Source organism: Lytechinus pictus, chromosome 1 (genome assembly GCF_037042905.1).
Source record: "Lytechinus pictus isolate F3 Inbred chromosome 1, Lp3.0, whole genome shotgun sequence".
Taxonomy (NCBI): Eukaryota; Metazoa; Echinodermata; class Echinoidea; order Temnopleuroida; family Toxopneustidae; genus Lytechinus; species Lytechinus pictus.
This window is the reverse complement of record NC_087245.1, coordinates 2,078,607-2,150,695: the sequence shown is the minus strand read 5'-3', so window position 1 is coordinate 2,150,695 and position 72,089 is coordinate 2,078,607. Positions and strand designations below refer to the sequence as shown.

At 35.3% G+C, this 72,089-nt stretch overlaps 1 protein-coding gene across 1 annotated transcript; it reads right to left on the bottom strand.

Annotated features, from left to right (window-relative positions):
• Positions 1–48,497: 48,497 nt before the first annotated feature.
• On the bottom strand, positions 48,498–59,868 carry LOC129255718 (small ribosomal subunit protein eS26-like). The gene is made up of 4 exons (XM_064102999.1): positions 59,863–59,868; positions 53,372–53,549; positions 49,970–50,103; positions 48,498–48,789 (listed from the first exon to the last, which is right to left on the bottom strand). The coding sequence occupies exons 1-4, from the start codon at positions 59,866–59,868 to the stop codon at positions 48,670–48,672; spliced, it is 438 nt and encodes a 145-aa protein (XP_063959069.1). The 3' UTR covers positions 48,498–48,669.
• Between the last annotated feature and the right edge of the window lie 12,221 nt (positions 59,869–72,089).

The following is a 72,089-nucleotide window of genomic DNA, read 5'->3' as shown; positions in this document are numbered from 1 at the left end:
TTGTGTCGCTTTTTCATTTTAATTATCTCATTAATTAGTGAGAATTGGGTTCTAAATCTTGGTGAAATGATAGACCATAGCTAGAGAATACTAAAACTGAAAGAAACTCAAAATTTACTTTTCATGTGATTTTGGGACATTGTGCCACTTCGTGGATTCAGTGACGATGTGTAGAGAACTTTCTAAACCCAAGTTCAGCCTGGCACCACAGCTCTGTCTACTCAGTCATCCCCTTTCTTGATTAAAAAGTGGAGGTCAAGTAAAAGAGAAGGTAGCAATTACTTCAGCAGATATCCTGACCACCATAAGGTACATTCATATCCACTCTATCATTGTCAATATTGTCTGATTTGGCATCCTACTCAGATCAGGAAATAACATGTAGTTTGCAAGTGTGAAAACAAAGTAGGCCCTACTCATAATACATGTATCTCCAAAACAAAATCTGCAAGTTAGGAGATAGGCCTACGTTTGATAATCACGAGAACTTTAACAAGGATTTTTGGAAATCTTTGGGATTTTTGCAAAGGGAAAGCGAAGTACAAAATCTTTGAAATAGGTTGGTCTTCACCTGAAGTGGTTACTCTAGCTCCCTTCCATGTGAATCAGCTAAAGTAAGCTTAAGTTTGTATTGCGTCTTCATCAGAACAAAGTAAGATTTAACTTGGTGTGCATTGGTCCAAGATGTTTTGGGTTGACCTTTTCTTTCAGTGAAAAATCAGGAGAAAATAAGCCTGATATTCTTTGATCAGACTACCGAATCAGTAATAGCAGGCAAAGGTACCCACTTTGTCTTGATAAAGACTCCCCGAATGTGCATTCTTTGGATAGGAATTTGAGAGTCCTGTTGCTGGCTCATGTTTAAAGGAGAAATATATTGATTATGAATATGGCCTTATTATATATCAGTGGAAAGGTCATGATGTGGGGATTATCATTTGGTCATTCAAAAATAACGAAAGTAATACATAAGGTGGAAATCGCCAATTAAAAAGCGCTAAAATGCCTCTCTGAAATACGTCTCCCAGCGGTCTATGAATTGACTCGAATTTGATGACGTGTATAAGTGTACGAGAGACGCGATTGGCTTTCCCACGTCAAGCTCCACTTGCATGCAAAACCTGTTGCTAGGGTACGTTTTCTCCACACTGTCACTGAATACTTCGATCACAAAATGAAAGAAAACCCAGAAGTTTATCTAGATTTTGCATTTTCAAATTGATGATTTTGAAGATGAAGAGAATGATGATGAAGTCTCTAGCTCTAGTGACGTGGATGGAGGTAAATTAGGGGAATTACGCCTATGATGATGAGTCGGACAATTCAACTTGCATGCCGATTCGCTACCAACTCATGTAGCTGCTAGTGCTAGCTGCACGTACCGCGGGCCAAAATAAATCCATGAAAATTAATTCCAGCCTGACAATCTAGGCCAAGTCACTTCCCTCTTTTACTCTAAAGAAGGAAAATAATGATATAACTGTACTTACAAACAAGTGAATATATCCGAATCTGAAGGCAACTCAACGAATAGCAGCAGACGATATGCACCGACGATAATATTCACATGGCTGGGATAAATTGTCACTCGTTCTGTTAGATATAATTTCTATCTCATTATTTTGACAAAATTACGAAACTCGGGGAATTATTTATCTATATAAAAATATAGTAACACCTCGTACTATTTTTAAATTACGATAAAACCTTTTTTGAAGCAAAAAGTTGAGGTAACATAAAATTAGATGTAAAAGATCATCCCCAACATGCATGCGTAGCTCGTATGTAAACAAACAATCACAAACACACATTGCTTGCTCGCCTTGGCTTAGCTGAGAGAGTACGGTAGATGCACGTGTTGCACAGCTCTCAAACGGCATTTTGGATGGTTTGTTTACAATCACATACGGAACGAGCTATGCATGTTGGGGATGATCTTTTACATCTAATTTTAATTTCCCTCAACTTTTTGCTTCAAAAAAGGTTTTATCATAATTTAAAAATAGTACGAGGTGTTACTATATTTTTATATAGATAAATAATTTCCTGAGTTTCGTAATTTTGTCAAAAGAATGAGATAGAAATTATATCTAACAGAACGAGTGACAATTTATCCCAGCCACGTGAATATTATCGTCGGTGCATATCGTCTGCTGCTATTCGTTGAGTTGCCTTCAGATTCGGATATATTCACTTGTTTGTAAGTACAGTTATATCATTATTTTCCTTCTTTAGAGTAAATGAGGGAAGAGACTCTGTCTAGATTGTCAGGCTGGAATTAATTTTCATGGATTTATTTTGGCCCATGGTACGTTCAGCTAGCACTAGCAGCTGCATGAGTTGGTAGCGAATCGGCATGCAAGTTGAATTGTCCGATTTATCATCATCTACTTAGGCGTAATTCCCCTAATTTACCTCCATCCACGTCACTAGAGCTAGAGACTTCATCAATTTTCTCTTCATCTTCAAAATCATCAATTTGAAAATGCAAAATCTAGATAAACTTCTGAGTTTTCTTTCATTTCGTGATCGAAGTATTCAGTGACAGTGTGGAGAAAACGTACCCTAGCAACAGGTTTTGCATGCAAGTGGAGCTTGACGTGGGAGAGCCAATCATGTCCCTCGTACACTTATACACTTCATCAAAAAAAAACAATTTCGCGGACGTAATTGTGCGTGTTTGAAGCATTCAGAGAGAGAACTTTAAACTGTCAATTAAGTAAGTTTCATCGGTCTCCATGATAAATGATGTACACCATCGTGTTCTTCTTATTTTCCCCTTTAATTTGATATATAATTCTTTATTTTCATGATTTTCAATATACTTCTACTTTAAGGAAACTCCAGGCAAGTGTGAATGCACATAATTAATCATTTGGGGGTTTTAGGCCTTAATAAGTTCTCATATATATATATATATATATATACGGGTAATTTGTGATCAAACATGCAGGTCTGAAATCACTGACTGAAACTTTTATTTTGATTTCCTTGTGATTTTAAGCAAAATAATCACACAATGATAGCCACTTAAGAATTCAGACAGATGCTTAAAGTGGGTATATAATAACTGCTTATTAATTATCCCTCACTTCCAGTAATCATTCACTTCAATCAGTCATTAGAATTAATTTTTATGAGACTTATACCCCTTTCATAAACCCAATAAAACTTATCCTCCAATTAGCCGCCTAAGAGTAATGCGGATAATTCAATAAAAATTGCGTTCACAAACTCCGAAAATTATCCGCATTATTTTTACGAGCGCCCGTCCTGAAAAAAGGCGGATAATCGTCATGACAACTGGACACGCCCCCTCCGATGCGGTTGTGTTGGAAAAGGGTGACCTTGTGACCGCACCATGGCAATTATCCGCATTATTTGGAAATACGTTCATAAACTCAAAATCTTGTCCCGATGCTGCTATTATGCGGATAATAGCAGCATCAGAATAATGCGGATAACTCTTGTCCTCCTCTGATTTTACGACCAAAATATGCTGCTATTAGCCGCATAATTGGGTTTTATTGGGTTTATGAAAGGGGTATTACTCATGAATGATCAGGGAGCGATTCCAAAAGGGACATCCAGAGAGATATGGAGCTTATATCCACCTGTCATTGTAGTTGTGGTTTTGAACATATATCAATAGTGTTTTTAATTACTTTTGAAGTGCATAACTATTTTAACCTCTTCACACAACACTTGCAGAATCAGCTGAAGAATGAAGTGGAATAATGGGATGAACATTAGCTTCTAAATGTACCTTAAAATGATAAAATAAAGGTGACAGACTGATTAATTTTGTATGATATAGGTGAGAAACTCACAAACCCAAAAAGAAGATAATTCAACAGGAATGCTTTTAATCAGATTGTGATCTGGCAATGCAACAACAAAAAACTGTGATGTCGCACATGTATAACTTCCCCATAACTTAAGTACAAATTCAACTTACACTTTCTCTTTTATATACCGTAGTTTATCGCTAGATCAGTGAGAGGACAAACATATTTCACATTAGGCCTATATTATAGATGAATTGTTCTTCATATCATTAGAATGAGCAAAAAAGAGATGTTTGGAGTATAATTTCCAAAGGAGACAGTTGTACATGTGTGACATCACAGATCTTGGGGTGTGTTTATGCTTCCATTGTGAGGACAGAATCAGCGTTTTCAAACGTCGATTCAAAACGCCGATAGTAAACGTGGTTCTGGGAGTGCTGTTTATGCCCTTTTTCGATTTTTTTTTTTCCGAGTGTTGTTATGGGGATGGTCGTCGACTGTTATATAAACATAGAACAATGCATGGAGCTTCTTGACGTAGCCATATAATTTCCACCATGGTGAGGATAATAGTGAGAAAAAAATTAAGAATATCAAATAAAAAATCTATTTCGTTTATGCTACTGGGGCATCTGGCGATGTCTCCTCATTATAACTCATGTTCCAGTTTTTTTGTGTAAATCCCTCAACATTCATCGTGATGACAAATCGGAAGAGTGATACTAGTAATATCACACATGCGAATGTAACAAGGGAGATGAGAGCTAATTCCGTGGAGGTAACATGCGACCATGGAGCGATGCGACTGTATTTGCGCGCGGATTTTCATCTCACCGGAAGCGAATACCAAATGACGTCATTTAAACACGTTTACGATCGTGGTTCTGTTTATACTTCCCCAGAAAGCCTGATTCTGGTCGAACGACGTTGACAAACGCACCTTTTTGTGAGTTTACGATCGGCGTTTTGAAACGTCGTTTAAATGAAAGTAAGCTTGGACACAACCATGTTTTGGACTAATCACGTATGGAAACGCTGATTCTGGCCTGAAAAGTGGAAGCATAAACACGGCCTTGGTCGCATTGCTATTGGAACTCCATCGTTCTCGACATTCAAATGCTCATAACTTAACTCAAGCGTGATTGTTTGTCCAATTTTACTCAAACTTTTGTAGACCCTATTCTTTCACTTTCCTCCTTTCACACAACCCAACTTGTCCCCTGTGTTTCATTCTCATTTTAAGTTAGAAATCAGATCACAAATTTACTAGCAGAAGAGTTTTATACCATAGTTTAATATATAGACATTGCTTCTCAGCCAAATTATAACACTGACTGATTTATGCAGAGGTTTCAATATGGGGGCAAATCGTGTCATCACTCTTCTACCAATCATAACAATGATGGGGCCCTTGTGGACCTTGTTTGACATCCAGTAAAGTTGTTCAATCTTAACCAAATGCTCAAAGCTATTTACTGCCAAAAGTTGTGATTATTCTCATTCGGAATCTAGTTTCTGTTCCCAATATAATCACAGACATGAATACACACAGAAGGCCCTGCATATTCCCCTTGCATAAACAGGATTCATTTTACAATTTTCGTCCACAAGATCAAAGAGTTTGGATACCATTCCCTCTTATGTCTTCAGAGCTATTTGATCATGATCATATTAGGATGAAGTTATTGATAGTCTCCTTCCATTTTCTCATACAATTACTTTGGGATCTAACATTCAATACATCCAACTTCAAGAATAATCTAATTCCTTTGAACATAGGCCTTTATGAATGGCGCAGGATATATACGCATGTACAGAGCCTTGTGACGAAATTTGCAATATTTCTCCACCTAAACTACACATAATCTCCTCATTCAATATTAACAATAGTTTGAGAGTAAGGGAGGCAGGGATAGAGAGCTCAGAAAGCTCAGATATGAATGATAATCAATTATAGCTTTGTGAGATCACTACATTCATAGTGATATCTAACTATCACCCATGACTGAACCTTTAGAAATATCATGTCCTCTTTAGAAAGAAATCAGAGGCAGCCCTCAATGATATTACCAGATTTTGACGATGTTATTCATTAAACACACTCCCGGTTGAAAGGTCAGTGCCAGGGACGATTAGCCATTTTTTTCCTTTTGAATTCCTTTCCCATTTTCATTTTATCAACTGCAAACAAATTTGACAATAAAGGAGATTACTTCATTTTCCAGTCAATATAAATTGGCACTGTGTGGTTGAAGGCTGCTAGTGCAATTGTATGACACTTATACCCTTTTTACACACGCTGAAATGTCCTTAACCCCGTACTATAGGTGGGGCTAAATTGCCATTTAGCCCCACCTATAGTACGGGGTTAAGCTTAGCCCACTTTCTTTTTACACAGCATTTTTGCAAAGTGGGCTAACCCCACCTTTAGTACGGGATTATTTGGCCCTGCAAAAAAGCAGGGTTATCCCAGCAATTGCGGTGCTAAGAGCGATAGTACGGGGTTAAGATCGCTAGTGTAAAACGAAAGTGGGCTAAGCTTAACCCCGTACTATAGGTGGGGCTAAATGGCAATTTAAACCCCGTACTATAGGTGGGGCTAAATGGCAATTTAGCCCCACCTATAGTACGGGGTTAAGGAAATTTTAGCGTGCGTAAAAAGGGTATAAAAAGGGTACGAGTGAATGAGCTACCACTAGTCCGGGGTTAGCGAGTTTCGTGTGTGAAAAGCAAGCATTCCTTATCCGGGGTTAGCAATAACAATTTGGCATGTGTGAAAAGGAAAAAAAATAGTACGGGGTTAAGGATAGTACGGGGTTAGCGATAGTCCGGGGCTAAGAAAATCCTGTGTAAAAAGGGTATTAGAACTAGTGCACTACGTAGAACTCCATGATTAGTGTTAGTTTAAAACACTTTTTGTTACAAGATACTTTTGTATTTTGTTTGAGATTTTAAAGATTTTTATTGTTGAATTATGAATGAGGCTTATATTCATGTTGGGAGAAAAATACAAAAATTATAAGTAATAAAAGAAATAAAAAAATAAAGCTAAAAAGTGAAACTTAATTTCCAGGATGATGGCACATTAAATTTTTGCCTTATATGGAAGTGAATAAGATGAAAGTTAGCAGTGTTGTGAGTTAAATCTCAATTTTATCAATACTATATAAAAAACATGTCTGTCCTGGCAACCATTATTTTGGAGAAAAAAAATTTCACAAAAGGTTGTAATAAATATTATTAACAATGGATGTACTTTCATATGCATGACAATCGCCCCATAAGTAAAATCAGAATAATTTAAACTCCTACAGCCAGATGTTGATTACATTCAATCGTTCTACACTTCAAGCAGTAGTGATGATTTCAGATAAATCACAGATCACTTCTAAATCTCATACATGTACAATTAGTTCTACTGTGCTAAATGAACTAGTAGGTTGAAAGAATCTGCTGTGACATGTATGCAAACCCATGTACTGAACTCTATGACCCCTACTTCTACTATACAAAAATCGGGAAGCGGTTGTGAAATCTTGTTCAACAAGGATAATGATTGTAAACCATTACCAGATCCGATAGCCTGGCCTGATCTAACCCAAGACGGCCCACCAGCTTCCTGTACTAGCTTCCTTCCCGAAAGCCATAATTCATTCACAAAATCAACACCAAATATCCAATTTGGATGACTTATCTGACCCATCCCATGGATATATCACTTCCTGGATGTCAAAGTTCACATTGAAGAACGTGCCAATTAGGACTAATGATGGTGTCCCAACACTCCCTGATCAAAACCCTTGTAGTTATATGAAGGGCCAAGAAAAGAAAAGCCAAACTAGGGACTTGTTACATAAAACATACAATTGATGATTTTTTTTTAATCCATATTTTATTGTTCTAAACGAAATCTGAAATTGAAATACTGAAATTCTTTTTGCCAAATTGATCGTGAGCCCGGCAGCCACTGTGCAGCGCCAGATCAACATAGCTCTATCCCTTGCAATGTTGAACGCCAAATACAGACCTGCCAACCTCTGGGAATGAAAAAGTGTATTCTGTGATAAATAAAAGTGTATTATTCCCAAAAAAAGTGTATTTCATAATAAATTGCGTGGCGCACTTGCTCATCGCGGCGCTCAAGCTGCATGCAAGCTAAAATGCACACTGCTCTTGCAGATGAAAACAAAAAATTAAACATGTGTATATTTCACCCTGGTTTTAACAAAATGATTGAAGAAAGAAAAAACAAGTTACCTGAAATTACATTGATCTAATAACCATATTTGTGTAAGTTTTATGAAATAGAGACATATAGAGATGATTTTTCTCAATAAATTACGATTTTGTAAAAAATAAAAAAATTTATACAAATACATATTTTTAAAAGAAAAAACGTACTGCCGTATTTTGGTTGCAAAAACATACTAAATACACCAAAAACGTACTGGTTGGCAGGTTTGCAAATAGGGTAGCAGCAACTCCCATCTTTTAATGTCTTTTGGTGTGACACGGCCAGAGCTTGCACCCCAGACCTCCAGGTTGTGAGACCGATGCTTAAAGGGGAATCCAGCCTTGGCCATAAAATGTTGTGTTGTGAAGGAGAAAAATAAATTAAACAGAATGGTGAAAGTTTGAAAGAAATCGGACAAGCAATAAGAAAGTTACAGCTGCTTTAAAATTGAGATCACTATTACTATGTAGATTTCAAATTGGCAACTGGGTAAGTAAATTATGAAAAGGGGCAAGGACAACTTTCCCATAGGCCATGTACTTTATTATCAGGGATATGTGGTTTTCTCCTATAAGTACCCATTCCCTGGGGCAGTAATCTTAATATAAACCCAGGTAGTATATTGTTTTATGTCCTCATGAAAGAAAAATATAATTTGAAATAAAACTTTTGGGAAAAATGACATTTTAGCCATAATATGTATTGGAGTACATGGAAGAGTAGTCCTTGCCTTACATGTACATCACTATGACATCCCATATGCGGCCAATTTGAAGTCTCCATGGGTATAGTGATTACCAATATTTACAACTTTTAAAAATTCATAACTTTCTTGTTGTTTGTCCAATGTTGTTCAAACTTACACCTATCAACTTGTCTGATTTTTCTTTTCCTTATAAAAACAAGTTTTTATTTGGGTTGGATTCCCCTTTAAAGACTGAGCCAACACACAAATTACTTCACAGCTAATGGTAATTACCATGAAATCTGTTATATTGATTTGCTGTTTAGCAATGTTACCATAATAATTCATGCAATATCATGAACAGCCAGTAGTATTGATTACCAAGCATTCATAACAAATTTAGGGAAACTTCTGATTAGGATTCTAATGCATCTAGTCGAGCTCAGAGACAGTTTGTATTTCATTAGCTTTCTTACTAATAGCCCATATGATTACCTTAAATGATTTTTGTGGTCATAATTTTCTAGGCTGAATATACGGAAGTTTGCAGTAGTCAGTTCAAATATACATATCCCTGAATTAATTTCCTTCTGACCACCTAATGACCATCGAAACCACTCTTCACACTATACACTAATTGACACTTGACAGTTTATTACTCATTGAAAAATATTGAAGCTTGATAAAACATTACTTTACAAAAGTCATAAACCAAGATAGAATAAAAATAATGTGATTCAAAATAGGCGATCATAAAAGTTTTGAGGCAATAAATTATCATCTTGATGAGAAAATACAAATAATACATTGTAGGTATCACAGAAATACAGTTTGTAAAAATAAGTGTATTTACTGATTTATGAAACTGATTTAGAGATGATAGCAATAAATTGAGACAGACTGACTATTAACAACTATAAAATATGACCACCTTCAGTTATTTTATACCTTTGAGAGATGATTATGCTGGTGAGACCGTGCATGTTAAATGGAACAAATGCATTTTTGTTCTTTTCTCACAGAATTAGAATCAAATAACCCATCAATTCCAGTCTCTCAGTTTCAGATGCTAACCTTTCATGGGAAAGGTTTCATGATGTCAAACCAAACTAAGTTTAGAAAGCTTAACAGAGTAACTTTGTAGACTGGATGAAGATAACATGAAACTTAAAAATTAATAGACAGCAGCCCTTTTCTAATATTGATGCTAGCCATGTGTAAACAACAAGTTATCAAATAATGTCTAATAGTGCTATTTAATATTCTGATTTTTGTATTTTAGCTTTTGTAGATCTATATATGGGGTATAGATGTTGAAGAAGTGTGATAAATATGATAATATATGGCAGTGGAATAACACACATGATTCATGCCTACCAAACTACATATACCAGGAATACACTAGAAGGGTGTTCTATGAACTAGTCTAAACATGGTCTAAACATGAAAATATCTAGATAAGATTAGGCACATTCAAGACTGCATTCAAGTTTTTATAGGAGAAACATGGTTTTTCAAATGTATTTTAATCAGACCAATGTTGTACTCACACTATTTTTCATAATTATTGCAAAGGCAAACATGAAAGGCTGAAAAGGTGCAAATTAAAATCGTCTTAATGCAAGGGATAAGTTAATGATCAATTCTATCATGTCTACGACTGCAGTGATGTGCACAGAATTATGACCAAGATCTCCGTTTCATTATGGCAAAATCAAATGACTATGTTTGGCAGAATTTTATGACTGAAGAAAAACAAATATTACAGTTTGAACTGAATTCTCAGATTCAGCAACACAAACAATGGTATTTTAATATATTTGAACACAGAAAACTCACTATTTATCTACCATATTTCTGTTTAAAATAAACCCATCGCATAAGAAGTTGTTTCAACACATCTTATATTTTCTCACCCTGGGAAAATTTCCTGAATATGAACTTGTCTTATTTTTTAATACCCTATCAGTTTCTGTCTGCCTCTCTGTCTGGTGATTTGTCTGTCATCATTCTATTATTTCCTACATGTGATCTCACTTGCTCTCCTAAAAGTGTCTTCTGTAATGGAAACCTGACAAGTAGTTTTCAAACTGGTCTACTTTAGATTTCTGTAACAAGTCATTTTTTTCTTAAGACATGTCCTCTGTCCTGTTTTGAAAGTGTGTTATTTAAAAGAAATAAAATTAAGCAAATATTTGTGAATACTGTAGATGAAATAAAATGAAAAAAATTAATAGATGTGGAGGGAATATGTAGATGTTGTATCATATTAGGATTTGTAGAACAAGCATACATAATTTTAATTGTAATAGCACTCATCATCATCATAGAAGTGTAGAAGTGGTAGAATGGTAAGAGTGCTAGTGGTGGAAGTATATAGTGTGTTGGCTCAGTTGGTAGAGCATCTGTCTCACAACCTGGAGGTTGGAAAATCATACCCGGCGCGTCAGACCAAAGAGGTTGAAAGATGGGTGTTGCTGCTACCCTGTTTGGCGTTCAAAAGTTCAAGGGATAGAGCTATAAATTAATTGGGCAAAATAATTTTTTTGAGGATTTCTGTTTCAAACAATATGGATTTTTTTTTTGTAGTAATAGTGACAGTAGTTATTTAGTAGTAGTAGAAGTAGCAGTAGCAGCATTAGTAGTAGTAGCAGCAGCAGCAGCAGTATATCAGCAGTAGTAGGAGTCATAGAAGTGGTGTGAGTGTTGGCAACAGTCGTGTGGTGATATTAGCATCAGTAGCACTAGCAGCAGCAACATCAGCATCAGTGTTGCGGCAGAACTACTGAACCGTTAAGAGAAATACACTGTAAAAAAAATCACGCGCCCAATATTTTTTGCATACCAAAATCATTCTTTTAATATCTAATATTGTTAGAAAATGAATTAGTTTTTATTATTCTTTAACTGTAATTCACCCACCTGGCATCCAGCCAAAAAAACTTAAGCAAATTGTATAGATTTTAAGATTATTGAAATCAATAATGATTGTTCTATAGGCTCTATCGAGTTCATGCCAACCTATCCCAATTTGCCGTGGTTAAAAAGTCTTCACTTGAATGGATTATCTAAATTTCAGACCAAGTATGACAAGCTAATAATATTTATATGAGCAAAATTTCTTATACAATTGAATGCCTTGGGCTATCAAGCCTACAATACAACTCTTTATAAAGTCACTGTTTATTAAAAGTATGCAGCATAAATTGTGCAAAAGCAATTCAATTGGAGGGCGAAGTTCAGGCTCCACATTTCCTTCTCTTGAGCTTTTTCTATTCACTGATTTAGTGCTAATATTTTAGGAGGTAAACAGACAATAGGATGACTGATAATAAATGTCAATGAATTGGTTGACGGAAAGAGGTTGTATTGTCAACTTTGAATAAAAGAATTTCCAGGATTTTGCTCTTTTATTTAGTTTGGGGTTTGACATTTTGAAATTCTGTACACAGCATGATAAAACATTGGAAAAAAATAATGCAATTACGTCCAAAAATGTCATATTAAAGAACTTAATGATCAATTGTTGATTTATAAAGAATTATGTGCCCGCTGGTAGCTGTGGAAAATCTGATGCACAGAAAGTTTGCTTTGTATGTTTATTACTCTTTCAAAGTTACACAGGGTAGATATTTTATTGATTTCCAACTAAGTAATACGCACATACCTGCATTTGTTTTATATAAATTAGAGTATAAAACTACATAGTATATGAACTACCAGTACATAAATTATAATAAAAGAAATACATACATTTCTGATCCTCATCATTTTAGAATTTCCTAAACTTCAAGCATTGTTCAAAAAGAAGTTAAATTGCAAACCAATATCATTTCCTTATACTTTATACCAACTCAGATTATTTTTTAATATTTACCATCTAACTGGACCACTTAATTCTTATGACTTTATCATTACATCTTAAAAAATCAAAATTGCATAAACAATGTGTCTTTAGTAATACAGTACGAGTTTCTCACTTTTCATTCAAACAAGTTTTATTCATTAAATTGTTCTTTCATCTATGGCTTTTTTATCAGTCTTTCTTATTTCAAGGGGGTGAACATCCCATCCTATTTTCACCCATGCCATAGAATAACCTTATATATTTCATTTTCAATATTTCAATTTCAATAAATCATTGTGATCATTATTTTTGTCGTATATCAAACTTATCTCCTCATTACCTCTTCCTGAAATACTGGTATAATTCTAGTAAAAATACATGTAACTTCCACAATGTGATATATGGAAGGAAAGATGAGATGTTTTTAAATCTGGAAGATGGATATATACACTTCCAGTATAGTATTTAAGAAATTGGGGTCAAATGAAAGATTCCCCAGCTGTCTACTGGTTTAAACAGCCATCCCATCTGTTAAGTTTCAGTTGTATTGTTACTGATATGGAAGAACAGCGGTTTCTATTTGCTTTCAGTTGGTCTGTACTTATGGAAAACAAAATAATAGTTTTGCTTTGTCTTGTTTTTTAAACTCAAATTATTCTTCATGCATATTTTGTATTCATTTGAACTTGAATTTATCACTAACTCTCTGATTTTCTTTTCTTCATGTCAATGCAGGTTTGCACATCTCATTATGTTCACAACTCTTTTTAAAAATTCCCATTTTGATTGGATTTCTTCAGAAACAAATGATGGTATTGGGAGGAGAAATACATATAAATAGAAAACTATAGGGATGCTAAACTGCATGATTGTATTTGAGTATTCAGAATTTTAAGGACCTAAAGTCAATTTATATGTCTAAATATTAGAGCACCGTTAAGAAAGCTAAGGCAAGAATTTTAATTTAAGTGCTAGGAGTGTCATATCTGACAGACATGAGCCCTTAAAGGTCAAGTCCACCCCAGAAAAATGTTGATTTGAATAAATAGAGAAAAATCAAACTAGCACAACACTGAAAATTTCATCAAAATCAGATGTAAAATAAGAAAGTTATGACATTCTAAAGTTTCAATTATTTTTCACAAAACAGTGATATGCACAACTGAGTAACATGCAAATGAGATAGTCGATGATGTCCATCACTCACAATTTCTTTTGTTTTCTATTGTTTTAATTATACAATATTTCATTTTTTGACAGATTTGACAAAAAGGACCAACTTGACTGAACCATATAGTATTAAACAATGCTAATTCCACATGTTCAGGGAGGAATTAATCGTTGTTTCACTTGGCAATGAGAAAATTAGAATATTTCATATATCAAAATACAAAAGAAATAGTGAGTGGATGACGTCATCAGTCTCCTCATTTGCATACCGACCAGGATGTGCATATAACTTTTTTTGTGAAATTAAGCGAAACTTTAAAATGTCATAACTTTCTTATTTTACATCCGATTTTGATGGAATTTTCAGTGATATGCTTGTTGAATTTTTCTCTTTTTATTCAAATCAACTTTTTGTTGGAGTGGACTTGTCCTTTAAATAGAAATAATGTTCATCATTATTTAGTTTTCTCTGAAAGAAATAAATCCACTCTTAAACCTCCCTAACCCAGTTGATGTACTCATCACTCCATACCGTGACATATAATACTCATTAGTGTGAAAGGGTATCATGTTGATGTCTGGCTGTAGAAAGACAAAATACTGATGACCCATGATTGATACTGAGAGTAGATAGCTCATCACGACATGCCCCATGTATTTCAGGCCCTATTCACACCTGAAATATAATATTGAACTAATCAAATCAGATAGTGCTAAATAAAATATCACTGCATATCATTAGTTTATCACAATCCTTATGGGAAAATCAGAGTGATTTTGCAGAGTAACAGTTAAGGATCAGCCATTCTAATTAAACCATGTATGGAAATCATAAAGAAGATTACCAATGTATGCAGGCAAGTTCGGCACAAATATATAACTTTAGGGTCTGTAAGTTCAAGTTCCAATTAGGGCATATAGGCTGCATATTCTGATCACTTTCCTAAAAAAACATGGTTTAATCTGCATCTAAAAAATGTTTGTGGTCGATGTCTCCTTACCTTTTGAATTCACATGATCTGATTGACACACTGCATGTTTTATATGTGAATAAGAATGAACAGATTGGAGTGAGACACACATATCCTTGTAGCGATCATCATTCACTTTTAATCTATATAGTTATATCATACAGCTATCTTAATATCCTTCTTTCAAGGAAGGCCATAAAGCCAATTGACAAAGATGATCCTTAACTTTCACCATGGACCTACAATTAAGTCATTATCATTAATTCAGGCATATTTATTTAATAGGCCTACATGTTTCATGGAATGGTGAAGACTGAGACAGATTATTTCAGCTTCATTAGGCATATATAGGATGTTTTAAAATGGTTCCTGTCAAGTAGGCCTATATTAATCAATGAATCATTGCATGTTATTATTCTAAAGTCTAGAAATTTTAAAAGGATTTGAAAAATATATTTCAGGGATCATTTTCATGGTAATCATATCCATTCAAACTTGTCACTTTTTTACTTTGATATTTCGCTTCATTACTTTGCTTTTGAGAAAATCACATAAAACTATTAATAAAACAACTTTCCCTGTAAGTGGGACTATTACAGCAAGACCATGTAATCGGCCATCCAATAGTGCATGTAGAATCATCATGTCAAAGCCTTAGAACTAATCACAGAGACCTCCTTTCGTAAACCTTATTATCCAAGAGCCTTGCTTTCCTGTTCTATAAACTTTGGAGAAGATAAAAGTCAGAGAGAGAGGAGGGGTAAAACGACAGATACAAGATAATCTCAACATAGATGTAGACCTACAGACGAGGGATGAGCTATTATTACGCATCCAAGCAAGTCCTTGATTTACATTGCTTGCATTCCAATAGCAGCGTGATACCACAGCCCATAGAACATACCAGGCACTCTTTCCAAACGCTAATAAACTCAGCCGCATTGCACACTTATATCAATTTCAAATTGACATGCATATTAACAGTTCATAACTTCTCATGAAATTGTCATCGTTCTAAATCTTTCTATCTTTGGCCACCAAAATCTTGTAAATTGCATTCATTGGCTCTTATTTCTTCATGCTCTGAACTCTGATAATCAATTAAATATATTTTAAGCAACATAGAAATCAACTTCACTGAATTCATCCTCTTCAAATTACTAACATCCAATTAATGAGCATTGCACCTACAAAGTAATGTATCATTAATAGGGACACAATTATAAACAGGATATCTCAAATGTTATAGGACTTTAGATGCAATGCATTCAATCCTAAAATAATACAATTTTTGCAGAAATAAACGTTTATTGAATAAAGGAGATAATCTGTACTAGGAAAATGATCTAGAGATCAATAAACCTTGTTCATATTTTTTGCTCAATCAATTAAACAATTACAACTAAGTTCAACTGAATCAAATTCAAATAAAATCTTAGAAAACACTGTTTTTATATACAACAAATTTAATTTGCTCACAAGCTACCTGATTCTGAAACTCCAACAGTTATATCCGCAGGTTGAAATCCCAAATGTTGAAACATATTATTATTTTCTATCATCACTTAACCCCTCACTCGATCTTTACTGGCTACATCTTTTAAAGACGTTGAACTAATGAAGCGTGTTATTGAGAATGACATGGCGTAACTCTAACCAGGTGTAATATGCATCTCACTAATCATGCATTACATGTTTTCAGCAATAATTTAAGCCACAGATTCGACACGGCAGAATCTGTGCCTATCCTCACTGCACGCAAATCTACAGGACGGTCAGGCAGCAGGGCAAAGAGTAATTGAAAATTTGTGATAATGAAGAAATAATGGTAATCTTCAGTATCAGACGTGCTGGTCTAAATTACAATTTGAAGCCTGATTTTTTGGCATTCATTATTTCCATTCATTGCCACGATTTTCATATAAAGCACCCATACCTGTGTCTCATTTCGATGTTCACACAGCTTCTCTTTTGTTTTTGCAGTGATTGATATTTGATAAACAAGTTCAAAATATGATGTTTTATCTATATATAAAAAGGATAATTGAAATAATCAAGATCAGCTGTGAATTAGTAACCAGCCAAATTTAGATTTAGATTTTTAAACCTAGGGGATTTCAATTTCTTGTCTAAGCTTTACAAGATTTGAATTGGAACTTTGAGATTTAAAAGGTAATACTTAGGATCGGCAGGTGACTAATCACAGTGATTTGGATTTATTTCCTTGAAATATAAAGTGTGTCACTGTTAGTCAAATATTGAAATATTAACCTCAGAGAAATCCACAAGATCAACAAATAAATACTATCACTCAATTTTCTCAATTGATCTATGAAAATACAATATACTTGCAAATTGAATAAAAAGAAAGATATCTTCATAAGATGTAAAACAACTGCACCACTGCTGAGAAATATGAATCAGTATAAATATAATTACTGTACTTTGAATTATCCTTTAAAATATCTTTTGAAAATATATGTTGGAAACTGGCCATTGTTATCAAAAGCTTGATCAATGTAATATTACAATTTGTTTGACAGCAAACCATAAGCAATGTATGCTCATTGAACAGGAAGAAGGGAGCACTGTATGAACTTGATTGTATGAACAGGTGTATAAGTAAGTAAAGGCCAAATTCTACCAAAATTGATTAGAAAAGAAAGCAACTGAACAACAAGCAGTATGATACACAAATAACATTTTCATCTCTATAAAACAAATATTTATTGCTTTAGGGAGAAAGAATAAACAATGTGGAGGATAAGGTCTACTGATAACAGAACATAATTTAGAGGGGATAATGATAATGCCTTTTCAAGCGTTCACCTGTGAGTAAACAAGAGCAAAAATACATAGCTTATTAAAAGACAATTTTTGTTCAGTAGAAATTAATGGCATCTACAAGAAAAGCACCCAATTTAAAGAGAAGATAGTGCTTTTAATAAAAGTCCCAGACATGTTTAGGACTACCCCTTCATACTTCACATTGACAGTCATGAATGTGTACTCTGATGATTCATGGGAAGGAATCGCGGTACAACATTCCAACATGGAGTCACCATCCATGCTCTATAAACCATCCAAATCTGTGTTTTATATAAACCTGGTGATGATGCAGACATGGTTAAATGAGAGTTGATAACATCTAAATATGCCAAGACATCACCAACGCATACTGAAATAATTATACTAGAACGGTCTTCAGGCGATTCAGTATGGTTTGGGACACTGACCCAGGCCAGATTCAGTGCAACAAGGTCCTTAGAAATAAGACTGTATTTCACAGGTTTTCATCAATAGATAGCTTTTCATTAAAAAAAATTTAACTTGTCTCCAGTATAGTTCACATTATATCACAATACTCTTCATGCACGCTATACAGCATCCAAGATTATAAACTTTGGAGATCCTGTTTCTGCCACTGAGAAAATTGAACTTTCTTTAGAGCAGACAAACCTAACTAATATGCTTTTCACATTGCATTTCCTTAACCCCATACTATCCTTAACCCCGGACTATCCTTAACCCCATACTATCTTTTTTTGGATTCACACTGTCTTTCTTAACCCCATACTATCTGCTTAGCCGGGGTTAATGCCTTAACCCCGGACTATCCCACAGCTCATGAATATTGATAACTTTACCATACAGAGCGTGAATAACGTGCAATTTCGACTTCTGTGATTGGCTATTGCTTAGCCCCACTTTTCCTTAGCCCAGTTTCGTTTCACACTGCATCTCTTAGCACCGCAATTGTGGTGCTAGCACCACAATAAGCCGGCTAACCCTGCTTTTTTGCAGGGCCAGATAGTACTGTACTATTTACCGTGCTAGCCCACTTTGCTAAAACGTAGTGTGAAAACGAAGTGGGCTAAGCTTAACCTCGGGAAATTGGTGGGTCTACATGTAAGTACAGTGTGAAAAGCATACAACTGCATCTCAGAAGAGATGCAACTACATGACAAAGTTGTTTGCAGTCCTCAATTAGACTATGATTTATTAGACTGTGGACCTCACTTGGGTGCTAATAACAGAATACAAATCATATCTCATACCATACAGCCTGACTTACATGTAGCTTCTAAATAAATCTGTTAGGTCCATACATACAGAAAATTTATATACTTGTAGTTGGTAGGCCTACAACATTCTTTGACTCCTGCACTTCCCTTGTAATACCCCTTTCAAACTGGCCTCTTCATTTTCCCCGGCGAACTTCTCCGGCACACATTCCTCACTTCCCCAGCGAAAAAAAATGTATCCTTTCGCACTGACATCTTTTCCCCGGCGAAAGTCGACGGGAGATTTGCTCGGGCGGAAGTAAGTGCAGACCCGGTGTCAATGAAAGCGCGCGTTTTTTTTTTAATTTGAATTTTAATCGTACTCTTTCCTTATTAATTGCAGATACCTAATAAATTTTATCAGTGAAGTTTTGGAGATGACGGTTGGTAAACACTTCTCAGCTGCTGCTGCTGCTGCAGAATTAGAACGAACGAAAAAAAATTTGTAAACATTGCTTCTTACCGATTACAAAAAGGTGTAAAAAATAAATTACAACATATTCTAGAACTATTAGAAGCAAAACAAAAAAGAATCAAAGTATTTTGATATTTTAAGCGCATTTTCAGCCTGTAAAATAACGCTTTTATTATAAATATCGTTAGTGAAAAAAAAAATGTTTGAGGGTATTAAACTCTATGGAATGATCGAATCGCTCATAAAGCGTGGCCTTCTACATTCAGCCGCGGAATCTCAGTTCAGGGGATTTCGGAGAGAAAAAAAATGACCTCTGACGTCATTAACGAGGAGAAGTTCTCCGGTTAGCTTTAATACTGGCTGTTTCACCTGCATACTTCGCCGGGGAAATAGTTTCAACGGCAAAGTTCTCCACCTCTAGAGGTGGAGAAGTTCTCCTGTGTATCTTTCATACTGGACACTTTCCTCTTCGCTGGCAAACTTCGCCGGCGAAGTTCACCGGGGAAAAGCGCAGTATAAAAGGGGTATAAGTCTGAGACTCATTCTCAACTATTTCCTTAAACCAGTTTAACGTGTAATGCAAATGCTCATGGCAGTCCTGGAAGCGATCTTAAATGGTCTTCCAAACTGTTTTTGAAAACCACCTCACAATGTGGTTTTCAAGATCTCTTTGCCTCGTTGCACTGGTTTATAAGCATAGAAGAGGACAGACTGTTCTTTGGGAAGTGATCTTCGCACGGAAGAACAAGATTGTGTGCATGTTGAGTATGCTACTCAGCACACCGTGTGTAGAATGCCTACGCTGTGGTTTCAAATTTTGCGAGAAGCATGTGACCCCATCAAGACCATTTCCATAGCAACTTGATCGCTTTACGTTTGAAAACCATGAAAATGCTAGCACAGAGATCTCCTAAACTGGATGTGTGAAGTGGTTTAAGGGAAACCAGTTCAAAACATTAGATGAGAACAGGGTCTAATTGACTATTATCCGCAAATGCATGATTAGACAACTACTATTTCATTTATACAAAGATGATTTTAGCCCAACACATAATTTTGATCTTATTCATGCATGAGAATATACTAACAGGCCTATTTTTTTTTTAAGATCACAAGTTCAAAAGATTCTCAGGATGATACTGAGACCAACTTAATGCAAAACAGAAAAATAAGCCAAGTTCTACCATTTGTGGTGTGAACATGATGGTATACTTTCTATGGTATGAAACCCTACAGAGATGATCCCAGCGGGTTCTCTTTGCACTGATTCCTTCAGCATCTTGTGGTAGGAAGGAACCCCCCTCGTCTTCCAAACCATTTCCACGCGTTCCCTGTCAAAATGATGAGTGTAACGAAGGGCTTCCCTCTTTTAATATGATTGGATGGGACCATGGGCCATATTTGAACTGAATCAAAGTTGAAGGGCGAATATGATGAAGGTCATGTGATCATTTAACATGGAATAAAGACAGGTGCAGTAGTACATGAACATTGGTAGTTGATGGTGTATTCATCATGCTGTGTCTAACTAAATACAAGGGGTTCAAAAAGAGGGCTCACAATAGTCAGCAACTCAGCTGATCATATGATTCAATAATATTTACACATGTACATGTAACATGCATCATATAATTCCTAACAACAAAGAATGAACAAACATTAAACTTCACTGAAGATTGAATTTTCAAAAGGGGGTGTGATTTCCAGGTATTCATGGTGATGGTGATCTAGGCAGGTGTAGCCCTTATTCCAAAACCTTGACATTCAAATAATGTACATTTCAATTTTCTAATGAAAATATGAAAAGAAATAAACTTATGTCGAGACGGAAGATATTACTGCTTATCATTTAAGGGTGCCTTTAGTTAATAATTATTTACTCTAGAACCATGATTTGAAAGACATTTTGAAACACACGTTTCTGAAGAATCACGATTGCGTTTAGTCAAAAGTATAAAATGTGTTTCAAATCAGAAACATGAAACGCAGAAAAAAGGGGCATATTGAAAGAGGTTTCTGCAGAGTTTCGTTCAAAAAAGGGCAATTAGGGCAAAACTTGATGTGAGGGACAAAAAGCATTGGAAAGAAAGTTGATTAAACCCTGATTCTGCAGTTACAGTTATGTATACATGTGTTTTGAATCACAATTCATAGTTTTTATTCTACAGTAGTATGAGGTCGCCTAAATGCAGTCCAGATCGCATCATATAGCAATTTAATGTAGTATGCTAAAAAAGCAGCCAATTGTTGGCTATTATAAAGCAGAGAACCGTATACATTCAAAATAACAGATCTGATGAGTATTCACCAAAGAAACTCAATGTTTCTCATAACATTAACATCCACAACAACAATCCAATGTAACTGATTAATCAACAGGCACAATATATGAATAGATGAGCCAACACAACTGAAATTTATATTTAACATGCAATAACTTCTTTGTAAAGTACAGTTATTTCCTATAACAAAGAGAATACCACCATACACAAACACAATCACAGCTGAAGAATCTTATATCTTTCTTTACAAACCTCCTGCCGTTTTCTTCCGCCCTAGACTGTAATTGAATGACTTTTGTCAACCCAATCATCAGGGCAGTTGACATGGATGAGGAATCGTAGTCATTGCTAGCTATCCAGTCAGTCCGCAAGCCCCTGTGTTAATGAGCAAATGAGCAAGATTTATCCAAGTCCTCTCGTGGCTGAATTCATGTCCCTGCAAAATCTCGTGAATTGTGAGACTTTCTTTCTCAAAGAATTTAACCACTTTCTCCTTGAGTAATATTAATTATTTTTGTACCATGGGCAGAGTAAATGTTACCCTTTTATATTGGTCATTTCTTTTGAATGAAATATTTTGATAAATAAGTGAATTTTTTACCTGAAAAGATGCATCAAACAGAATTTTCTTCCTCTGTTTTCACTTGCAAATTGTGCAACATTTTGTGTTTTAGGCACCAACATTATTTATATCATCAGAAAGCTCAAACTCTATACTTTCTTACAATGTCACTCTTGATATGTGGCATCTTTTAGATGGGTCAGCAGCCAGTTATTTCCATCAAGATGCAAGACGAGATTTCTTAAATTTCTGAGTAACATAAAATCCAGAGTTCTGATTGGCTGAATACTGTTTTCAAAACAAACAGGCGCGGGTAATTTGAAGAGATTACCACATGGTGAGTGTGACCTTGCAGAGGCCCAGTGTGGGGAACATTGGAATTTGCGTGGGTGTGTGGTCTATGACCAATCAGAGCGCAGTATTCTTGTTTTTGAGCTGCAAAATGTACTTGGTCTATGAAAAGCTGGCTGCTGACCCATCTAAAATACATCTTCTTATAAAAATTATATCATATTAAAGCTTAGATCTTCAGCTTTATCATGATTTAAAAATCATTTGTGCCCAAACAGAAATTAAGTGTGAAAACAACAACTTTTGTTGCATGAAAAAAAATATTTTGTTTCATGTTTTAGATCAAAAGTTTTTCCTATATTACAACATTTTTTAAAAAATCCAAACACATGACCTAAAAGAATGATTCTTCTTCTTTACAAAGATACCAAAAACATGAAATTTGGTCAATATTTAGAGCAGCAATGGCCGAATAAAAAGAGGTGTTTTGGTTCGCACCAAGCTCATTAACTATGCAAAAACCCTCTTGTCATGAATATCACTTGGATAAAAGAAGCTACTTTTTCAGGGCTTGCGGACTGACTGTATCCCTTATCCCTGACGAAGAGAAAAAATGAACCCATGCTGCTTGGCAGCTGCCCTTATGTGCCATATAAGGAGGTCGCACGCTTGGTAAAAATTGTCACACACCACATACATATCTGTAGAATTTGTCTCTTACATAATTCACCTCAACACAACTTTTTCCAATGTTGCATGGGAATGAACTATACTATATATAGATCTCTTGATATGTACATTGACAGAATAAAGTTTTTATAACAAAATATGATGAACGTGTCAGTGCATGGATGTTTTACCTCCATGGACAGTGCTACAAAAACACGTGAAAACTGTAAACAAGCATTATCTTTCAAGTATAATTTGCTTGAATTCTAGGATACAGACTTTGACGATCAATAGTTTGTTACTCATATTTTTTACTTTCATTTTAATTCAAAGATGATTTCAGTTGTCTCAGTCTCTTTCATTTTCAGCATATCTCATTCAATGAAAAGAAAACATTTTTCCCAATTCTCCATGAGTTTTTCTCTTAGAAAAAGTCATACAAAATACAAATCATTGACCTAATTATAATATTGTTTAGAATTGCTGAAAGTCATGATAAAATATTTCAAGAGAATGAACTGTAAACTTTCATGGGTGAAGAAGAAAGGTGGAGCCATTCTTTATTTCACTTCAAAATATTTACTAAATGTTTTAAAACAAATAATTACTTTGTTCATGTTGAAACATGAAGAGTTACCAGTCAAAACAGGATTCTCATGAAAAAAAATTTGAACTTGAACTATTACTATAATTCCATTTCAATAAAGCTCTGTTTTTAAGCCAATTTTTCTATGGACTACAATTTTTTTTAATCTATTCTCTGCTATATCAAAGTATTTCACATTTTAGTTCAATACTGGTCTTAAATTAAATAATGCCAAAATTACCTGGAATTGTTTCATGAGATATACAGTTTCAATCAAGTATCATGCTTTGGTACCTTTTCAGGGTCAAATATATTTCTGTTTCACACCTATAAATATAATGCTAATTATACTCTCTTACTTAAAAAAATATATGATTGCAGTTAAAAATTAACTATGATGATTCCAGTAGCAAGTACATTTCAAACAATAATAGCTTATCAAATTGACATGTTTTATAATTATCTATCATAATCGTTTGGCAAGAGCTTTTATAGAATGCATTAAATCAACATGTCTAGCTTCAAGCTTTAATGGCATTTGGGGTTTTTAATCTTTCGCTTTCAAGTGACTTTGAAAATTAAACTTTCATTACTAATATTAAAAGCAAAATAACTATATACATGTCAGTTGATTTATAGCTGAGTCTTGAAAATACAATAAACACATGGCTCAAAGTAGGCTGAATTCCTTACACAAAATAGCCACTTATTTCGTTTGAAGTTGAACAGACTAGTCAACTACAAGTTAGCAATATTTGAAGTTTGAAATTACAAAGACACCGTGTGCCTTGTAGTGGAAGGATACTGCCCTAGCTTTATTGCATGATCCTGGGATTAAATCTGACTCTGTGTACATAACTGTGCATTGCAATGCCTTCATATGCATGTAACTGTAGTATAGAGATTTTCTTAAAAACAATTAACAAGTTAATCATTAACCACAAGGTAAACACACACTTAAATCATACAAGTTGATATTAAAACCTTAGCAAACGAAACAGTCTCATAGTTTAGGACCCTGTTAATCCAATAAGATTGCATCAAACCCTGAAAAAGTACATTTAGGTCTACTGATATTCATAGCTTGTTCAAGTCTGTAGAACATTGGAACTTGGAAGTCTTATAATCAGTAATTAATTTTGAACTAGTGGCCAAAAAAATTCATTACGAAGAAGTGAACACAGTTGTGGGAAACTTTAAACATCTGTGACGCATTCTTGTCATTTGAAACTTCTCAAAACAAAGCCGAAAAGAATGTCAACCAAGGAAGTATTCTAGACAACTGATACCATGATGTCAGAAACAGATGATGGTTTGATCATACTCTCTTCATCTTCTCTCTCTCTCTCTTCCCATCTCTCTTCATCTCTACAAAGATTATCCTCCATCTCTGTTTCCTTCAATAGAAAAAAATAATTCTTAAACCCCTTTCATAAACCCAATAAAACCTATCCTCCAATTAGCCGCCTAAGAGTAATGCGGATAATTCAATAAAAATTGCATTCACAAACTCCGAAAATTATCCGCATTATTTTTACGAGCGCCCGTCCTGAAAAAGGCGGATAATCGCCCCCTCCGATGCGGTTGTATTGGAAAAGGGTGACCTTGTGACCGCACCATGGCAATTATCCGCATTATTTGGAAATACGTTCATAAACTCAAAATCTTGTCCCGATGCCGCTATTATGCGGATAATAGCAGCATCAGAATAATGCGGATAACTCTTGTCCTCCTCTGATTTTACGACCAAATTATGCTGCTATTAGCCGCATAATTGGATTTTATTGGGTTTATGAAACGGGTAATAGTGGCATCCTCCAACTAATATTTTGGTTAAGGGAATATTCATATTTGAGATATTTGGAATATGTATAATAATAATAATAAAGGTATATTTACCCTGGGTAGCCACTTCAGTTCCGAAAACTGTTCTCCCAGCGGGCCCTGCTATTGTATAATATGTATAATAAATGAATGGCCACTATATGAACTGTATCAGAGGGTGACACAACATTTGCTCCAACGACAATTGCTCCGGGCTTTATTTCATCCTAGATGTAGGGTTAGGGTTGTAATAGGGTTTTATGTTAGGTTTAGGGTTAGTTTTAGGATAGGGTATAGTGTTAAACCCAGGGTCGAAATTGGTCATTTCATACACGTATGGAATTTATAGTGGAATCTTTAGCGAAGCAACTGTCGCAAGAGCATATGTCAAAAGCCAAAAAAAAAAAAGGTTTTCAACCACAAATTAAGGATATTTTGTACCCGAAAAAATTTGACAACCAGCAAAAAAAAAAAAAAAGGTTTCAACCACAAATAAAGGATATTTCATAAGGTCTTCAATTTCAAAAGACAGGACACACCTCAGTTTTAATGGCATTTTTATATTACAAATTTTAATTATGTTTCTCAAAAGGGAAGGCTCGTGCCCCCTGTGCCCCCCCCCCCCTGGATCCGTGCCTGCATGAAGATACCAAACAAATTTAATGTTCTGTCAAGATCATTCTTTTGTTTCATTGGTATTGGGTACAACAGAAATATGGTTGGATTTTGGAATTGGGCACAGCGGGCCGACCATCCCACCCCAATGGTGACTCAAGTAGTAAAGAAAAGTAGTATAAAAGATGAGGGTTGGGGCATTTAACTTTAATTCATAATTTCCCTATATAAACTTAATTGAGAAAAATGTGTCTCCTCCCCTCCTCCCCCCCCCCCCCCATTAAAATATTCTGGCTCCCCTCTGATCAAGGTACCCATACAAAATAGTTATGATTAGGGGTAAGGGTTAGGACTGGTTTCAGCATTGGGGCTTTGGTTATGATTAGGGGTAAGGGTTAGGACTGGTTTCAGCATTGGGGCTTTGGTTAATGACAGGGGTATTAAAGGGTTTGGTAAAGAGTATTGGTCCTCATCAGGTGTCTCGGTATTACACTTGTGAAAGTACCAAGATATCTGCTACCAGTAATCATCAACATAACTAAGTTAACTACTTTAGATCTGAGACCATCTTATCTATGATAACCTTTAGTCCTATCAGTTGTAATGATGTTTGTCTTGTGACCTCAAATATTCGATAACTGAAAATGAAAACAGCTTGTACATTGCTACTGGAACATGGAAGGGAATGTTCACATATAATACCATTTGGAATAAAAAGTTTGCTCATTCTTACAGTGCATTACTTAAAGCCAAAATTGCAAAATAAGGTTTAAATTTTCCAGATTTGTCAACAGTTTCAGCTGTGACTTTTGTAAGTAACTTTTGTCATTAGATTTTGTATAAAGTGTGAGTCTTCTCTCCTTCAAGGTGACTACTTTTAAAAAATACTATTCATATCATGTTATATTCATTCATTGTCTTATGAGTTTCATCTAAAATTGCATTAATTAGCTTTTTGAATACAGCCTTTTTAATATTTTTACTGTTTTTACCTATATCATTTATTGTGCCTATACAAACTTGTCCACATGAAATTTCCAGCTGCGGCTGTTTTTCACGTACATGTACGACAATTATAAACATGTTTGATCATCAATACAGACCATTTTTTAAATTAAATTAAATTGAATATCTCTCTACAGGTTTAGTGCTGACAGGGCGACAGTTTTAAGCATGTTTGGTGGTATATAGGCAATTATAATTCTTGTCACATGACATTACTTTGAACTTTTCTTTTTAAACAGTTGTAGAATGTTGATAAATGATAAGTCTTCCAAAGTTCACTACTAGCTGACTCATAGTCAATCGAAAACAATAAAATTACGGTAATGATGATTTATGACAGCGTAGTTTTGAATAAAGACTGTATCAATTTACTTAACTCTTTTAACCAATAACCAGTCTTAGGGTATGTTCCATGTCAGTTTCAAAGTTTAAGTGGCAACATGAATCATGATTGAAAACGTGATTAAAAAACACCAATATAATGAGAAACAAAGGGTACGTTCAAAGTCCTCCATTTTCCTGGCGTAAAAGTAAACGTCTTTCGAATCACGATTCGGAGAAAAATTTAAACGTTGAAAAAGATACATCTGTAAACGCGATCACCACAGATTTACGACTTCAGCATCGCAAATACCACATTGAACACGATTGAGTTCTATTACGTCTTTGATTTTGCTCTCGCAGTGGAGCCTACACAAGCAGGTGCCAAACTGACCTTTCTTGTGATGGGTCAAACTGCACTAACGAAAGCAGGAAATTTAAAGGTCAAGTCCACCTCAGAAAAATGTTGATTTGAATCAATAGGGAAAAATTGGACAAGCATTATGCTGAAAATTTCGCTTATTTTTCACAAAATAGTTATATGCACAATTTTACTCACGTGCAAACGAGAGAATCGATGCTGTCCCTCACTCACTATTTCTTTTGTTTTTTATTGTTCGAATTATACATTATTCCAATTTTTGCAGATTTGACAATGAGGACCAACTTGACTGAACCACAAAATGTTAAGCTGTGGTAATTCAACATGTTCAGGGAGAAATAAAACTTTGTTTCACAGGAAAATGAGAAAATTAGAATATTTCATTCATTGAAATACAAAAGAAATAGTGAGTGAGTGATGTCATCAGTTCCCTCATTTGCATACCGACCGGGATGTGCATATAACTGTTTTGTGAAATTTAGTGAAACTTTAAAATGTCATAACTTTCTTATTTTACATCCGATTTTGATGAAATTTTCAGTGTTATGCTTGTCAACATATAAACAGCTTTATATTTTTTGACACTGAACAGTGCACCGCTGATCGTGTTTGTGTCCTGTATTTTGTAACTGAGTTTTCAACAATGATTCATGTTGCTGTTTAAATTTGAAACTCAACATTGAACACACACTATTTTACTTAACTCCTTTAATACAACAAATGCTACACATTTAGGATACATTAGTACTGTATACTGAAGATGCAAGATGTAAAATCTTACAAAATAGGGACCAAAGTTTAAAACTAGTCTGAGCAAAAACTGCCATTTGGTTTTAAGGCATCTATATCTTCATACCACATCCCTTGGCAAGGACTTTGAAGTAATTGGTTCTCTGACTGCTTACATAAAACCCTCCCTTTCTTGATCAGATTATCTGTGAAGGGTTTAAGGAATACAAGATTTTGATTTAAATAATCATAATTAAACTTAAAAGGTCCGAAATACCAAATATCTTGATCAATATGAGAGGAAAGAGATTGTCTGTTTGAGAAATAATTTTACTTTGACTTGATAATGAATGTTTCTAAGCTACTTGACATGCATACATGTACCAGTTTCAATAAGTGTATACAAAAATTGCAAATTAAATTGGATCATAATCATGATTTGGCACTAGTTCAACATTCACTGGCAAATTGTTTTTTTTTCAAATAAGCCTCTATTCCACTGTACAAATGTGTGAAGTACATACTGTACATAAGAATGAATTCTACAAATACATCATGAATACAGTTGGAATGGTATTGAGCTTGACTTGTTTGGTCCACTTCTAAAGCAATAGAAGTATTTGCACTTCATGGCCCTACCCAATTTATACGAGGGTTCTCTAGTAGTATCACATCCACATACCAGCAAATGCATCCAATACCAAATCATAATCTGAAAATTATTGACTTTTTCTCCCATTTTGTCAGGCCAGTAAGTGGTTGGTGATGCCTCCCCCCCCCCCTTTATTTACTACACACCTGGTGAATCGTAAATTGATGTACAATCTGGCAATGGTGAATGTTTAATTTGAATTTTCTTCATGCTATCCCCATGTAGAGAACAGACATTGGCCTACATTTACACATCATTGATTCAATAATCCATAATAAAATATTTACTTTTTAAAATTGTTTGTAATCAGGCTTGCAAGCAAATTAAATAAGCTACATATACAACAGTATGTTGTTGTTTTGTGGGGGTGGTAGTAAATCTGTAGGCCTATGTAATCTTGCAAAAGTGAACTATGAAAAACCCTGTCTTCTCTGTCCTATAATACCCTTTTTACACAGGATTTTCTTAGCCCCGGACTATCGCTAACCCCGTACTATCCTTAACCCCGTACTATTTTTTTTCCTTTTTACACATGCCAAATTGTTATTGCTAACCCCGGATAAGGAATGCTTGCTTTTCACACACGAAACTCGCTAACCCCGGACTAGTGGTTTTTGTCGATCATTCGTAGTACAAGTACTTCACTCGTACCTTTTTACACACGCTACAATTTCCTTAACCCCGTACTATAGGTGGGGCTAAATGGCAATTTAGCCCCACCAATTTAGCCCCACCTATAGTACGGGGTTAAGCCTAGCCCACTTTCGTTTTACACTAGCGATCTTAACCCCGTACTATCGCTCTTAGCACCGCAATTGCTGGGATAACCCTGCTTTTTTGCAGGGCCGAATAATCCCGTACTAAAGGTGGGGTTAGCCCACTTTGCGAAAATGCTGTGTAAAAAGAAAGTGGGCTAAGCTTAACCCCGTACTATAGGTGGGGCTAAATTGCCATTTAGCCCCACCTATAGTACGGGGTTAAGGAAATTTTAGCGTGTGTAAAAAGGGTATAAGAGATGCTTTATACGTAACCAAAACAAGCTTGGTTCTGATGCAAAACATGATACCAAAGCATTCTGTTTATAAATCCACCCCCCAAAAAAAAAAAAAATTGTAGGCAATAGTTTTGAAAGAACACATGTCACAGTACAGCAACCAGGGGGTAAGAACAGTAAATGGAATGTGTTTGAAGAGTTCAAAGTCATAATACTCCCACATCAGTGAATTATATTATTGTAGAAAAATAGTCTTTTGATAGACAGAATACCAAAAAAAAATCATGGACAATGCCAGGGCCAAGTTAACTTCATATTCTGTCAAAACTTGTGAGATTGACTATAGGTGAATACGCCTACACGGAACACTTTTTAAAAGTCATAGAAAAAAGCAGGTCTGTCAGAAACCTAACCATTCACAAATCTGTGTTAAAAAGCAAATTTATATATTACAATCCACCACTGTTTTACAAAACAAAACACAGTCAAACTTGTAGCCTATGTTTGTCATTGCATATCATGTGATAAAATTGTCACATATCTTTATATGTCACCTTTAAATTCAAAACAAATTTAAATAAAATACTTTAACTTTAATTACATTTTTCAACACGAGTTTCTAAAGCAAAAGATGAAAAAGTTAATGCAAATTGATTTCTTGATGAATTACTCATCTACTTGGAAGTGAGAATTCATGAACACAGAGAAATGGTTTTACTGAACACAAACAGTGATCAAGAACAGCATTATTACGTCAAGTAATCTGAAAGTATTTCATGCGCTATTCAGCAAGATCATTATTGTGCAGTGATGTCTTCAAAGTAATCTAAGCATTGCAAAACATTGACATCTGACATGTTTTTGTCCATTTCTGAAGGCGTACGTGTATCATGCCTTTGCAATCTCCAATATCATACAAGAAATGCCTGCCCCCATAACCTCTACAAGTGCTCCATGTACAGTCGGCCTAAGTGGTACAAACATGGGCCAACATGGAATGCTGAATTCTTTGGTAGGACCATGGAACACAATGAAAGTGTAGCCTACATACATCCTTCCTTTCAGATCTAAAGGGGGTATTGACAATAGTCCTTCGGCTTACTCAGAAGCTATATATTTACCATTCCATTATTCAGTTGGTGTAGGTTTTTTTTAACAAGAATCACAAATCCTTGTGATGCTACAACCAGATCTATGAAGGAATGCTGTTGAAAATTTATCCTCGAAACAAGTTCTTGGGATACATTTATGAATAAGTATGGTAGTAATATTAATAATTCAATTTGATAAACTTCAGTGAAAGTCTAAATTGGTATGACCAATGTGTTTTACTTTTAGAAATTATAGAGTTAGTGGTTACTTCTACACAAATTAATTTAAAGGTCAAGTCCACCTCAGAAAAATGTTGATTTGAATCAATAGAGAAAAATCAGACAAGCACAATGCTGAAAATTTCATCAAAATCGGATGTAAAATAAGAAAGTTATGACATTTCAAAGTTTCGCTTATTTTTAACAAAATACTTATGTGAACGAGCCAGATACATCCAAATGAGAGAGTCGATGATGTCACTCACTCACTATTTCTTTTGTTTTTTATTGTTTGAATTATACAATATTTCAATTTTTACGAATTTGACGATTAGGACCTCCTTACCTGAAGCACAAAATGTTAAAATAATGGAATTCCACGTGTTCAGGGAGGAATGAAACTTCATTTCACATGACAATGACGAGAAAATAAAAATATTTCATATTTCATATAATAAAATACAAAAGAAATAGTGAGTGAGTGATGTCATCAGTTCCTCATATAACTGTTTTGTGAAATGAAGCGAAACTTTACAATGCCATAACTTTCTTATTTTACATCCGATTTTGATGAAATTTTCAGTGTTATGCTTGTTGAATTTTTCTCTTTTTATTCAAATCAAGTTTTTGTTGGGGTGGACTTGTCCTTTAACAACACGTAGGGCATAGTCCCCTACTGTATAAATGACAACAGACCACTATCCTTATACAGTGCTGTGGTATACATGTATGTACATGTATGGTAGAACTTAAGTAATTATCAAATCAACATCTACAATAGAATGGAATATTGTCAAACCACACAACCTATAAAAGAATCATGCACTCAACAAATTTTGTAATGAAAACATATTTGCAGGGCTTAGTTTTTATTCCAGAATATGTTACTGATTCTCTCAGAAGACTGTAAAGTAGGCCTACATGATTGAATTCAAAATCTCATGAACACTTTTTAAGATAATCTGTGTCATTTTCATTAGTAGAATTAATAAATTATGACATCTGTAATATCATGTGACAAGTGAAACTTAGTTAACAAATATTGTGATGTTTTAGGGAGATTGAAAAATAAATTTAGAAAAAAAACTTTAGTAACATCACACCCTGGACACTTGAACAGGTCTTTATAATGCTTTGACATAAAAACCTTTTCATTTCTAAAATATAAAATGGCCTTCCTTGTCTGGATGTAGACTAGAATCTTGTTGATTGTACTCACTGAGCAAATAACACTAAAAAAAAACACTGCCGATCTTTGTTCAATTCAATTGTTACTCATCAAATGCACCTCCCATATGAAATAAAGTGAGATATTCCATGCAACAATTTGTGTAGGTTAATGACTAGGTTTTTGCGGACGCTTGTAGGATGTTTGCATTGTGCAAGTACATGCACATTGTATGAAAACCCTTTCCAAGAACTGGAAAAACTGATGAAAGATTAATGATTCACAGACGAATATAGATGTAGTAGATCCATGGTCATAACGTAAGTTGTCACATGATGGTGACTATGTTATTTTCAATGCCAGATTCTATATTCTTAGACAAGGAAAAAAAATCTGGTATTTTACCACCTGCCCCCCCCCCTCGATTTTTTTTAAATCAAAACAGCGGAAAAAATTTAATTTGTACATATTTTTCCAGACTGTACACAAATCAAGAATTCTCAAAATATATATATTTTCTAGATTTATCCTCAACTGTTTTGTTAAAATTTGAAATATTATAAACTTTATTTTACACCCAATCTGAGGTGTGAGTTGAATAGAGGTTTGAATTAGAATAATAAAACTCAATTCTGGATGCAGGATCTTCTGTTCCTCTATTAGAGACAGTGATTTTTCATTTTTTTAAATTGTATTTTCCGTTTCTGAAAATCTGTAATTCCGTTCCAGCTTGATCTAAAAATGGAAATTCTGTTTTGTCACTGCAAATGTACTCGGCAAAAACCTGAGTTCTGTTTTGCAAAGGTGAATTCCATGAATTTTTACATGAAAAGTATAAGAACCAAACAGAATATCTGTTTTATTTACCGGTAAAACAGAAAATCACTGTCCCTACTCTATGTCCTCCAGCTCGTGGTGGTATGCAGTGACTTCTTAAGTATGTAGCTTTATGACTGCAAGTACATGTAGTTTCTAAAAAATGTATTCATATTGGACTGGTGTTTAGGAATGGATCTAGCTCAATGATTTAGTTTATATAGGATGATGATGTCTGTACATTATAACTTGGTTTACTAGAAACTAATAAGTAATTACTCTATGCCTTAGTTATATGCTTTTCACGCAGCACTTTTTTCCTTAACCCCAAGAAATTGATGGGGCTAAGGGGGACCTTAGCCCCACCAATTTCCCGAGGTTAAGCTTAGCCCACTTCGTTTTCACACTACGTTTTAGCAAAGTGGGCTAGCACAGTAAATAGTACAGTACTATATGGCCCTGCAAAAAAGCAGGGTGGGCCGGCTTATTGTGGTGCTAGCACCACAATTGCAGTGCTAAGAGATGCAGTGTGAAATGAAACAGGGCTAAGGAAAAGTGGGGCTAAGCATTAGCCAATAACAGAAGTCGAAATTGCACATTAATCGCGCTCTGTATGGTAATAATCATCAATATTCTTGAGCTGTGTGATAGTCCGTGGGTAAGGCGTTAACCCTGGCTAAGCAAATAGTATGGGGTTAAGAAAGACAGTGTGAATCGAAAAAAAGATAGTATGGGGTTAAGGAAATGCAGTGTGAAAAGCATAATAGATGTCGAGTTTGGCTTTATATGGAAAATAATAAAGACAGGTCTCAGATAAAAGTAACAAATTTTATTCAAGCAGGAAATTGCCAAGGAGCGATTGTAATGAAGGAGTAATAATGTAGGAGGAATCTGGAGGATTAACCTATAATGTGTCCCAATTCAAACTTTACAATGTACTTCACTAAATCTATCGTTACAAAAATCAATGACCATTGCATTTATACACAAAGAGCTCTTATCCACTACAAATCCTGCCTTTATACAATCACTTAAACAACCTTGCCAAAGAAATGACCTATACAAATACTATGACTAGTGCTGAGTAGTCCACGTTTCACAAATGAGTTATATAACATAAACATGACTGTATACTATACAAGCTTCATTAATAGAATCTAAAGTATATAATATAGCAAAATCGCTTGTGAATATATTATAGGATTATTGCAGTTCAATCTGTATTCTGCCAATATAGATGTAAATGGAGGCCTGCATGAGCAAAAACTTCTGTGTTGATGTAATCATTAGTCAAAACTGTCAAACAGGCAGTGATAGCTAGTACTATTAATTCATGAAATAACATCTACTATTGCCCATCTATTAGATTTTGTGGAAAACCACAAAACCATACCCCCTTGACAATTTCCCTTCTCTGGGAGTGTCATCCATTGTCATGGCAACCTTTCAAAGTATCTCAAAACATTTCAAACACTTTAAAACTCTATAGACTTTGTCCTGTTATGATTCATAATGATGACTCACATAAAGTCTGAAAACCATTTACTCTTATCCCTACTGCATAGTACATGTACAGTCAACAGTAAAAGAAATTATTTCTTAGCATCAAGAAAAGCTAGAAGCAATAACAGCAAACTTTGTCGAATTAATTCAATGAAATTACACCAAACTACAAACTATAAAATTGTATAATTTGGATCAGTTTTTCCACAGCCACAGGAAATGTCAAGAGTTCAAATCAAAGATATAAATTTTACTGCCAAGAAAGCACAATGAGCACACAAAATAAGAAAAGGATCATTTCATAAAACAAATTCAGAATAACTGAATATTATTTCAGATCTATGTATTTTTTTAACTTGCAAAGAGATTAAATGCCATCTTGGAATAGAACAGTTGTTCTCTCTTGGCCAAGTCAAGTGTGAAAATTGAAAAGACAATATTGAAGGTCTTATGACTTATGAGCATGTCTTTCATCACATGATGGCATCTTTTCTAACAGACAATCATTTAGGTGAAGAACATTACTTCTCATGAGCTATGAGTGATATTAGCCAACTGGAGTATTCCCTCAGGCACTGGCGGATCCAGGGGGGAAGCTGGCCCGTGCCCCCCCCCCCCTTTGAGAGGCACGATTAAAATTTTTAATGTAAAAATGCAGTTACAATAGTAGTGTACCCCCCTTTTGAAAGTGAAGACCTTTTTTGTATATTTTAAAATTTTCTTTATTTTTTTTGTTTTGCTTGTCAAACTTTTTTGTGGACGAAATGTCCTTAATTTTTGGCTTGTCAAATTAGAGGACTTTGAGTTTTCGGAAGTTTGATTTCTTACTTACAAGCATTCATGGGTTTTGGGGGCAATGAGGTTAAAACAAATCACCACCGCCACCATTTAGACCTTTTCAGCAGACAACTAGTGGCAATTAGAAAAATGGACAAAGCTAATTAGATCAAAATTGTACATGGGATGGAGAACATTTCATCATGAGACAAAACTCAGCCGAAGGGCATGGGCATGAAAGTGATAACTGGACCAAATTCCAAGGAGACCAAGACCAAATTATTTTAGCCAATGATAAAGAAATTGGTCCAAATTATATTTATAGAGTAGACTTATACCCTTTTTACACAGGATTTTCTTAACCCCGGACTATCGCTAACCCCGTACTATCCTTAACCCCGTACTATCTTTTTTTCCTTTTCACACATGCCAAATCGTTATTGCTATCCCCGGATAAGGAATGCTTGCTTTTCACACACGAAACTCGCTAACCCCGGACTAGTGGTAGCTCGTGAATATTCACGAGCGCACTGAGGGTTCATTCCTTTTTACACACGCTAAAATTTCCTTAACCCCGTACTATAGGTGGGGCTAAATTGCCATTTAGCCCCACCTATAGTACGGGGTTAAGCTTAGCCCACTTTCGTTTTACACTAGCGATCTTAACCCCGTACTATCGCTCTTAGCACCGCAATTGCTGGGATAACCCTGCTTTTTTGCAGGGCCAAATAATCCCGTACTATAGGTGGGGTTAGCCCACTTTGCAAAAATGCTGTGTAAAAAGAAAGTGGGCTAAGCTTAACCCCGTACTATAGGTGGGGCTAAATGGCAATTTAGCCCCACCTATAGTACGGGGTTAAGGAAATTTTAGCGTGTGTAAAAAGGGTACAAGTGGCTATAGACCTCCATCCCATCATTCATCACTCTGCTACTATGCTTGACAATTAGTGGAATAACAACTTTGACCCTTTCCATCAAACATGTACAAAGCTGCTATTCATAACATTACTTCACTGACTTTAAGCACTAGAAGTCAATGACCTCCTGCATCAATTTCTTCAACTTCAAGTATTTTCAACACTTCCACTGATCTTTAAAGGGTTTAAAGTAACTTTAGATTTTTGTGTAATTTGTTGGAATTGTTAAATGTCAATGCTTCAAATATGAGTGATGAATCAGGAATGTAAATTATCAAGTAGAATACTAAAAGTTATGAAAATATTGGGTAACTTCATCAAAACATGATAGTCTGTACCTTTTGTCACTTTCCAAATTCTAATCACTTTCTACATGTTTTTTTACTCTCTTTTTTTTTTACACACAATGATGATTGAGGACACTTTTCCAGGGTTTATTATTTTTACACCAAACAGGCCTGTATAAAAATGTGTAGACAGGGGTCTTGCCAGGATATTTTTATGGGGGGGGGGGGGGGCGATACCACATAAAATAAAGCTGATGCCATTATTTCCCTCTGAATTGAATATTAGGAGTAATCATATAAATTACCCAGATCTCTCTATTTGATAGTATTCACAAATATTATAAAAGGATGAATGGGTGTATGAGTACATCACGTTCAACGGGGAAAGGAAATTACGTATAAGTTCAAACGACCAACTGAATTAAATCACGCATGCCACAGTACATGCTTTCCAAGACATCCAACATCTTCTCAACATCTTGGAAAGAGATCAAAAAGTTTTCTAATTGGATGAAAGCCATATTGAAAGCCTGTGTCATGTGACCTCCGGGGTTGGCAGGTTCACATACAATATGAACGCATCTAAACACCATACATCATCAGGTAGAGACTAGAAGATATGACGTCTGTCTGTGGGGGGGGGGATGGAGGCGGAATGAAGTGGATTATGTGTATGTACATGTAGACTAGTTCATCATTGAACCAAAATGAATCAACTTCATGAAACAGAGATGACAATAAAGTGTGTAGGAGAACACTGACACAGGGAAACACCCATCTAATGTCTCTCTTTCTACCCTCTTCAATGATTTCCATAAGAATCTATTTTTATTTTTATCATCTCTTAATCTTATAATAATCTTGATATTTACCACTTTCAAAATGGTAGCACATTGTGTTACATGCCAGGCAAGTGTGTACACAAATCTATTTTTTTTTACTTTTGCTAATTACTAACTACTGTATGTATTATTGAACTAAAAAATGTATTTCCTCAATTTAACTTAGAAAAAGAAGACGATCGGAATATTTACATGGATACTTGATCTTTGATCTGTGGCATCTGTGCCAACATGCACTCTGTATGCCTTTCACAAACTTCCTGTAAAAATTGGATGAAAACACTATATTTTCTTGGAATTAATTTGGGTTAACCCAGGGACATAGATCAAGTTGATGCTATCAGAAAATGGTTGCGATTCCCTTGGCAATATTTTCAAACATGATATAGCCAGGAAACAGACAGCCAACAGAAGGAAGTTATGGTGATATTTAACCTTCTTTTCTCTCCATCTTGTTTTGTATTCTGTCTCTTAATTTGTTGTTTCTTCCCTTCCTCCTCTTCTTTCTCATCTTCTTTCTCATCTTCCCTGTCTCTCTTCCTCTCCTTACATCTCCCTCCCTTTCATATAGGCTACTCTAAATTTCAAAGATTCAAAATAAATCCACATTGGGGGTGGATTGTGACCAGCAGAACATTGTATTTATTTTTTTATCCTAAGGTCTAACCTTTAAATATAAACAGATTTGGAGTTTAATCTTTAGCTTTATATTTAAATCCACAACGTTCTAATCTAAATCAAATATACAGCTAGCCAGTGGTCACTATTCATAGACAATATAAAATTTAGAATTAGAATTTAGAGTGTAACTTCTTTTTCTCTTTTGAAGCTAGCTCAAACCAAGGAGGTATTGCACTGTACAGTATGTACCAGGAATAATACATACACCTACTCCACATCAAGACCAAACAAGAACTACAGACACTACAGACACTTCATGTTCTACATGTAGCAACTAGACAACAGATTATGATCAACTTTTAGAGGTACATTTTAGTGAACTGAATAGGCCTAATCAAAATTTTATTTTCCTTCAAACCAATTTCCTCTAGAGACATAATTTTAAAAAGGTTTTAAACTTCTGGATAGCATTTTTCATATTAATTGCTGAGGCAAACATTGGGTAACCTCATCAATTTGTTCTGATATCTAAAGGGAATGGGTCACAAAGAAATAGGCCCTAATAAGTTACCATCATCACACTCTGACTAGTCTAAATAAGGCTTAATGTTCAAGAAAAGTTTGTTTTTAAAATACCCCCAAAATGTAAAAAAAATATATTGGTGAAAGTAAGTTTGATGAAAACCCAATAAAGATTGAGAAAGTTGTTCGAAATTTTTTTTTTTTTATTTGTGACATCATATACATGCAGATGCCCTATATATGTGTTATGTAATATAATATTTTTAATGGTCCATGATGACTGCATGTATCATTCTTTTTTTTTCTTTCAGGAACGGGTGTGAAATGACCTATTAACATACTGAAGGTGCAAAAAAAAAACACTTTCAATTTTTGGAGAAAGTAACATTCATTCATTCAATTGGTTCTTTTTACTACATGATATATGGGGAGCTAATCGCATATGACGTCGCAAATAATAATTAAAAAAAATACTAATATTTTTTTTATATTAGATTGATTTCCCTCAAAATTATCAGATAATTTTACTATAATTATAAAAATATTAACTTTTTGTCAGGGCCGGGTGAACTTCCCGGGGAACTTCCCTTTTAACATATTTGTCACTCTTTACTGTTTTATGACGTTATTATCGAAATTTCCTTAAATCTAAAAAAAAAAGTTTTGCTCTGCCGTGAAAAGAGAGGAAATAACAGAAGTACATAACATTTACCTCGATCAGCATTCAGAGCCACCGCCTCCCCCGATGCGACGGCGGGCCACGCGACCAGCATTAGGCTGAAAGCCACAATCACCTTAACCGCATCCACTTTACGTGACATACTGCGATCGCTGGATTCAGCTCCCATACTCAAACGACAAAGTTTATAAACTTATGCGAAGATTTAGGCTCCTCTAACTGTTACGTGATCCAGTAACTAGTAAGTTGTAAAGTTTCTGAAAAGTTATTGAAAATAGTCGGTCAAGTTTTTGAAGTCCCATGCAGACTGAAATTTGTTTCCCCGAGACTAGACGTGTGTCTTACCAGCGATAAACACATTGCGAAGAAACTTCCTTATACGTTTTACATTTCGGGTGTATGGTTTCTGCCGTGTACCGGTCGGTACCTATAACTAGTACCCCAAGACACTACCCCCAAAGTGACTGCATTAGGTCTATCAAAGCCACCTCGCTCGCAGTCTAGTGTAACGTCGCCCGCTCCGTTATCGGAGCTTTGCGTTACGAGAGATTGAGGCCAGAAAGCGTGGTGGTGTCGGATTGTGATTTCAACTCTATGGTTATTTGTCAGGAGTAGTATGCTATTTAGTTCGCTTGAGATTGAGATGGCGCTATGTTACATAAAGTTACGAGCACAGTTTTTCCAAAATTATGAAAGGAACGAAGAAAAGAATTATGTCATCATTCGACAACGACAAGCCATGCCCACCCAGCCGCGGATTCAGGGGAGCCGAAGGGGCCTTGCCCCCCCCCCCAAAAAAAAAAATGGTAATAAAAAAATTAAAAAAAGAAGTGAAAAGGGGAAGAAAAGGAAGGAAAGAGAAAAAAGGGAAATAAAAGAAGAGGGGAAAAGGAAGGGGAAAGAAAAAGAGAAGGAAAAGAAAGTAAGGTAATAGGGGATTGAAAAGGAAGGAGGAAGAGTGAAAAGAAGAAGGGAAAGAGAGGGGATAGGAAGATAATTCAAGGGGAAAAGGGAGAGAAAAGGAATAGAGAGGAAGGAAAGAGGGTGAAAGAGAAAGGAGAGGGAGATAAAAGGAAAGGGAGGAGAGGGAGAAAATGAAGGGCCGGGTCGGGAGAGACGGAGAAAAGTGAAGGGAGAAGAAAGGGAGAGAGAGAGAGAAGGGGAAGGAAAAGTTGAGAGAGAAAAGAAAGGTGATGAAGAGAAAAGGAGAAGGACAAAAATGAAAATGGATAGGGGAAAACAAAGGAAATGGAAGAAAAAGGGAAGAAGAAGAAAAAAAAAGGAAAAGGGAGAAATGAAAGAAAAGAATAACAGAGAAAAGGAAAAGGGAGAGAAGGGAAAGTGAAACACTGTAAAAAAAAAAGTATTAGGTAAAATTTTAACCAGCACGAGGGTATGTCCAGCCAGTATAGCGTACGCAGGATTTTTTTTTAAGGGGGGGTGGTCAAGCTAAATGAAATGTTCATAACAAAAAAAGGTCTTTCTCACAAATTTAGCGTCGTTTCGTATCTCAAGAAAAAAATGACATGCAAAAAAAAGGTCTTCAAAAAGTTTAAGGGGGGTGGAGTATAAAAAAAAAATTAAGGGGAGGGGGTTGAACCCCTGCAACCACCCCCCTGCTTACGCTACTGTGTCCAACCAATTTCGGGCAGTATTTTACCCAATGCGGGAAGCATATTGTCCAGTAAGGTAGCAGCAATTACTTTAGAACGGGAAAATTTTTCATCACACTGGATAAATTAAAATGCCCAAAAGAAATGCCCAATATTAGTTGGACACAAATATTTTTACCCACTATTTTTAGAGTGAAGAGGAAAGAGAGGGGAAATAGATGTGTGGAAAGGAAACGGGTGAAAAGGACGAATGTTGATGGGAAGATATTTTAGTTATTTTTTAAAACAAAATTGTGAAACCCTCGCATGACCACTAATCGTGTAAGGAAAAATCAAAATCAATTTTGAGCTCGCAATTTGCACTTCATGTTTAGTTTTAAACCTATCCTGTTTATGATTTCAAACGGTCCCTGGAATCCTTTTTTTTTTCATTTCGGCATAGCAAAACTTTTCAGCTTGCGCTTCGCATCATTTGTTTAGTTAGATACTACCCAGCTTAAAAGGTTACAAACAGTGCTTAGAATGTCTAGTTGTTTGTCTGGTCAAAATAGCAACATTTTCAGCTAATACTTCGCCTTCAAAATTTTCAGCTCGCGCTTGCTTAGTGTTTAGGTAGATATCCGTGATCTAGATCATGGTTAAAAAAGTTATTAGAATGTCCAGTTTTCACGTGAGAATATCAAAAATTTTGTGCTCGCATCAATTGTTTAGTTGGATACTTTCCAGTTCAAAGTTGACAAAAAGTTTTCAGTTAAGAATATACAAAAAACTTCAGCTCGCGCTTCGCGCTTGCCTTGATAGTTGACTTAGATATGTTTCCTGTACATAATTATAAATTTGATTGAAACGTCCTGTTTGAGGTCTGAATATAAACAATTTTCAGCTCGCGCTACGCGCTCGTATTTTGATTAGTAAGATATGGACCTCTACATAAACTTCCTAGAAACAGTTATTAAAATGTTCCTGTTTCATATTGGTATATCAAAATTTGTTTTAAAATAGAATTGATTATTGATATATATATAATAGTCATAAAAATCCTAGTCAATTGAGTTCACACTGCATGATAAGTTGGCATTGATTAAAGCAGAACAAATTATTATAGAAAAAAATATTGGTGAAAGTTTGAAAAAAATTCGTCAAAGGATAAGAAAGTTATACTGTTGTTTTTGTTATTTCAAACTAGTCTGTCTTGACCATTTTGCCTTGCTGAATTGCATTTCCTTTTCACTATAATTTATTTGTTGATCAGTGTACCTTTTCAATATGTGACAACGTGTGTAAGCGGCTGGCCATTAAATATAAACTCAATGGCCCGTATTCTGATAGCCTGGTTTAACTTACTAACCCTAGTCTAAGTGTGGAAATAAGCCACCATATTTAAACCAAGGTTTAAGTTACGTATTCTTATAACAAGGTTTAAGTTAATCCTGGTCCAAGTGTGGTAATAAATCCTCAAAAATAGACTCCTCAAATAGACTCGCACAGGGGGCAGTTTAAGCCTGGTTTAAATCAAACAAAATCATGGCCAACAAATTTTTAGAATTTATGCCAATCTTCCATTTTGAGCTACTTCCTCAGTTTTTAACCGATTCTCATGAAATTTGGAACACACCTTGGTCTTAAGGTAAGGAGATGTGTAAGAAACATTTTTTTTTGCTTTTTCGGAAATTGTGTTGCCATGGTAATGGAATTCATCTTTTTTAATGGTTAATGATGACTAAAGAAAAAAAATAGAAAGGGGTATACTGGTAAAATGGTATACAATTTTCTGAGAAAACATGAGGAAACTGTTGGCATGTGACGGCACAAAATCCTAATAGTTTAAAGGGGAAGCAAACTGACAACTCATTATAACTATACCTCTTACATGGCTGTACATATAATTTTTTGGCTCTGGGACAGGACGCGTAAACTTTTTTTTTTTAACTAAAAAGCGAGGGAGTGAATCAAATTAGCTTGTCATTGGGGCACTCTTGCATTTTGTAAAATGAAATTAAAAAATTTCGTGCATATTTTTGAATTTTGTGACAATTTCAGTCATTTTTTCAAGTTTTCAAATCTTATGGGGGGCAACTGCCCCTCCCCCACTGTGAGCGGTCATGACCTCTGAGATAACTATGTCTATAATATATCACTAATACAAAAAATTCTTCAGAGAAAATATTTTTTTGGGGAAAGGGAAGGTTCTTGTATTTGTTGCAGTATATTGTGTAGTGTATTAGTGGGTTATGGTCTATACACTGTTCAGAATGTTGCATTCTGGGACTATATGTCCAGATATGAGTAGGCCCTAGTTGAGGACTCGAGATGGTGCTATACATGGCTGTTGGTTCGTATTTGTTTAAGTTAAAGAATACGCTGAGGGAAGGGGGACTTCCCTTCCTCGAACTGGTCCACCCCCTTCAAAATTGAAATTTGAATTAAGAATTGGTTATTTAGATCTATATGTTACTAAACAGTACACATTTTAATTCTAATTTCATGTATTGGGCTAAAGTACTTAATTTTATAACTAAAGAAACATGGTTTTAATCTTCTTCAAATATATCACCATAAAAGGTGTAATCACAATGATCAGATATTTGTCACTGGTATGTGACCCTTTTTTTTAAAATCATAAAATGTCCCCAAATGTGGCCCTCATTCTTGGACAAATATTGAAATCATTGCCCCCTCTAAAATGGTGTATTATTCTGGTGCTCAGTCATCTTCAATCTTCGTGGATTCGATATTTCTCTCTGCTCCCAATCCATCTACTCTCCATTTTTTTGTCTGGATTATAATTGTTTAGATATTTCAAATTTTAGCAAATTGTTCCAATAAATAAAATTTTAAGGCGTTTTAAATGAGAGTGAATAAAAAAAATAAAACTCTGTCGAAAGTCTTTGTTTGGCATGAATCCAGATGTTCTCTTGAATGTATTTTGTTCGGTTGTATAGATAGTCACCGGGTGATTTCAAGAGTGTAAAAAGATGGTGTTGGTGCCCTGTCCATACCAACACCAAGGGGCGGATCCAGGATTTTCCAAAGGGGGGTGGGGGCACATTTTTCAGAGGAAAAATTCAACAAGCAAAATAAAAAAGGTCTTGACTTTCAAAGGGGGGGGGGGGCACACTTCTGTTTCAACAGCATTTTTACATTACAAATTTTGCTTCTATGGGGGGGGGGGGGGGTGCACGGGCCGGCTGTGCCCCCCCCTGGATCCGCCAGTGCACCTGTGTACACTGTACTTCAAATCAAACTGGTGTTTGGAAAAACTAATAATACAAGGTATTTCCAGCAATGCGTTGGAAGCTGGGGTTAAATCTCTACTGATCTGAAAAAACCACAGTATGTTAGAAATCAACGTGCAATATTCCCATTCACACAAGTTATCTCTCAGGGGTTTAGGATATCATGATTTCAAGTTTGGTGTTAGAATCTTAATGCTTCCCATAACCCTCCCCCTCCTAAAAATAATAATGAATAAAAAATAAAAAAAGAACCAACAGAATTGTCTTTTTTTTAAGCCAAGTGTAAATTGTCAGAGCTTTATAAATTTTAAGGAAAACAAGCATTACTTGGCTATTTTTATGTTTTTTGCATTCAGTATTAAAGAAATCTCGGTGCAATTTCTCACAGAATTAACTTTTTGAGACTTTTGGTACGTGACTTAGTTGGGACAATCATGCACAAGCCTTAAACTCATGAGTTACCTATATCAGTAATAGGTAGTATTCACTATCAGATGCTAGTTACAATAACGTAGATAATCTTTTGTCAAAAGCCCTTCAATGATAAAAGTCTTTGTCGAAAAACAGTGAATCAATACAGCAGCTTCGTCCTGGACTCTGGACAAACAACATTGCAATTTTTTGTCCAGTCTGAATCTTCAAACAATCTGCTATCTCGATCCACCAACTTTTGACAAAAACCTCTAAGCTGTTATTTGACTTGCATTTTCATAGGAATTTGTAAGTTGTAGAAAGCATCTGCATACTGATTATGAAAGTCTCTCTATTGAATTTCTAAACCAGACATATCACTAACAGTTATTGAAATCACTTGTGTACCACACACCTTTCCAACAATACACCACCAAACATTCCCTCTATAATCACTTTCAAAAGATTATTCAAGATATGGACCTAACTGATTGATGCCCCGTTGACACTTGCCTGCATTGATGCGTGCCAGTGTGGGACAATTTATGGTACGACTTGCCTGTATCAGTGTACGCATTGTCCCGAAACATTCACAAAATAGCTGACATGTTTCCGCATTGCTCGAGCATTATTCACGCAACATTCAACATGTTGACGCCCTCTATGTCTGTTGGTCAGGACACTTACGCTGATCATATGGTTTCAATAACAACCTTTGCGCGTATCATTCACAAACTCTGCGTGAAGTGTGCTTAGCCTATGCGCAAAGTATGAGCGATCCTGTTGTGAACTGCACGCCACTGCCCCGAGGAGTGTGCCAGAACTTTTGCGCCACAAAATGTCTATTTCGAGGCCACAAAAGGGCAATCAGGATCCCCGCATTAGCACACGAGTTCATGCTTGTGCGAAAACTATGCGGGAACCACAATGCCAGCTAGTGTCAACGGGGCATAAGGCTTATAAAAAAAATGCTTTTAAAGTATTATTTAAGGGCAAGTAAACCCCAACAGTATTAAAGTAGAATTGAATTACAGAAAATAAAAACAAGCATAATGCTGAAAATTTAATCAAAGTCAGATGTAAAATATGCAAGTTCTGATTTTTAAATTTTCGCTTATTTTCAGTTATAGGCACGAACCATTGACAAACAAATGAGAGAGCTGATGATGTTACACACATTATTTTTGCTGCATTTCATTATATATAATATGGAATATTTCAATTTTTGCAGATTTGGCAATAAGGAAGCTTCTTCATTGAATCATGAATAGAACCAAGTTTGCAGCATTGACAATCCCACATATTCAAAGACCGATAAAATCCTGTTTCTCATTAAAATAAGAAATAAAATATTTCATATTATAATACAATAAAAAGTAACCGACATCATCATTTCTCTCAATTGCCTACCAACCAGGATGTACATATATGTCTTCAGAAATACAGTAAAAATTTAAATTTTCATAGCTTTTGTATGTTATATCCGAATTTGATGAAATAAGGTTTTCACTTTACATTCCTATAAACTCTTTGTTTTGGTGGACTTGCCCTTATCATATGAGAGGAATTAGGCTTGTTTGATAACCTTGGTAGCAATAGCAAAGAACTATTACGCATTAATATATCAAAGGAAAGGCAAGCCACTGTGCATTATAAAGGAGTAATTGTTTGTCCTTGATTATGCTATTGATAATCTATTATCTTCAGTATACAAAAAATGAATTTCAAAGAATGTTTCATGGACTCGACCGAAGGTCTTCAAACTGCCTGCAAACTGGAATCTTACAGAACAATTTTGTAGATTACATTTTGGGTTATGTGTGTGCCAATTTTTGTTGCGATAAAGATCTGAAGGAAGCAGGCAGAATAAACTGCCACCCCATAGCCTCGCCAAGCAATGTCAAAATAGCCAAGGTTATAAAGGTTTAAAGGGGAATCCAGCCTTGGCCATTAAATGTTGTGTTGGGAAGGAGAAAAATAAATTAAACAGAGTGGTGAAAGTTTGAAAGAAATCGGACAAGCAATAAGAAAGTTATAGCTGCTTTAAAATTTAGATCACTAATACTATGTAGATTTCAAATTGGCAACTGGGTAAGTAAATTATGACAATGGGTAAGTAAATTATGACAAGGGGCAAGGACAACTTTTCCATAGGCCATGTACTTTATTATCAGGGATTTGTGGTTTTCTCCTAAGTACCCATTCCCCTGGGGCAGTAATCTAAATATAACCCAGGTAGTATATTGTTTTATGTCCTCATGAAAGAAAAATATAATTTGAAATAAAACTTTTGGAAAAAAAAAATCACATTTTAGCCATAATATGTATTGGAGTACATAGAAGAGTAGTCCTTGCCTTACATCACTATGACATCCCATATGTGGCCACTTTGAAGTCTCCATGGGTATAGTGATTACCAATATTTACAACTTTTAAAAATTCATAACTTTCTTGTTGTTTGTCCAATATTGTTCAAACTCTCACCTATCGACTTGTCTGATTTTTCTTTTTCTTATAAAAACAAGTTTTTATTTGTGTTGGATTCCCCTTTAAGACCCAGACCAGACCTAAAAGGGAAATTGACAAATGGAAAATATACATGCTACATAGTATAACAATGTAAGTTTTAAGCCCATTCACCACTTTGACAGCGGAGTATTTTGCTTAAGAAAAACTCATATTAACATGCTTCGACAATAGGCTTTCTTGCGCTTTTCATCGGCCTCAAGATCATGTCATGTTGTGTTAGAAGTGTTGCAATCGCATAGGTTTGGACATAGAAAAAATTTGTGATTTTTCTGCGTTTCATATATGAATCAAATTTTTCTTTCAATTTGCAGAAGATAATAGCACTGAAAATTAAGATCATGTCATGTTGTGTTAGAAGTGTTGCAATCGCATAGGTTTGGACATAGAAAAAAATTGGTGATTTTTCTGCGTTTCATATATGAATCAAATTTTTCTTTCAATTTGCAGAAGATAATAGCACTGAAAATTATTCAGTGCTCAAATGGATGGAAAGCTTCAACTCTTCACTAGGAAATAAAATATGGCTATAACTTGTCCAAAGCAGATTTCATAAATTCAAAGTTACAGGAAATTTTTTTTATGACATATGATATGAGATAGAAGAAAATATGTAATCTGAAAAGCAGAAAAATCACTTTGTTTTTCTGTGAACAAACCTGTGGAATCACAGCGCTTCTAACACGTGACGTCAGTCTTGAAGCCAGTGAAAAGCACAAGAAAGCATGTTTCTTAAGCTAAAAGCTCAGCCGGTAAGTAGTGAAAATTAATAAAGATTGCATTGCTATGTTTGGTAGTTTACAAGTTTTTGATTGGCATATAATTTGTCAATTTCACTTTTGGGTCCGGTCTGGGTTTTGGGAACATGAAAAATTGTACATCCACTAATGTACTTTCCAGTTTCTGACATCTATTTAATCAAAGTATTGGATTCCAATTGGAAAGATACCACCAGAATTTGGAAAGCAAAAAGATAAATTCTGAGTTGACTCTGGCCTTGTGTATATGTCAAGAAGTGAGCTAAATAGTTAATGTAACAGACTTAGATTGTCTTTTTATTTATGTTAGCACCTTTAAAAACACAACCCGAATTCTAGATAACTAGCACACTCATCTGACTTCATTTTGCCAATAATCTAAATACTGGACAACAGGTAATAAAAAATGTCTAAGCTATATTAAATTTTTGTTGTTGCTGGTGTGATGTTTTATTTCACCAATCATCATCCTCACAAACACATAAGTATGAACAATACGCAAATACAAAGTCCTTTGTGATAACTTTGCTATCCAAATGACATTGTTTGTTGGGATATGGTGTGAGTTCCTCGGTGTGATTCAGGAAAGTGTTTGGTCTAAGAGCGTCCAGCTCCGCCTCCACCACCACCACCACCACCTGCTCCTCCGCCGCCGCCGCCTCCACCGCCGCCGCCAGTACCGCCGCCACCTCCTCCTTGCCTGTTCTGACCAGAGGCCTGGAGAAGATTAAAGAAGACAATAATAATAAATATCCTTTATAAATTATGAAGATGGTACAAAATACCAATGAAGTTTCAAGGTTAAATATCATTTGAGGACCTTCAAAAGCCGCTCTTAAGTTTTGGTAAATCCCCCGAAAATGCATGTCACTAATCACTATTCCAATCAATAGATATGAATGTGCATGTCCTAAAACGGTTGTGATGTCAAGGATATGAACTAACAAAGTGTTTCATTAGACAAATTTACAGGTTTTACAGCAAAATCTAATTTCATCAGGTGCCCGATCAAAATAAATTGTATAAAACCCCTTCTTACGCATTGAATGGGCTGAAGATGTAAAGATATGATCTTTGCCAATAGCTTTCTTAATATCCAAGTACTAAATATGTAAAGTCTTCAAATGGCTATTTCAAATAAGAATAAAAGCATTTCCGAGGGTGCAAATTGCCATATTCAAACCTTAACTGATGAAAAAAAGTCAAATTCAAATTTGATCAGCTGAAAGCACATTCGATGACTGCTACATTTTTGGAATATTGAAACGTCAGATGACACTCTTAACACGAATTAACATTACTGACCCCTCACCAAAGCTTTAGATGGGCTTTGAAATTTTATACATCAGAAAATCTTTTGGCTCTACACTTAGGCACATACATATTCCAGTTGTTTAAGAGGTTTATATGTAATATTATGAATAACAATGAATTTGATACCCTAAAAGTGTTGGTCACTCTTCCATTCTATACTACATAAGAGTAATAAAGTGAACGTCCTAGAAATGCATGAGCATTCCTATCATGGTAACTTGCATTGTTTATAACATTGTTACAGTATTTAAAGGGCAATGCCGTAAAATAACCCTTTTGTACATCTGACCCCATTTTTCCCAAGTTTGACTTCACTTCATAATTTTAGAGCATTACAGACTGTCAAAATAACTAGAAATCAGAGACTTCATGAAGGTCTCACATACATGGGGTCGGGCATACATATTTTATGGAATTGCCCTAAAGCAAATAAAAATTAAGGATAATGTGGAAGTTGCTATCATATGTTACAATCATGCAACAAATTCAGATGGGATTTTTTTTCAACAGTCAAATTGAAATGCAGCTCATGATGATTGATCCCTTTTTTCGGATGTTTGATAATTTAGCTGCTACGACTTACCATTACTGGTCGGAATCTTGGGGGTGGTGTCCTGTCACGACGTGCTTCCCTGGAACGATTACGGACAACTTTGGAATGGATGGCACAGCTCACGCAGTAGTGAAGCTTAGCATACAGCTTGGGCAGAGCATACACTGAAGCAAAGGATGAAACATAATAGTATATTTAATCTTGACCATGCTAGCCACAGTACTGTATTTCATTTAATCAATTAGGCAGAAGTTAAATGATACATGCACCTTAACCTTGAATTTTTTATGTACCAGTATGATCACAAATTTCAAAGATCTCATGTTAAAGGGATACTCCTGGCTGAAAATATTCATATGTAAATAAATAGAGCAAAATTCACAGAGCAAAATGCAGAAAATTCCATCAAAATCTGTTATCAAATAGCAAAGTTATTGAATTTTAAGGTTTAGCAATATATTGTAAAAACAGTTATATGCAAGTCGTCATGAATATTCATTAGGTGGGCTGATGATGTCACATCCCTACTTTCCTTTTTATGTTATTACTTCAAATCACAATTTTTTATTTTTTTCATACATGTGTGAATGTTATGTCTCCCCTCATGTGAAGTAAGTTGCAGCACAATAAATACACTCGGCAAAAAAAGTTCTTGGACACTTAGAAAACTTAAAATATTTCATATAGATATTTGATTAAAGGCAAATTATTGTATGTCAACATGACCACACAATATTCCTCTTCCAGTATGACATGACATTTTCATGTTAACAGTCATGCATGGGCGGTTAAATGCTTTAAACAATAGCAATGTCAGTAAAAGAAATTGCAAGAAATGGATCAGTCAGTGCATGGATGGTTACAGGCATTAAACAGTAGCAATGTCAGTAAAAGAAAATTGCAATAAAACGATCAGTCATTCTTTCAGTTGTGAAAGTTTATGTGGCATAAATATCCATTAAATGATAAAAGCAAACTTAAAGTCAAATACCACTCTAAAAGAGAAGAGAAAGTTATCCACCTTGGATGCATCACTTAGGCCCGTTTCGGGTACACGTGTACACGTGTACACGCACGGTCAAGTCAGTGCACGTGTACTAAATTCCATCACCGTGTACACGGTAGCATCTGCATAAAGCTTGCATGGGACTACAAAATCAGTGAACAAGCTCACAGCCTCACATTAAATCATAGTTCTCAGACACTGCACATATTCTAATTACTAATATGTCAATATATTTCAATTAATCTAGAGTGAGTTCACTTCCAAAATCGCCGATTTAATCCACATACATTCTGGAGACTCAAGTTTTTGTACCACGAAATGGGTCTGCTCCGCCTCCGGTCTCGAAAGTGTTGCTCAATCACACTCATAGCCAATTTGAGAATCACCAATTGCAACAGCGATCATTGCTACAACTTACGTGTTATACGCTCGTACACATGTGCTACAAGCCTACAAACAAACGCTCCTCAAATTGGCAACAAAATAATGAAAATCAATCGATAACTTCAGTTACACTTAATTCTGCAGCGATCTGTGCATGCACGTACGGTACAGTATACAAAATGCGCATCCAACGAGCGTCGGCGCTAGCAGGGCCCTGCACTGATTTTCTTTTGCATTCTTTATTAATTTAATGCGCTGCTAAGCTGAGTAAACTTTTAATTTGCACCAATTTTTGTGGATTGATACTTCAAACTTCTCTGGTAAGCTTTAAAACCGTGACTTAGGCTATATAGACCCCCTTTTTAATGACATGTTGATGCAGGTCCGTGTCGACATGAAAACAACTCGCTCTCAGAGTGTTTACAACGTGTACACGACCGAAAAACACGCCGTGTACACGTGCATCAAAAATGGACTTTCAAAACGGGCCTAGCATCACTATTCCACTGGAATTTTAAGTCAAAGTTAGTCGATGAAAAAATGTCAAATTTCAGTATCTTGGCATAAGCAAAAAAAAATTCAATATCTCGTTTGTACACCCTGGCTCTTAATGAGTGCAGCACATCGACGTCGCATGCTTGTCACAAGTCGGCGAATTTGCCCTTGGGTGATTTTGTCCCATTCTTACACACACGTTACAGGAGATAACGCCGGACATCTTGAAGAGTGTCTCCTGGTTGAATTCTTTGATTGACCGATTTTCCTAGCTGATCCCACAAGTGTTCAATCGGGTTCATGTCTGGTAAACAAGCGGGCCATGGATCCAAGCGCTGTACATTGTGGTCATCCAGAAATCTTTGGACAATGTTCGCTCGATGGGGACAACCCCCTGTTGAAATTGTTGAATGTATGCCTACAGGATGGCCATGATCATTAGCTATTGAATGGTCCATTTCTTGCAATTTTCTTTTACTGACATTGCTATTGTTAAAAGCATTTAACCACCCATGCATGACTGTTCACATGAAAATGTCATGTGATACTGGAAGAGGAATATTGTGTGGTCATGTTGACATACAATAATTTGCCTTTAATCAAATATCTATATGAAATATTTTAAGTTTTCTAAGTGTCCAAGAACTTTTTTTGCCGAGTGTATCTTATGCACTGAATCAGTTGTCAATAAAATATTTTTAATTCTTGGAGGAAAAAATATTGAATAAACCTTACTTGATATAATAAAATACAAAAGAACAAGTGGGGATATGACATCAGTTTGTTCATTGAATATTCAAGAAGACATGTCTAGAACTGTTTCACTGGAATAATGCAAATCTTTAAAATACCATAACTGTTATTTCTAGTCCAATTTTGATCAAATTTTCAATGTTTTGTTTGTCTGACTTTTCTTTATCTGTTAAAATAATATTTTCAGCCAGGAGCTTCCCTCTAAGTCTTCAGTTCTAATTTACATTCAACTTGAACCCTGTCCCCCTCTGAGCTAAAGATCTTAGACAAGATGAACACTGCCCAACTAGATGATTTTTTTTATTGTTATAATCTTAGACCCTGCTCTAAGTTTATTTATTTAACCTGGTTTCCCTTAAACCAATTTAGGAAACCAGTTTACAAAAATGCTTTACAAGCATTCTCATCACCATCTCCTCAATTGGTTTTCAGAATCACTTCACGTAAAACGGTCTTGTTGCTATGGGAACACTCTCAGTGGCATCACATGTTTCAAACAAAAATTTAAAACCACAGTGAATGCATTCTACACTCATTAGTGGAGTGCGAAAATGGCTTCCCAAAGAACAATTGTGTCTTTACCTAAATTGAGACTGGTTTATCATGGCAAAGCGGTCTTCAAAACTACATCGTGAGATAGTTTTCCAAATCAGATTGGAAGATCGCTTCCAAGACCGCTTCCAGCATTCCCATAACACGTTTAACTAGTTTCCACTTAACTTGTTTCCACAAAACTAGTTTTAGGAAAGTTATGAGAACGGGGTCTTAGATACAGGGAAGGTCTGCTTTTTTACCTTCATAGACGCTAGCATCCTGGATGTCACGGATAGCTGCAGCCTCAACGATGTTCCTGATAACAAACTTCTTGATGGCCTTGTCCTTAGGCACACAGCGGGCACAGTTGGTGCAGCGGACGGGCCTAACATGGCCTCGCCCCTTCTTGCTGCGTCCGTTGTTTCGACGCTTCTGAGTCTAAAAAAAGGGAAAAAGACATAACAAAAGTTGTTTAAAAATATTTTTAAGGGTGTTGAAAAAACTTCCATTTTATAATCAAAATCATTACTACAAAAAAAATAATTACTGGTCCCTTGCAGCAATGGGATTTAGCAGACGACTTATAGCCAAATTTTAATCACAAACATAATGTTTTGAATGATCCCCTTTTAATAACTACGTACTAGTGTAAGGAACTAGGGAAGTTAATTTGATATTTTGATTTTTCTGTTGGTTTGGTAACAATTACGCTGTAATATAGTCAACACCCTCTACGTTTGTTGGTAGCAAACAGATAAAGTTTCAGGTCAATAAATTCAAGCAAGACAATTGAGAAATCCTGCTTCACACTATTTTCATAATTCTCCTTTATAGTTGATCAAGGTTTTAAAATAGACCCTATAGGATCATCTGAATAAGATTGATACATACATCTAGATAAACTTTGTCAATAATGTCTTTGGGATAAAAAATTGCTCTTGTATAAATTCTTTATTTAAGCTGCCCACCGGTCTTTGCCGGAAAAAAAAAAAAACGCAGTCACCGGTTTAAAAAAAAAGATGACTTGGGCCAAATGTTTTCTTCTAGGGTACCGGTATTGATCTTTTCAAAAGGCCTTATTTACCACCAAATTTTCATAATTTTGACTGTACATAGCTTTTGGTCCCACTCCCATCATATAATCAATGAGTATGCAGACATGCGGCACAATTATCAGGAGAGGTGCCACTTTAAAAATGTGGATCTTCCTTTACTAGGATCGTATATTGTCTTCTTAGTTCATTTGGGTTTCTCTGGACAAAAAATACAGAATTTAAGTCACCTGTCAAATGACAGTTAATATTTTGTTTTCATAATAAGAAGTCTTGGGTCTATGGGATGACCATATTTTTATGCACATTTATAGAAAAATAAAAGATTTCTCTTATACACAAAGTTTATTAAAATCTGCCAAATTGATGGCAAGATCATGCATACAATGAATGGGTGGGTGAGGACATGGGGGCAAAATCATGAAAATGGCAGGCCATTTTTTTTCATAAGAAATTCATCTTCAAGACAAACTAAGAAGTTTATGTTTGTAAATTATATTATGCTCAAATTTTGTTAAGATTTTTCAGGGATGTAGTCAGACCCCCTTTCCCCAAAAAAATCCTGGTATATAAAATCTACAAATGATGCGAGGGCGTGAAGCACCCAACCCAGAATGAGCAGATTGAGGGTAGGAGAGAGGGTCTTCCCCTCCCCAATGGTGTGAAGTATTTTTTTTTTCAGAGTCAAATTGTGCAATCTGCTGCATTTCATATACCCAAAGGCATTATGAAGAGAGAAATCTATATTAATGTCACTGATGGGTAGAAGAAAAAAATATACTAAATAAAACACGATTAGAAGAAACCAATTCACGAAGCACCCAAATCTGTATAAAAAATAGCAGGGTAAAAAGTTATTTTTAAAGCACCCTACCATTGACAAATCATGGGGGAATCAAGGACATCTCAGAACAGATAAGGGATTCAAGTCTTTCACTTGGCTGACTTTCTAAGATAGTCTGTTCCAAGTGCCACAATTTATTGCCCCGTTTCATATTTCGCTCTATGAGAAAACGGCTTATGATATGGAAGAGCAGACTGCCTGGGGGTCAATTTGGTCAAATTTGTGCTGTTTGAACTTTTATTGCATTAGTCCAACAGGCTCTCATGACGGACAGATTATATATGCAATTCAATTGGTCTTTTGCAAATTTCGTATTGATTCCATTTCCCCATGATTTGTCAATGGTAGGTCCCTTTAAGAGTTGTGGAGACTTATTTAAGTCTTTAAAAACCTTTGCATCAATACTTTTTTGAGAATTCAACAGGCAAAAAATAAAAAAGTAGCAAATTTAATTTCGTAAATCGGCAGTTTGGTGAGGACCAAAAACAGGAAATTTGTCTATAACCGTCGTTTCTTATACTCCTTAACTTGGCCAATTTTTTTTGACCAGTCATAGCCTATCAAACTGTATAAAGGGTAGCCTCACGCGCAACTAAAATTTAACCCAGATCTAAGACTAAAACATGAATATCTTTTAAAATTCCAGCAAAATTTTCAGTTGATGTTCTTATATAATAGTGCCAAAAATCTCATAAGAAATTGAGAAAAATACTTTCGAAAAATCTAGTGCTGCAAGTCAGGCGGCATGTTCGGTTCGGCAATTTTTTTCTGATCTTTGGTTCGGTTCGGGGTTCGGCAATAAATGCCAAATTGAATTATTAACAAATAAAATAAAGGATTTTCGACCCTCGGACAGATAATCCCAACAAAGATCTGTCATATATTTATAATAAATTTTGTTTCTAAAAATAGTTTAAAAAATTGTTGCATAACTTTCTTTTATTTATTTTAATCTTTAAACAAAAATAAGAGTCATTTCTACTTTGATTTTTAAAATGAAATAAAAAAAGAACAAAGAAAAAAATATTGATAACGAGAGAATCAGGACAAACAGAATTACAAAGATCAAATATTTTTTTTCATGATTATTTCATGTAGCTATGGTCACTCATGATCGATTACAATGTCATTGCAAACGCAGCTTCTCCGATTGGAAAGTGTTGATCAAGAACGTCGAAACAGTGAACAACCTCCACTCAACTGTTATTATACTGGTAAAATTCACATTCCAAAGAATATGAAATGTTCTAGAAAGTCCCCATTTTGTGAAAAGTGGTTAAATCTGGTCAATCAATTACTTTAAACAGATAAAATATCAGTCCATTCTTGGTCAAGAAAGATCGACGCTACGTGACTTCAAACATATTTCCAACACGAAAATGAGTACATGGGACAGTACTGTGTATTTTAGTGTTGTGAAATCACTCGGCGTTGATCTTCAGAACCAAGACGGAACTGATAATTTATATCATTTCGTTTTCAGTAATTGACCAGATTAAACCACTTTTTAGAAAATAATGACAACGGAAAAACGTTTCAAATTCGGAATATGAATTTTACCTGTATAATAGCAACTGAGAGCAGGTTGTTTGGACTTCCTGTTCCAACCTTCCTTACCAACCATTTCCAGATCGCGATCAGGGAACATGCGTTGATTTGCTTTAAATTTTTATCTTTTCTGTTTTTTCTACCCTCATTCCTTCATCTCTTATTTATTTATCTTTTATAATAATATGGACATTTCAGAAGGTGAAATATACATACTTTACCATTACTTTGTCAGTCACAAGGAATTAATTTATGTCTTGTCTTTTTTTTTAATACAAAACAATTACATGTATGTCCGATTACAGCAATATGTAATTCAACTACACTTTTTAACTGAGTTTAGCTTAAAAAATGTCCCCACATTTTATGAAGAAAAAAATAAATTAATGTTTATAAAAAAAAATTGAAACTGATAAAAATTCAATCTAAGACGAGACCGAAGCTGTCATACTTAGTCATTTACGAGGAATGAATTTATGTCTGGTCCTTTTTCTTTATTAAATACAACATAATTAGGTCCGATTACGATCGATTACGGCAATATGTAATTCAACCACAATTTTATACCGAGTTTAGCTTCAAATGTCCCCTCATTTTATGAAGAAATAATACATTCATGTTAATAAAAAAATTCTGAAGTTGATGACAATTTAATCAAAGACGAGATGGGAGCTTTCATAGTGGATTTTAAAAATATTTTGTGTGGAATTCTTATTGTGCACAATCACTAACCAATAAAAATGTTTATTTTATACTCAAATCTATGTAGTCCCTGCTGTTATGCATATTACTTTGCAAAATTAATGTGCCTATTTTTTTTTACCGAACCACCGAACCAGGCCTTTGCGTTCGGTTCGGTTGTGCCACGTTCGGCGAACTTCCGTTCGGCAATTCGGCTACAGCACTAGAAAAATCCTCATCCAGCCATTTTCAAATTAAACATTTTGCCAAATATCTGCACCCATTCACACACACAATTCTAGGATTTTTTTATGAGAAAGGCTGCATTTTGATGTGGTTTTATTATTTATTTTTTTATTTTATTTTATTATTTATTAAGGATCAAAGCATTATCGTGATGATGCAAGAGGTATTGTGCGATGTTGTGTCAATGCAGAAATTGTCTTTATGTTCAAGAGGCTTGACCAGATCCAGTGAGAGAGCAAGCAGAGACATTACTCACTTGTTGATAGAATAACAAATTTGAAACAAAATACATCTAGATGGAGCAAATCGCTCAGTTTGCGTGCTGTCACCAAGCGAAAGAAAATCAAATCAAGATGGCGACGTCATCACGGTGGCAAGTTATCCCCGTCTTTTCAAATAGTTTTTCTCATTTTTGAATGAATTCTTGTTTAAAAATGACATCAATTTCGTAGATATGACGTTGTATCCCATGTAGGATGGGGGGTCGGGTGTCCGGACACTTTATATTTTTGAAGCCTTCTTTTTTGTCGTTGGATTACACTAAAAATATGAATTCAATAGTTGTAGGCCTAATCATCTTCCATTTTGTTCTTTATAATATTTCCTTACATTTTGTACTAAAAATTGATGAAACTTCGCTTGTAAATTTTTCCAAATGACTTTCTAAAATTGATCGTCCGGACACACAACAACTGGGTATACATGATTTAATTAGGGCTGGGCCTAGATCCTTTTTAGAAATAGATAGAAAAAATAGAACTTAGAAGGTACGGTACAGTAAGTAGAAATCTCGGGGGCGAAAGTTTGACTTTGAGGTTTTTTGGCAATACCAGGTAGGATGGGGGGTGGGGTGTCCGGACACTTAATATTTTTGAAGCCTTCTTTTTTGTCTTTGGATTACACTAAAAATACGAATTCAATAATTGTAATCATCTTCTGTTTTGTTCTCTATAATATTACCTAACATTTCGTACTAAACATTTTATGAAACTGTCTTTGCTTGTAAAGTTTTCCAAATGACTTTCTAAAACTGATCGTCCGGACACACAACCTGTCCGGACACACAACAACTGGGTATACATGTAAAGTTAGATGAATGCAATAGAATCCCTGGCTCTGTGGAGAGTAAGCATAGGTTAGTAAATGATTTTTACTAGCCTAGCCGTAGGCTAGCCAACGACCCTTCTCACCAACACAACCAGCTGAACACAACACACATCTGCACATGACACACGCAGCGTTCCATGACCATGGATTCCAGCACACGTTTTCAGATACAGTATCGGTAACCAATGCGTGGCCCGAATGGGAACGATGCAATGGGCGCAGTCGCAGAACACGCGATAATTGATCGGGATTTATATCTATAATTTCCCTATTTCTATTACGTTTTATCATAATCTACAGATTCCAAACGATTAAACTAATACCAGGGGCAAATTTCATTTCATCAAAACTTTAAAAAGGTATTTAATTATATATCATGTATGCCATTTTTATGGCAGATTGTGAAATAAAATATTACCATGTTGGATGCCGAGAAAAGAGACCGAATTTCCGGTTTGGGTCATAGTTCATTATTTTGTTTGCCTCCCTCATGCGACGAACCTGGTACTCATCGCAATCATAATTATCGTCGGGTAAAACAATCCCGGGAAACATATTATTAGGAAAAATGGCATCAAACTCCGATGTCAACTTGTCAAAAGAATTGCGGGCTAGTGAATTGAGAGCTCTTTTTTCCCTTTTTTTTTTTACATTTCAAGTAGTTACACCAGGGGCGGATCCAGGATTTTCCAAGGGGGGGGGGCACATTTTCCCGAGGAAAAATCTGACAAGCAAAAAAAAAGGGGGTCTTCAACCAATAACTAGGACATTTCGTCCACGAAAAAAAATTGAGCTCCCACGGATCTGCCAGTGAGTTACACCTAAAACATCCTGAGCAGTTTTTGTCTCGCCTGCATATATAGCAGAGCGAGACTATAGGCGCGGCTATTCCGACGGCGGGGCGGCGCAGCGGCGTCAACATCCCCAACATCAAATAACAGAAGGTTAAGTTTTTGAAATGACATAACTCAGAAAAGTATATATGCATGGACCTAGTTTATGAAACTTGGACATAAGGTTAATCAAGTATTACTGAACATCCTGCCTGAGTTCCAGGTCATCACATGACCAAGGTCAAAGGTCATTTAGGGTCAATCAACTAGTAAACACATGGGGAATCAAAATCTTAAGCAACATTGGTCATCATAACTTATAAGTATTAACCTAGTTCATGAGAAACTTAGACATTGAGTTTCAGGTCACATGACCAAGGTCAAAGGTCATTTAGGGTCAATGGACTTTGGCCAAGTTGGGGGTATTAGTGTTGACTTACCGTCATAACTTAAAAAGTTTCTGATTGATCTATATTAGTTCATGAAACGGATACTAGCAATCAAGTATTCCTGAACATCCTGTGCGAAGTTCAGGTCACGTAACCAAGGTTAAAGGTCATTTAGGGTCAACAAACTTTGGTACTGTTGATCGAGGATATTTGTGGAATTTTCATCATAACTTAAAAAGTTTATTGATCTAGTTCATATAACATATTAAAGAGCAACCATATCCCTTAATATCCTGTGCGCATTTCAGGTCACATGACCATGATCAAAGGCCATTTATGGTCGATGAACTTTGGCAGTGTTGGGGTATTGTTGAATTGGCATCATATCTTAGAAAGTTTATGGATCTATAGTTCATGAAACATAGACACAAGGGCAATCAAGTATGAATAATTGTTAATTTTGCACACGTCTTAGGTCACACGATCATGGTCAAAGGTCATTTTGGGTCAATGGACATAGTATATTTTATAATGAATAATAATTATTCAAGAGCTGTTTTCAAAGTCAGCACTGCTGTTATATCGAATCGCGTAATGCAGGCCAGACTGCCAAAAGGCGTTCCACTTGTTTTAGGAGAGACCGGAAACAATTATTGTAACACATTTTTACAAAATTTGACTAATAAAAGCTAAATACTTGCTTAAACCCAAACAAAATATGCACACCTTGGCTTGATATGTGAATAGATTTGTTAACAAAAATAATTTAGAAGCCATTATCATTTCAAAACAAAAGTTCGAGTGTCAAAACAAAGGGTAGACCTAAAAATTGCTAATTGTAACACACCTTTATGGGGCAATTGTAACACATGAAATTTAAACTTTTTCTCTTTATCAAAGGTTATGCACAGATCCAAGATTTTAACAAATTTCAAACAACATTAGCCCCATATAACATAAAACATAATCACGCTTGACTCACCCTATATTTTCCACGGCTATATCATGTATATGGGGGACGTTTTGACTTTTTTTTTGTTGTCGCTTTATTATTATATACCCTTTTAACTGTAGAACTATGCAACAATATTTCTGTTTGGGTTCTGTATCTACTTTGACCATGAAACATGCCCAGCATCTCTTTAAATGGCGATTGTGGTAAATCACTATATACCTTATTATGATTTTTAACTTTAATGCATTTTTAGTTTTCCAAATAAAGTTATTTAAGCGGGGGGAAATGAAACCTTTGTCTGATATCAATTTAAAACATATATGCCGTGTTTTCGGGGGAAAAAATTAATATTTATTTACCTAATAAAACGTATCCAATCCCTCATTACTGTTTTATTCAGAGATCATTTGTACGAAAGACATGTTCCTTCTTTCAGTCCACCAAACAAAAAGTAAAATTTGATAAAAAGAGAAAAATCGGATAATGCTGAAAATTTCTTCACAAAACAGTAAATATGCACATTCTGGTCGCTATGTAACTGAGGGGACTGGTAAAAAATCACTCACTCACCTCTTTCTTTTGTATTATATTACTGTATATGAAATAATAATTTCCTCCTAGCTCTATGTCATGTGAAATAAAGTTTTATTCCTCTCTGAACATGTGGAACTACCATTGTTTTAACTTTTTTTTTGTTCAGTCAAGTTGGTCATTATGTCAAATTTTTAAATAATGAAGTATTGTATAATTCAAACAATAAAAACAAATGAAATAATGAGTGAGGGACATCATCGACTCTCTCATTAAATGAGTTCAGTATGCATAATACTGTATTGTGAAAAATAAGCGAAACTTTAAAATGTCATAACTTTCTTATTTTATATCCGATTTCGATGAAATTTGCAGCGCGTTATATGCTTGTTTGATTTTGCTCTATTTATTCATATTAACATTTTTCTGGGGTGGACTTGACCCGGGACTTGACCTTTAATTAATGTCAGAACTTTCTTATTTTATATCCGATTTCGATGAAATTTACAGCGCGTTATATGCTTGTTTGATTTTGCTCTATTTATTCATATTAACATTTTTCTGGGGTGGACTTGACCCGGGACTTGACCTATAAATTATTGGCCTCTCTGTATATCCCACTGGGATATAAGAACATATATCAATGCCTAATGTATAGGGGTATTAGGCATTTTATTAAATTATTTAAATTATACTGAATTGTACTTTTTACAGGTTCATGTCAGTGATTCAGTCCTTGGCTGCGAATTTCAATTCATTATAACAAAAATAATTTTTGAATATCTGTAAGTTTGCAAAAATATGTTCAAACTTCAATCTATTTCTGATGTCTGAGCTGATTGACAAGGTTACATTTTCCTTGAAACAAAGCATTAAGATACGTTCAAATTTATGAAGATCACAGTTTGATCTTATCTACGAGATCTGCATGTGCTTTTCTTTTATTTCCAAGTCTACTAAGATTTACTCTGTTGAAATTAGAAGAGGCTATTCAATTTATTCTTTTCTTGTAAAGTGATAGTAAGTTATAAAAAACAGACCCCCAACCCCCCCCCACAAAACTGAAGGTTCTGATTACAATGAAACAAATGCAAACTGAATTGGACAAAATTCATATTTTGCATTATAACAAAACAAATATGACAGATATGTTCAAAGTCATGTAGATCTTATTTCTAAATTTATAATCAAGGCTTTCTTTTCCTTGTAAACAAAATTAGTGATTGACAGATACGTTCCATGTTATACAATTCTATTTTCTGAGATTTAGTTTTAACAGTTTATACAGAGACAGGGGCAGATGCTGTCACATCTGCCCCAAGGCGGGCAGCCACATTTGGAAATATACATATATATTTTCTATGTTATTCGTCGTTGAAATGTTAGTCAAATACAGGCCTAAGAACATACATTTTCTAATCATATGAAAATGACAGCTATAGCTATTTTGTCCAGAATAAAAAAAGTGCATGGGTATAATGTGAAATATTACTTGCCTGCTCACATGTAGACGTTGAAAGTTTTACGAACCACCCTCGGGGCATATATAATATGAAGAGCTTGATTCCATGCAAAAGGAGCTAAATCCACTTTTGACCAAAATTGATTTTTTGACACAAAATATAATTAAGTATCTTTGCCGTGGAAATCAAATGCAACATATCGCTTTTGAATTTTTTTTGGGGGGAAAGGTTCGAAAAATGGATTGCAAATTTGAGTTTTGTTCCAAAAGGAGCTAAATCCAAAACAATTTTGTTCCAAACAGAGCTAAATCCACTATATGCTTATTTAAAATTTGTTATTTTTCCAATTTTACCTTAAGTTATGCATTCATATTTTCAAATTGTGGATACAAGTTTACAACATCAGTGCAAATTTTGCTGAAAATAACAGAATTTTACAATTTTTATGAATATTTTTGGATTTAACTCCTTTTGGAATTATATTTCAAAAAGTCGCCATCCTTAGAAAAGATGACAAAATATCTTTTTTTTTTCTTTTTGTAATTTTCAATGGATAAACATCAGAAAAGAGGTGAAATGTATTCTGCTAGCCATATTTACGTGTTTCGTGTCAATTTCCAATATCAAACATGTTTAAATTGGCAAAATTTAACATTTTACTAAGGTTTTGTTCCAAAAGGAGCTAAATCCATTAAAAAAATGTCAAAAGTTCTTTAAAAATTGATAAAGAATGCTAAATTTTTGAAATCATGATTTAATTAATCTAAGATGATAGCACTATTATATATATCAAAATACAGTACAGTGGCTAAGGGAAAGTGGTAAAAAAAACCTTACAGAAAAATACCAAAAGTGGATTTAGCTCCTTTTGGAACAAAACCCTTCATAATTTTATATATATATATATATATATATATATATATATATATATATATATGAAGGGTTTTGTTCCAAAAGGAGAATATATATAAAAACCCACGACCAGTCAAAATAAAACATAATATGAATGCTAGTACGAATATTTTTCAATATTAAGACGTTAAGACGGAATATTCTATAGGTTTTTTTTTGTTCACATGAACGTATCTAACGCAAACAATCAATGCGAGCGCAAAGCGCGAGCTAAAAAAATTATTGATATTCCTGTAAAAGGAACACATAAAAATACCCTTTTTTAGGAAAGACTGATGATAGGTATCTCAATAAATAAATCGACCTAATACGAGGGCGAAGCGTGAGCATATTTCTTAAAGGGGAATGAACCTTTGGAACAAGTTGGCTTGTGTGGAAAGAGAAAAATCAAAGAATAAGATCAAAGAAAGTTTGAGAAAAATCGGACAAATAATGAGAAAGTTATGAGCATAATTTGAATATGGCGATCATTAATGCTATATGGAGATCCTCCCATTGGCAATGCGACAAAGATGTCGCTGTGAGGGACTATAAAATACCCCGAAAATTTCTCTTTTTGCTCTTTCTTATAGTGATACAAACTCTTTATCCATTATGTATTCTTTAAAACTCCGTATTACATGCCCTCTTATAGAAAGAATATTATGATCTACTTAGATGTGATAAAAGAGGCAGTTTAAGTAAAATATATAAAAAAGTAATGGGCCTAATGGGAAAGTTGTTCACAAGTGACATCACACATCTTTGTCACATTGCCAACTAGAGGATCTACATTATGATAATGATCTAAACTTCAAATGCTCATAACTTATTTATTAAATTTTTCTCAAACTTTTGTTGATCTTTCTTTTATTTTTGTGTTTTAATACAGACTATCTTGTTTCAAAGGTTTCATTTTCCTTTAAGAATGAATATTTTAAAGCACTTTTTGTGACCATTAACATGATGCATATCTAAACAATAATGCGAGTGCGAAGCGCGAGCTGAAAATGATTGATATTCAGATATGAAAAAGGAACATCGAAAAGACACTTCAAGGAATTCATAGAGGTGGTATAGGTTGAATAAATCGACCTAATAAGAGGGCAAAGCGCGAACCTGTTTTTTCTTCAATATTAAGATATTAAGACTGAATATTCTGAGCACTTTTTGTAATCATTAAAGGTGTGCATATTCTAAACAATAATGCGAACGCGAAACGCGAGCTGAAAAGTAATGATATTTAGACCTGAAATCGAGACATTTTAGGGAGAAGTAATCCAAAGATGCGCATCTAACTAGGCAATAAAAGGGGAAGTTCACCCTGACAAAAAGTTTATTGTAAAAATAGCAGAAAAAAAATAATTCAAAAATATTGGCAGAGGTTTGAGAAAAATCCAACAAATAATAAAAAAGATTTTAGAAAATTTTAATTATTTGATTTATGACGCCATATGCGAGCAGCTTTCCTACAAAATTATCATAATGGTAAAAAATTAATGAAATATCATTTTCTCAGAAAACTGAAAATTGTTTTTACTGTATACCTTTAGTATTTCAATAGACAAATCATTTCTCACCCGTTCGTAAAAGGCAAATATACACCATGAACCATTCTAAAAATGAAATGTATGCATTTTATATTACATAACCTATGGGACAGCTGCTCGTTTATGACGTCAAAAGTCAAAAATTTACAATTCTAATAACTTTTTTAATTTTTAATGGATTTTCCTCAAAACTTTACCAATTTTTAATTAGTTTTTCTGCTATTTTTACAACAATTTTTTCAGGGTGAACTTCCCCTTTAATGCAAGCAAGTGGGATGAGCTGAAGCTTTTGATATAGGCTTACTTACCTAAAAGGGAGACATTTTAAGGACCTTAAATTTTGTAAGAAATCATGAAAAGAATAGTTACGTATAACTCGTCGGCATAATGCGAGCGCGAAGCTCGAGCTGATCCTCACCTATATCAAAAGGGCTATTCTCATGATTGTTTGTAAAATTAATGAAGAGGATTAATATTTCCGCGTGATGAATAGCTTTGGCAATTAAACCGGTATGTATTTCAGTACTGTTTGTAAGAATTAATGAAGAGTAACCTATCAAAATGCAAACCCGCAGCTAAAAGAGATGAAAAGTTATGATATTTGCGTTTGAAAAATGAATATTTAAGGAGGAAGGACTGTTTGTTGGAATTCTTGAAAACGCATGGTAGTGATTTTTTTACCTGATTACTAAGAAAGCATGAATGCTTGTAAGCAAGCAACCAGCAAGAGGACCGACTGCTTAAGGTCCTCCCCGAGGGACCTGGTAATGAGGATTGTTTAATGCCTTACCAAAGGACACTATAGCGCACCAGTTGGGAATCGAACCCGCGGGTCACCAGAATACGAATCCCCGCTCTACCGACTGAGCTATCGCTAATAAAAGGTTGGCACGAATATTTATCCCTGTATGAGTAAAGACATGCAAGATTTCTTTTTTTTATAACTGAATGTGTTGGAAACTGCATTACCATGGTAATAGCATAGGACGGGGGTATTAATCAGCTTCAGTCATGTCAGTGGTATATTCTGCATGTTTCTGTGCCTTTATTCCATTGTCTTGTTTCCTTTTCTTTATCATTGCGCCCAGCGGCGTAACAGGGGTCGGTGGCCAGGGGGGGCAAGAGCCCAACATTTCCCGGTCATATCATGGTATGAACAGGTGTAATGGTGTAATGATGCGACTATTTTGAGAAGGCCAGATATTGCGTATCGGGCAGAATTTATTTTTTAAAAAAAGTTGCGAGCGAGCGGAGCGAGCGATCAAAAATTTTGACTTTTTAATACAAAAATCCAATTTTGTGATAGATTTTGACATGATATCCAGAGAATAATATATTTCACTCTTCTTTGTGGCAGTAGCGTGAAGAGTAAAAAAAAACCGAGGGGCGCAGTATAGCACATGAGCTAAAAAGCTGCTTTATATAAGTCCCGAGCGAGCGAAGCGAGCGAGAAAAAAAATCACCTTTTCATGATAATAATATTACTAATAATAATACTTCTCTTATATAGCGCATAATAAACTGAAAGTTTCTCTACGCGCTTTGCAATAAAGGAAACAAAATACACATACTGCAAACAAAGAAGAATCTAACTTTGAGCTATTTTTTTGTATTATATTCAGTAAATAAAATCAAATTCTACACTTTTCCTTTGCTTTTCTTTCCTCCTTTTTTTGTTCTTGTTTGTAGAACTTTTTGGGGCCATGGCCCAACCCTTCCATACGAAGTGCTGTGCGGTTGGGGTTCCGGGGCGGAGCCCCCGGAACTTCTTGATATCAAAGCCATTTAAGGACGTTCCACAGTTAAAATGAAGTCCATGTAATTTTCACCAAATTTTGCAGAGAGTTACTTTGGTATCTATGCATTATTAAAATGCAAAAGATAATATAGGTTCATGTGCTTATTTTTTTTCTACTGGTCTTCAAAGTCGCCGTATTTGAATGATATGAAATGTTGCGCAATCAAGAGAATTATGCCTCTCTTAGACCTCACGAATTCACCAAATGAGTTTAAGTCATCTTTACTCAGTGGATAACGCATCAAACTTCATCAAACTTTCAGAATATGTAACTAAGTAGATACCAAAGTAAGAGAAAGTATTTTAATTGGTAAAACTATATCTATTTGGAGTCAGCAGCGCCCTCATTTGGCAAAAATGGTGCAAAAACTCGGAAAAAACAAATCTTCAAAGACGTGAATCTATTAAAAAATTAAAAAAGTATTTTGTAAGCTGCACTGTTTTCAAAATCCATATCATTTTCATCAAATTCGGCTAAATTGTAGAGGAATGCATATCGAAGGTGTAGGGAAGTTAAAAATATAGGGTCCATGTGCTCGTTTTTTAACTATGAGTGTCCAAAGTGATGCGAGTTGGCTTGAAAATCGCCTAAAATGCGCCGAAAACGTGCAAAAGTCTAATAATACCGTCTTAAATGCGAATGGTTCCCGCATTTCGCTCCCAAACATTCAAAATCCATGCCATTTTCATCATACTCTCTAAATTCGTAGAGGAATATATTCTAAAGCTGTTAAAATATTAAAAATATAGGGTCCATGTGCTCGTTTTTTAGTTTTTAGTGTCAAAAGTGTTGCAAGTTGGCTTGAAAATATTGAAATCCTCCTAAAGTGCGCCAAAAACGTGCAAAAGTCTAGTAATACCGTCTAAAATGCGAATGGTTCCCGTATTTCGCTCCCAAACATTCAAAATCCATGTCATTTTCATCATACTCTCTAAATATGTAGAGGAATATATTCTAAAGCCGTTAAAATATTAAAAATATAGGGTCCATGTGCTCGTTTTTTAGTTATCAGGGTCCAAACTGTTGCGAGTTGGCTTGAAATTCGCCTAAAGTGCGCCGAATTCGCCGAAAACGTGCAAAAGTCTAATAATACTGTCTAAAAAGCGAATGGTTCCTGAATTTCGCTCCCAAACATTCAAAATCCATGTCATTTTCATCATTCTCTCTAAATTTGTAGAGGAATATATTCAATAGCCGTTAAAATATTAAAAATATAGGGTCCATGTGCTCGTTTTTTAGTTTTTAGTGTCAAAAGTGTTGCAAGTTGGCTTGAAATTCGCCTAAAGTGCGCCGAATTCGCCGAAAACGTGCAAAAGTCTAATAATACTGTCTAAAAAGCGAATGGTTCCTGAATTTCGCTCCCAAACATTCAAAATCCATGTCATTTTCATCATACTCTCTGAATTTGTAGAGGAATATATTCTAAAGCCGTTAAAATATCAAAAATATAGGGTCCATGTGCTCATTTTTTAACTATGAGTGTCCAAAGTGATGCGAGTTGGCTTGAAAATCGCCTAAAATGCGCCGCCGAAAACGTGCAAAAGTCTAATAATACCGTCTTAAATGCGAATGGTTCCCGTATTTCGCTGCCAAACATTCAAAATCCATGTCATTTTCATCATTCTCTCTAAATTTGTAGAGGAATATATTCAATAGCCGTTAAAATATTAAAAATATAGGGTCCATGTGCTCGTTTTTTAGTTATCAGGGTCCAAACTGTTGCGAGTTGGCTTGAAAATCGCCTAAATGAGCCGGAAACGTGCAAAAGTCTAATAATGCCGTCTAAAATACGAATGGTTCCGTAGTGCTGCTCCCAAACATTCAAAATCCATGTCATTTTCATCATACTCTCTATATTTGTAGAGGAATATATTCTGAAGACGTTGAAATATTAAAAATATGGGGTCCATGTGCTCGTTTTTAAACTATCAGTGTCCAAAATGTTGCGAGCTGGCTTGAAACGGCCCAAAATGCGCCGAAATTAAGTAAAAGTCTGATAATACCGTCCAAAATGTCTAAAATACGAATGGTTCCGTAGTTCCGCTCCCAAACATTCAAAATCCATGTCATTTTCATCATACTCTCTAGATTTGTAGAGGAATATATTCTGAAGAAGTTAAGACATTTAAACTATGGGGTCCATGTGCTCGTTTTCAAATTATCAGTGTCCAAAATCCATGAAAATTTCATCAAATTTTGCAATATGATTAATAATTGTATCCGTAAGATGGATAATATATCTATATTGCTGTCAATTGTTTGCTCATTTAAGTCTAACAACACTCTCAGTTCTTGGAAATTGCGGGAAAGATACTCAACCTCAAAAATTTCAAATTTCAATAACAAACTTGAGAAGTAAAAGAAATGCTGCACTTTATTCAAAACCCATGTCATTTTCACCAAACTTTGCAAAGTTGTAGAGGAAGGTATACCTAAGAGGTGCAAACATTAAAATATATGGGTTCATGTGCTTGTTTTCAAACTATCAGCACTCTTATTAGAGAAAATTTGCTTCTTAAAACATCATAAAACGCGCCAAAAGCAGTATCTATGTGGGGGAAATTTCCGAACCACTTTTCCATTTATTCAAAACTCGGGGTCATATTCATCATACTTTGCAGCACTACAGAGAAACTATTTTGAAATTGTAGAGGAATAAAAAAAAATGGTCTATGGAATAATTCCAGTTTATTAGCTTCATAAAATAACACATCAGGGGTGCGTTTCATCAATATTTACATCCGACAAGTTGTCAGATCTGACATCTTTCCATGATTTTGATTGGCTGAGAGGCACTGTTCCTATGGTAACTGTCGGATAAAATGGGACTTGTCGGATAAAACGTCCGACAAGTCCTTTCATGAAACGCCCCCCAGATCTGCAGTTAGTGCATGCAGATAAGGAGAAAAATCAGCTCACAATACCTACAGCTGATTAAATCGCCAGTTCATCCATTGTGACGTCAGCGCGCAGAGTGTAAAATATGCGCAGATCATGATGCGCACAAACATAACTGTGGAACGTCCTTAAACCTCGCGCTATTTTAATCAAATCGCGGGCATGTACAGGATATAGCTTTTACACAACACATTTTTCCAACCCAGTTGCGTAATGAACCAAATATTTTGAGGGGCAAAACATAGTGATGTGGGAAAAATCTGTAAAACGTTGCCAGCGTGCAAAGCGAGCTGGAAAAAATTGCCTATTGAAATTACATTCTAATTATGTGATAGATTTTTCCATTATATTCAGCAAATAACACAATTCAATGTTTCCATTCATTTAATTATACGTTGTCGCCTATAATTTATTTTATTTCCTCTTGGGTGTGGAACCAAGACCCCCCCCCGCGCCTGTGCAGTGATTGAACGTGATTGTGAACGGGGGGCGTTATAGAGCCATTTGAAGGTTATAAATGAAGAGCCCCTACTGCGTGGGGTCTGGGGCAAAGCCCCGGTAGCTTATTTGCATAAAATTTAGCAAGCTTATATCACAGTGTTGTATGCAGTCCATCTTTCTTCCCGCTCTTTAATATCAATCATCGGCAGCCCGGTCGTGTTATTTTTTTTCTTGTCCCTTTTCTTTGTTTTCCAAAAATTAGCTTTTGACTAATTACATTCTACCTTCGTTTCCCGCTATTGTTTGCCATTTTGTCATCTTTTAATTTATTTCCCACCGTACTATTGCATTACATAGGCCTATTTCGGAATGATTTGTTCTTTCTCAAATGTTCTTCTTTCGTATATTTTCCCGCTTTCCTTCCTTTTCTATTAAAAAAAGTTTTTTCTTCGTTTTCTTTTCATTTTTTCCTTTTCCTTTCCTTTCCTCCTTTCCTTTTCCCCTTTCCTTCCCCTTTCCCTTTCTTTCTTTCTCCCTCCTTTTTTTTTTCCCGCTTTTCTTTTATTTTCCCGGTGAAATCCGCCAGGGGGGGCAACTTGCCCCCCCTGCCCCCCCGCCTGTTACGCCACTGATTGCGCCCCAAGGCTTTCTTTGCGCCCCTGCATGCAGTGGCGCACAGGGCACGTGCCTCCTTGCCCCCTATATAGATACGCCACTGATACGGAGCTGTGAAATGCACATGCTCCGTGTCCAGAGCTTTCTGTTAGGAATATAGGAGCTTCTGCCCGTGTTATACCCATGCATGTCTCCCCTATAATGAACAAGATTCATCAAGTTAAACTACAAAACATTGGAATTGAGAGTTACTAGAACGGTGTAGCAGTAGTGATGAAGAATAAAGGATGGGGGTAGAGATAGAATCCAGGAATGTAGAGAGGGAGAAAGATGGCAGGGGGGGGGGGGGAAGGTAGAGCAAAGGGGAGAGAAAAGTTGAATGGAATGTTGGAAAGATAGAAGGTATATGTAGGAGATATAGAAACAGAAAGTTGTAAGGCTGCAAAGTTTTTAGGCTAATTAAGGAATGCTAATTTTAAAGAATGTACACGTACATGACTGTAAAAGATAAAGGCCCGTTGCATAAAAAATACTATTATGGTAATTTTGCCCTCTATGGTAACTACCATGGTAACGATGATCATCAGCCAATCAAAAACATGGATTATATGCAAATAACCATTGGATGGCAAAGTTAGCGAAATTGTAACTTTTATGCAACGGGGCCCAAGGCCCCGCGTTGCATAAAAGTTGGTTCAATAGCATGACTATATGTCAAATATACACAGGTAAAAATTGGCATCTGGATCCTGTTGCATCAAAAGTTCCTATTATGGTAAGTGGCCCATCACCATGCATGGTTAGTTACCATTGGATGGCAAAAGAGGTGCACTTGGGAAAAAATGATAGGCGGAGAGACCGGGCGGATCGGAAAGAGTGAGACACTCAGGCAGACAGAAAGGGGATGAGTGGGGGTTGCAAAGAATACATCTGAATCGTTGGTTACTCAGACCCCGGCCCACACAAAAGTTTCATGACCCGAAGGGGGGAGGGGCCGAGGGGGGAAATCCGAAACCTGTGCCTGCGATATAATTTTCTGAATATAAAGTCAAAATCGAAATAGATATATCCTGGCCCCCCGGGGAGGCCACTTACATTGACGAGTGGATACCATGCGCGACCCCAAAAACACGTA

Bases quoted from the DNA above. Each gene is read 5' to 3' on its own strand.
- LOC129255718 (XM_064102999.1), bottom strand. The intron at 50,104-53,371 runs GTAAAAAAGCAG...CCTTTGCTTCAG, and splicing joins GGATGCTAGCGTCTATGAAG to TGTATGCTCTGCCCAAGCTG. The intron at 48,790-49,969 runs GTAAGTCGTAGC...AATCTTCTCCAG, and splicing joins CAAGATTCCGACCAGTAATG to GCCTCTGGTCAGAACAGGCA.